The sequence below is a fragment of the Mastacembelus armatus genome, chromosome 5 (genome assembly GCF_900324485.2).
Source record: "Mastacembelus armatus chromosome 5, fMasArm1.2, whole genome shotgun sequence".
Taxonomy (NCBI): Eukaryota; Metazoa; Chordata; class Actinopteri; order Synbranchiformes; family Mastacembelidae; genus Mastacembelus; species Mastacembelus armatus.
This window is the reverse complement of record NC_046637.1, coordinates 14,858,856-14,930,944: the sequence shown is the minus strand read 5'-3', so window position 1 is coordinate 14,930,944 and position 72,089 is coordinate 14,858,856. Positions and strand designations below refer to the sequence as shown.

The window sequence follows — 72,089 nt, the reverse complement described above, 5'->3', positions numbered from 1 at the left end:
AAAAGGTCATCTGGCAGATTATTTGCACTCACAACTTCCTTAGTCTTTAACATTTTACTCATCCACTCTGCAAGAGTAATTTCTCCTTGAGGTTTTTCACACACATCCTCACAAATGGGAAGTGTAAAAGGTCTCCCATAAAGGATTTCAAATGGGGTCAGACCTTTATCTGTTGGCGTGACCCTCATGTACACTTTTACCAGGGGGAGGCATTCTACCCATGTCCTCCCCGTTTGCTCCATGGATTTTCTCAGTCTCATTTTTATAGTGCCACTAGTTCTTTCAACTAATCCTGCACTCTGGGGGTGGTATGAGCAATGTTTTTTTAACTCGAACCCCAGGTGTTTTGACATTTGTGTAACTACTTCATTCACAAAATGTGGGCCATTATCACTGTAAACTCGCTGTGGGATCCCATGGTCTGGAATGATGTTTTTACACAGTGCCTTGGCCACTGTTAATGCATCAGCATTGTTACTGGGCACAATTTCATATACTTGTATGTCTGACATTGTGACAACTCTATAAAATCCATGTGAATGACTTGGAATGGATAGTCTGGGTTGGGGAATCTCCCTCTCTTTGGTCTGAGATTTCCCTGTGGCAAGGCCCATGTGTCAAAATAGCTGCTGTCTGATAAAGACTTCTAGGTTGGCAAAGTTTGTCCTTGATTTTAAAAAGGTCTTGCTCTATTGTGGCTCCTTCTTTGAGCCAGAGTTGTTGTTCAACTGGTGGGGCTCTTTTCTGCATGCCTGAAAGTACTTCATGGTCTATGGGCTGTTTCACTTCTTCTATAGTATATAGATTACATTTGCCGAATTGCCCCTGTGCAGCTGCCTTTGCTGTTACATCTGCCTTCTCATTTCCTCTTGATATAGGATCTGTGCCTTTAGTGTGTGCAGCGCATTTACAGACAGCAATCTGCTTTGGCAACATGATAGCTTGCAATAACTCTTTTAGGAGGGAGGCATGTTTAACCGATTGTCCTCCATCTGTCTTCATTCCTCTGCGAGCCCATTGCAATTTTTCTGGGGATGCTTTATTGCCTGTTTTTTCTAAGTGCTTGAACAGCGCTATTGCAGTGTCTTTGTTGTGTTGCTGGGTCTCTGATGCAATTAAGATGTCATCAACATAAGTCAAAATTTGGCTGTGTGGAGGCATGTGGAATGTAGACAAACAGTTTTCTAATTCAGAAGCAAATATGGTGGGGCTATCTACATAGCCTTGGGGTAACCTAGTGTATGTGAGCTTCTTTCCCTCAAAGGTGAAACCAAACCATCCCTGTGAGTCTAGATGGACTGGTATAGAAAAGAAAGCATTGCTAAGGTCTACTACTGTGAACCACTTCATTTCGGGTTTCAACTGGTTCATCAGGTTATGGGGGTCTGGGACACAGGGTGCTCTGCTATCAACTGCCTTATTGACCTCTCTCAGGTCTTGGATCATTCTCCAGCTTTTACCATCGGCCTTTTTAACTGGAAATATAGGAGTGTTGCACTGGGCCTGTGGGGCCCTTACTAGAATTCCTGCATCTAACATTTCCTGAACTACGGGCCTAATTCCCACCAAAGCATCAAGCTTCAATGGGTATTGTCTTATTCTGGGCCTGTAGTCTGATCTGGGTTTTATCATGACTTCTGAGGCAGTGGTCATTAAGCCTACATCAGTCTTGCCTCGGGACCAGAAACTGCTGGGCACTTCAGCCAAGCATGGATCTATGTCCTCTAGTAGCAACACTCATTCTCGATCATCCTCCCCCATGTGGGCACGGGGAGTGGCAGTTACAACCCAATTTAGGTTTTTGTAAAAGCGGTTTCCCACACTGTTACTGAACCAGCCCCCCTCGTCCTTGTGCCAATCACAAATGCTTTCTACTTCATTTAAAAACTGTTTCAGCTCCTCCCAGTGCATGTCATTAGTCTTAGACACTTACAGATGAGGATTAGGTGTCCACCCTTTTACAAAACGTTTAGCTTCCTGGGTGAGGCCTACAGAACAGACTGCTTTTCCTTTTCTGTCAATGTAAAGATCCAATTCTTCAGTATTTGAGGGGTCTAGTCATGCATTAAGGTTATGGGGCTCAGGTCTATTATACTCATCTGATCTCCTGTATCCTCCCTTACTCTGCCTCCGTTGATCACATTCTTGTGCAAAATGACCTGGCTGACCACAATTGTAACATACTTCATCCTTTTGCTCTTCTTCCTTGTACCTGTCTTCTCGCCTCTTAAAACCTCTTCTACTTCTGACACCTCTTCTGAATCCACCTCTACTGAACCTTTGAGGACGCCCTCTAGCTCCGCCACTGCTCATCACATCCAGAAGTGCAAACACAGCAGCCTGTAACTGTTGCTTTGACTTGTGCTTTTGCATTTCTTGTGCATGCTGCGCATAATTCATTATCTGAGTGACTCCATCTGTAGGAGTATTAATGTTGAGTTTTCGTATGTGATGCGTAATGGAAGGGCGGAAACCACTCAGCAGGGCCTGCTTTAACTGCTGCTGATAGGCTGAACCAGGGGCCTCCTCAGGTTCCAATCCACTGTTTGCTTTAAACACTTCCTCTAACCTTCCTCTGTATTCCTGCACATCTTCATCATCTTTCTGTTTACACTGAGCAATAGCTTGGTAATCAGGAGGTTAAATACACAGGTTAAATTTATCAGTTTTCTTAGGTTCTGCTATAGCCATTTCGGCTTTCAATTGAGTTACCAATTTATCGCATACGCAGATTTCCAGTTTCCCAGAAAACTCATACTTTTTCTTCCATTCACCCACATATCTAGCCGATCCTGGGGAATAGGTGTTCATAAATTTAGGATCCCCCGTTAATTGGGGTTTACTGTTTCCCTCTCCCATAGTTGCAACTTGGCACAAGCAAATGATCAGTCACAACAGCGTGGGGATCGTCCACTGTATCAGGCTTCTACAGGTACTAATTACCTGCGGATACAGCCGTCCACCACACTCAACTTTTCAATTTTTACTTGTGCCGAACAAATAACACACAGTTTCAGTGGGAAGTGACACCGTTCTACTCGGTTGGCAATTGCCTGTCCAACGTTCCCTTTTCATCAACAAACAAATAAATAAGCATTCACATTCACTCCACAGTACTGTTTAATATGCGCCCTCCTAGTGTCCCTGACACCAGAAATACCTCAACCATGTCCCTGACAGGTGAATTCATTTGGCCATTGTGTCCTCCTAGTGTCCCTGACACCGGAAATACCTCATCATGTCCCTGACATGTGAATTTATTTTGCCATGGTCTTTTATCCCTCTGTCCCTGACAGATATCAAGTGGTCTTGTCTAACAATTTTCGTCGTCCGTGTATTCGAATCAATCTGATTCTAATCCCGCTCTGCAACGGTATTTAGTTTAGACTCACACATTATTTTTTTTTCTGACGTCCATTCACACAGTTTCACCCGCGGATTTTTACCTGATTTGATGCGAAGATTGCCTCCACGGTTTCCGTCAGACAGCAGGGCTCAGAGGATGTTTCCAGAGGGGGACCCGCCGACCTCCCAACGAATTCACGTGGGTGGATTTTCTCCAGCCGTCTAACGGCTGACTCTGCAGAGATTCATGGCGTCCTCGTCCTCCTCTTCATCCAAACTGTCGTATTGGAAACCGGGCGGAAACACCAATAAATATGTCAGGTTTACGCTACTCTGACATGGTTCTTTTCCTGAAGGCAATGAAACACACGACAACTTTGTACCGAGTATATGCCTGCAAGTGAAAACGCCTCAGTTGCAGACGGAGAGAAGAGACTTTCTTCTCTCCCCCATGCGACTTTCACCCTTCTCCTCCACTTTTCACTGAGCAGTCCTTTATTTGTATAGTGGGGAACAAACCAGACACAGGATGCATGGGTGCAGTAAAAAGCTTCAGTTCATCAAAGGTCATAAGGTCATGTGGGTTATCTGGAGAAACAGGCAGCTGTTTAAACCTCTCACACAAACATCCCATCTTCAAATTCTGTTACACAATGACAACAATTTAACTTTTGACCTCATGACCTCAAGGGTCACTTAAATGTGTTGGGCTAAAGAATGCAGGGTTTTAATATTTTTGATGCCTGTAAATGACTGCCAACATTTGTGTAGTGCCATTAAATGCCTGAAGTTCAATAACAGCTGTGAAAACCTTTGGGGTCTTTTGAAGCTGAGTCCACCCCTCAGCTATATATTCATGAAGGGATTTGTATGCGAGGAGAAGAATTTTAAATTCTATTCTGTATTCTGTATTTTACAGGGAGCCAATGAAGAGAAGCTATTATAGGAGAAATATGATCTCTCTTGCTAGTTCCTGTCAGGACTCTGGCTGCGGCATTCTGGATTAACTGGACGCTTTTTATGGAGAACTGGGACATCCAGATAGTAATGTTTATTTCTGCATCATTTTGAGACAGGATGTTCCTAATTTTGGAAATGTTGTGAAAGAAGGCAGTTCTACAGATTTGTTTTATGTGTGAGTTAAAGGACATGTCCTGGTCAAAAACAACTCCAAGGTTTTTCACAGTAGTGCTGGAGGCCAAGGCTATGCCATCTAAAGTAGCTATAAATTTAGAAAAGTTATTTCTGAGGTTTTTAGGCCCAAATACAGTAACTTCTGTTTTCTCTGAATTAAAAAGTAGAAAGTTACTGGTCATCCAGGCCTTTATGTCAGTTAGACAGGCTTGAAGTCTGGTTAACTGGTTTGTGTTAACAGGTTTAATAGATAGATACAACTGAGTGTCATCTGCATAGCAGTAGTAATTAATAGAGTGCTTCCTAATGACATAGCCAAAAGGAAGCATGTACAGGGTGAACAGAATTGGCCCTAGCACAGAGCCTTGTGGAACTCCATACCAAACTTTTGTTCATGTGGAAGGTTCATCATGGACATGAACAAACTGGAATCTGTCCGATAAATAGGATTGGAACCATTTTAACGCTGTTCCTCTGATACCAGTCACATGCTCCAGTCTCTGTAATAAGATGTTGTGGTCAGTGTCGAATGCAGCACTAAGGACAAGTATAGAAACAAGTCTATTATCTGAGGCTAAGAGAAGGTCGTTGGTAACTTTTAACAGTGCTGTTTCTGTACTATGATGTGCTCTAAATCCTGATTGAAAATCTTCAAGTAGTTCATTCCTGTGTAAGTGGTCTGATAGCTGCTTAGCAACAGCTTTTTCTAGGATTTTAGAAATAAATGGTAGGTTGGATATTGGTCTATAATTAGCCAAGACTCCTGGATCAAGACTAGGCTTTTTGAGTAAAGGTTTGATTACTGCAGTCTTAAAGGCCTGTGGTACGTAGCCTGATACTAGAGATAAATTTACCAAGTCCAATAAAGATGAGTTCATTAATGGCAGGGTGCCTTTAAGCAGTCTAGTCGGGATGGGGTCTAAGAGACACGTTGATGATTTCGATGAAGCAACTACTGATGTAAATTCAGAGAGATCTATGGGAGAGAAGCAGTCTAAACATAACTGAGGTCCTACAGATGATTCAAGAGCTACTGTAGTATGAGATTCATTTATTGCAGGTATAGGAAGCATCTGCTGAACTTTATCTCTAATAAATCGGGGATGTCTTGTATGTCTTGGACACTCGGGTGAAGAGAGGGGCAGAGCTGTCAACTGATCACCACCTGGTGGTGAGTTGGATCCGCTGGTGGAGGAGGAAGCGGGACAGACTTGGCAGGCCCAAACGTACTGTGAGGGTCTGTTGGGAATGTTTGGCCGAACCCGCTGTCAGAGGGGTCTTTAACTCACACCTCCGAGAGAGCGTCTACCAGATCCCGGGGGAGGCTGGGGACATTGAGTCCAAATGGACCATGTTTTCCACCTCCATTGTCGACGCGGCAGCTAGGAGCTGTGGCCGTAAGGTTTTGGGCTCCTGTCGTGGCAGCAATCCCCGAACCCGGTGGTGGACACCGGAGGTAAGAGATACCGTCAAGCTGAAGAAGGAGTGCTACGGAGCTTGATTGGCTTGTGGGACTCCCGAAGCAGCTGACATGTACCTCCGGGCCAAGCGTGCTGCAGCCCAGACGGTGACAGCGGCAACAACACGGGTATGGGAGGAGTTCGGTGAGGCCATGGAGAAGGACTACCTGTCGGCCCCGAAGAAATTCTGGCAAACCGTCCGGTGCCTCAGGAGGGGGAAGCAGTGCTCTACCAACACTGTTTACAGTGGAAGTGGGGAGCTGCTGACCTCGACTGGGGATATTGTTGGACGGTGCAAGGAATACTTCAAGGATCTCCTCAATCCCGTCAACACGTCTTCAATAAGGGAAGCAGGGGCCGAGGATTCGGAGGCTGATCCATCCATCACCCAAGCCGAAGTCACTGAGGTAGTTCGGCAGCTCCTCAGTGGCAAAGCACCGGGGGTGGATGAGATCCGCCCCGAGTACCTCAAGTCTCTGGATCTTGTTGGGCTGTCATGGCTGACACGCCTGTGCAACATTGCGTGGCATTCGGGGACAGTACCCCTGGATTGGCAGACTGGAGGAGTGGTTCCTCTTTTTAACCCTCTGGGGTCTGAGGGGGTTTTTGGGGCCTGGACAAATTCTGACATGTCCTGACATTTGTGCTTTTTTCAGTGTTTTTTAAACATATTAATGTCTAAAGTCTAATAACACTGTAATCAGCACAAAATTGGCTACAATAATATGTGAGCTTCAAGTTTATACATTATTGTGTTTTTGAGAAAAAAGTGGTTATGCATGGCTAGTGAAAAACTAAAATTTTTTACTCACTGAAATAAGACCATAAAACACAAACAGAACATTGGTTCACAAGACTTTGGAGACCAGCATGTTGTAGGCTAAAGTGTTTACTTCAGAGTGCTGTGAATGTCATCTTGTTCACACATTCACAGAAAACAATACACTGATTTAAATTTTCTAAGACACTTTTTGTCCAGAAAGGCCATATGCAAGAGGGTGTGTCTGAGGATGAATAGTCATGTGATTTACCTGAGAACACAAAAGACGCACTGAACGTCCAGACAAAGCCACGCATAATGAGCCTTTCAGTCAATGTAGATGGGACGGATTAGTGCTGTACAATACAACACAATGAGGAGCCAAACGATCCTCATTTGAGTTAAAATCAGTGTTTTTACTGTGAGGACAAGCTAAACTATTTGTCTCTGTGAGGAATGTAAGGAGCGCCGCTTCACGTGCGTAACGCGCCATCATCCAAACGCGCCGAAAAAGTGAGTAAATTCTATGATGAAGTTTGATATTTTGTGTCATTTCTCGGGGGCGTGCACATATTTACCTGGTTCACCTGAGATTATTTACATGTGAACAGTGGACAGTGTACAAGGCGGGACCGCATTACCTGTAATGAGGTGAGACAGGAAAAAACGGACTTCTCCTTACGTTCATACGGATTAAATAAAAAGTGATGATTTGTTTTTGACTTGAATTGTTTCACTCAAAAGAAAACATTTCAAGCTTTCTAGCCATATAATTCTTATTTTTATGAGCCAAGTATTCGCTGAGATTCTGGTTGTTTTATTTACGCGTCTGTGAAGAGAAATGGCAGAGACAGAAAAGTCAGAGAGCGCACCCTGTCGGCTTTCTTTATTTAAAAAAAGCACAACGTTTTGTTGTTATTATGACTGTATACCACTAAAACTAGACCCTTTACAGATTTGAATGATATACTTCTTTTATCTGTACGATCAGAATTGACGGAGTAATTTAAGTTTGTTTCGGCCTTATCAGAAAAAGATGCGTCAAAACGCGCCGGCGCGTGCGTCGACCCCAGAGGGTTAAGGAGGGGGACCGGAGGGTGTGTTCCAACTACAGAGGGATCACACTCCTCAGCCTCCTGGGGATTGTCTATGCCAGTGTGCTGAAGAGGAGGATCCGGCTGGTGGTCGAACCTCGGATCCAGGAAAAACAATGCGGTTTTCGGTTGCGGTTTTGGGGGAAAACTATTAAATGTTCAATTTCGATACCATAGGTCAGAACAAGATCAAGGGTGTTATTGGGACAAGAACTACACCTGTGTCCCCCCCAGTTGGTTTATTTGAAAAGATCAGTCAGTAGAATGAAGATTCTATACTTTTATTGTTTCCACAGCAAAACAGATTACATGAGCAAATACAGTCAGATATATCTGGAGTTCTGTGACACTATTTCTAATGCATGTAGCCACAGAACTGAAAACAAGGAAACACACAGTGGTTATACAGTCTGATTACGCCCTTCTCAACTGTAACTCCTGCTGCTCAGCTCGTTCCCATATATGGCCTTTACATCAGTGTATGCTCAATAATATTTCACTTCCCATACATGGTCTTTACACCAGTGATTACAATATTTCAATCTTTTATCTTTGACCCCTTACAATTCCCCCTTTTGATCTCTTCTAGAGATCATACTGTTGCAAGAACTTATGTTCTTCCTTCTCCAGAGTGCCTGTGGCGAGGAGGGGCATCATCTGTTTAACATCCTGTTTATCTTCTACAGCAGTGGTAATTAAACGGGTGCAAAGCGATTCAAGAGTCTCTTTTCTGGGATGCAGGCTTCCTCCGTTTCTTTCTTGTGTTCTTCAGCCCGATCCATCCGGATCAGGCACGTTGCTGGTCTGGGGGTAGACTACCCCAATAATCCGAGGGATTATTCTGCCCTTATTGTTGAGGATCAGACTGAATGGGAGACTCAGCCGAGTCCCCCTTTTGAGATGCGCTCTCCTCCTGCTCCTTCTGGATGTCCTGCAGGGTTCCAGCGCTGGCACACAATTCAATTCAATTCAATTCAATTTTATTTGTATAGCGCCAAATCACAATACAAATCATCTCAAGGCACTTTACAAAAACTAAAACTAAAAACCCAACAATTCCCTTATGAGCAAGCACTTGGCGACAGTGGAGAGGAAAAAACTCCCTTTAACAGAAGAAAAAAACCTCCAGCAGAACCGGGCTCAGTTTGGGCGGCCATCTGCCTCGACCGGTTGGGGTGAGTGGATAGAGCAGAGAGAAAAGAACAGCAACAATAAACAACAAATAGACACTGCAAGTTGGTGGGGCCAGTAACTGCACATCAGCGATAAACAGCTCCAGGACCAGGGACACCTGCAGAAGGTACAGAGAGAGAGAGAGAGAGAGGGAGGGAGAGAGCGCAAACTAGGGGAGAGAGAGAGCACAAGGTTAGTAACATTCAATGGTGGAATATACATGAGGTGGGAGAGAAGGGGGGGGGGGGTAGGGTAGGGGAGCTCAGTGCACCGATGGTCCTCGGGCAGTCTAGGCCTATAGCAGCATAACTAACTAAGGGATGGTTCAGGGTTGCCTGAAGCCAGCCCTAACTATATGCTTTGTCAAAGAGGAAGGTTTTAAGTCTAGCCTTAAAAGTACAGAGAGTGTCTGCCTCCTGAACCCAGGCTGAGAGCTGGTTCCACAGGAGAGGAGCTTGATAGCTAAAGGCTCTGCCTCCCATTCTGCTTTTGAGAACTCTGGGAACCACAAGTAGGCCTGCACTCTGAGAGCGAAGTGGTCTATTGGGATAATATGGTACTATGAGGTCTTTAAGGTATGAAGGAGCTTGATTATGAAGGGATTTGTATGTGAGAAGAAGGATTTTAAATTCTATTCTATATTTTACAGGGAGCCAATGAAGAGAAGCCAATATAGGAGAAATATGATCTCTCTTGCTAGTTCCTGTCAGGACTCTGGCTGCGGCATTCTGGATTAATTGGAGGCTTTTTATTAAGATATTAGGACATCCAGATAGTAATGAGTTACAGTAATCTAGCCTTGAGGAAACAAATGCATGGACTAGTTTTTCTGCATCATTTTGAGACAGGATGTTCCTAATTTTGGAAATGTTGCGTAGGTGAAAGAATGCAGTTCTAGAAATTTGTTTTATGTGTGAGTTAAAGGACATGTCCTGGTCAAAAATAACTCCAAGGTTTTTTACAGTAGTGCTGGAGGCCAGGGCTATGCCATCTAGAGTAGCTATAATTTTAGAAAAGTTATTTCTGAGATTTTTAGGCCCAAATATAATGACTTCTGTTTTCTCCGAGTTTAAAAGTAAAACGTTACTGGTCATCCAAGCCTTTATGTCAGTTAGACAGGCTTGAAGTCTGGTTAACTGGTTTGTGTTAACAGGTTTAATAGATAGATATAACTGAGTGTCATCCGCATAGCAGTGGTAATTAATAGAGTGCTTCCTAATGATATATCCTAAAGGAAGCATGTACAGGGTGAACAGAATCGGTCCTAGCACAGAACCTTGTGGAACTCCATAACTAACTTTTGTTCGTGTGGAAGGTTCATCATGGACATGAACAAACTGGAATCTGTCCGATAAATAGGATTGGAACCACTTTAACGCTGTTCCTCTGATACCAATCACATGCTCCAGTCTCTGTAATAAGATGTTGTGGTCAATGGTGTCGAATGCTGCACTAAGGTCTAGGAGGACAAGTATCGAAACAAGTCCATTATCTGAGGCTAAGAGAAGATCGTTGGTAACTTTCAACAGTGCTGTTTCTGTACTATGATGTGCTCTAAATCCTGATTGGAAATCTTCAAATAGTTCATTCCTGTGTAAGTGGTCTGATAGCTGCTTAGCAACAGCTTTTTCTAGGATTTTAGAAATAAATGGCAGGTTGGATATTGGTCTATAATTAGCCAAGACTCCTGGATCAAGACTAGGCTTTTTGAGTAAAGGTTTGATTACTGCAGTCTTAAAGGCCTGTGGTACGTAGCCTGATACTAGAGATAAATTTACCAAGTCCAATAAAGATGAGTTCATTAATGGCAGGGTGCCTTTAAGCAGTCTAGTCGGGATGGGGTCCAAGAGACACGTTGATGATTTCGATGAAGCAACTACTGATGTAAATTCAGAGAGATCTATAGGAGAGAAGCAGTCTAAACATAACTGAGGTCCTACAGATGATTCAAGAGCTACTGTAGTAAAAGATTCATTTATTGCAGGTATAGGAAGCATCTGCTGAATTTTATCTCTAATAGTTGTGATTTTATTTGTAAAGAAACTCATAAATTCATCACTGCTGAGAGCTAAGGGAACACTGGGCTCAACGGAGCTGTGACTTTTTGTCAGCCTGGCTACAGTGCTGAAAAGAAACCTGGGATTGTTCTTATTTTCCTCTATTAGTGATGAATAGTATGCAGTTCTGGCTTTACGGAGAGCTTTTTTATATGTTAGTAGACTGTTTTTCCAGGCTAGAAAAATTTCCTCTAAGTTTGTGGAACGCCACTTCCTTTCCAGCCTTCGTGATGCCTGCTTTAAGGTACGAACATGTAAATTATACCATGGGGCTAGTCTTCTCTGAATCACTAACTTCTTTACACACTGGCTCCAATTAAACCATGTCTATCCTTTGCCGTCCAGCCGGACAGCATGGGACGTTCTTTCCACCAGTCGGTAGGGGCGTGTCCACCGGGGTTCTGTCCACTTCCGTTTGATGACCTTTAGCAGAACCCACTCCGCCGTGTGTGGATCAGCTCCTTTCTCCCCCTCCTGGTTCTCCTTCACCTATAATCCAAAAGCTGACACCAAAGCTTTGAGCTCATTAAAATATGGTTGGTACTTGTGTGACTGTTCAACCTGCTTTTCCAACTTGGTACTTGAGTTTGGGTCTGGGAATTGTCTTCCTGTTAAGAGCTCATAAGGAGTGAACCCTGTGGCCTGATTCAACTAACTCCGAATTGCCATAAGGGCTATGGGGAGTGCATCTACCCAGCTCAATTTGGTCTGTGCACAGATTTTAGCCAATTTTGATTCATCCTCTCAACCTTTCCTTGGGACTGTGGGTGATACACTGTACCGAATGCATGCTTTATCCCCAATGCCTTTTCCACCTCCTGCAGGTCACTGTTTTTAAAATGAGTACCATTACCTGACCTAACCTTCTCGAGGAAGCCATGTCTGGGGATGTAATGGTTGATGAGATCATCTTGTTCACACATTCGCAGTAAACAATACACTGATTTAAATTTTCTAAGACACTTTTTGTCCAGAAAGGCCATATGCAAGAGGATGTGTCAGAGGATGAATAGTCATGTGATTTACCTGAGAACACAAAAGACGCACTGAACGACCAGACAAAGACGCGCATAATGAGCCTTTCAGTCAATGTAGATGGGACGGATTAGTGCAGCACAATACAAAACAATGATGAGCCAAACGATTCTCATTTGAGTTAAAATCAGTGTTTTTACTCTGAGGACAAGCTAAACTATTTGTCTCTGTGTGGAATACAAGAAGCGCTTCTTCATGTCTGTGATGCGCCATCATCCAAACGCACAGAAAAAGTTAGTAAATTCTATGATGAAGTTTGAAGTTTTATGTCATTTCTCGGGGGTGTGCACATATTTACCTGGTTCACCTGAGATTATTTACTGTACATTTGCACAGTGGACAGTGTAAAAGCCGGGACCGCATTGCCTGTAATGAGGTGAGACAGGAAAAAACGGACTTCTCCTTACGTTCATACGGATTAAATAAAACGTGATGACTTGCTTTCGACTTGAATTGTTTCACTTAAAAGAAAACATTTCAAGCTTTCTAGCCATTGTTGAATACTCACATGATTTACTCAGGTCCGTTGATGAGGAAGTACACAAAGGCGGCTGGGGTGGTTCAGCTGATTATAGGTTTTATTCAAACTATACAGAGCGCTCTGGAGATCAACCCTCATGGGACACACGGAGAGATCTGATCTATACGTGGCAACTATAGAATGTACAGTGGGTACGGAAAGTATTCAGACCCCTTTAAATTTTTCACTCTTTGTGTCATTGCAGCCATTTGCCAAAATCAAAAAACTTCATTTTATTTCTCATTAATGTACACTCAGCACCCCATCTTGACAGAAAAAAACAGAAATGTAGAAATTTTTGCAAATATATTAAAAAAGAAAAACTGAAATGTCACATGGTCACAAATATTCAGACCCTTTGCAGTGACACTCATATTTAACTCACATGCTGTCCATTTCTTCTGATCCTCCTTGAGATGGTTCTGCTCCTTCATTGGAGTCCAGCTGTGTTTAATTAAACTGATTGGACTTGATTAGGAAAGGCACACACCTGTCTATATAAGACCTTACAGCTCACAGTGCATGTCAGAGCAAATGAGAATCATGAGGTCGAAGGAACTGCCCAAGGAGCTCAGAGACAGAATCCTGGCAAGGCACAGATCTGGCCAAGGTTACAAAAGAATTTCTGCAGCACTCAAGGTTCCTAAGAGCACAGTGGCCTCCATAATCCTCAAATGGAAAAAGTTTGGGATGACCAAAACTCTTCCTAGACCTGGCCGTCCAGCCAAACTGAGCAATCGTGGGAGAAGAGCCTTGGTGAGAGAGGTAAAGAAGAACCCAAAGATCACTGTGGCTGAGATCCAGAGATGCAGTAGGGAGATGGGAGAAAGTTCCACAAAGTCAACTATCACTGCAGCCCTCCACCAGTCGGGGCTTTATGGCAGAGTGGCCCGACAGAAGCCTCTCCTCAGTGCAAGACACATGAAAGCCTGCATAGAGTTTGCCAAAAAACACATGAAGGACTCCCAGACTATGAGAAATAAGATTCTCTGGTCTGATGAGACCAAGATTGAACTTTTTGGCGTTAATTCTAAACGGTATGTGTGGAGAAAACCAGGCACTGCTCACCACCTGTCCAATACCATCCCTACAGTGAAACATGGTGGTGGGAAGGCTGGAAAGGAGTGGCGTTCCACAAACTTAGAGGAAATTTTTCTAGCCTGGAAAAACAGTCTACTAACATATAAAAAAGCTCTCCGTAAAGCCAGAACTGCATACTATTCATCACTAACAGAGGAAAATAAGAACAATCCCAGGTTTCTTTTCAGCACTGTAGCCAGGCTGACAAAAAGTCACAGCTCCGTTGAGCCCAGTGTTCCCTTAGCTCTCAGCAGTGATGAATTTATGAGTTTCTTTACAAATAAAATCACAACTATTAGAGATAAAATTCAGCAGATGCTTCCTATACCTGCAATAAATGAATCTTTTACTACAGTAGCTCTTGAATCATCTGTAGGACCTCAGTTATGTTTAGACTGCTTCTCTCCTATAGATCTCTCTGAATTTACATTAGTAGTTGCTTCATCGAAATCATCAACGTGTCTCTTAGACCCCATCCCGACTAGACTGCTTAAAGGCACCCTGCCATTAATGAACTCATCTTTATTGGACTTGGTAAATTTATCTCTAGTATCAGGCTACGTACCACAGGCCTTTAAGACTGCAGTAATCAAACCTTTACTCAAAAAGCCTAGTCTTGATCCAGGTGTCTTGGCTAATTATAGACCAATATCCAACCTGCCATTTATTTCTAAAATCCTAGAAAAAGCTGTTGCTATGCAGCTATCAGACCACTTACACAGGAATGAACTATTTGAAGATTTCCAATCAGGATTTAGAGCACATCATAGTACAGAAACAGCACTGTTGAAAGTTACCAACGATCTTCTCTTAGCCTCAGATAATGGACTTGTTTCGATACTTGTCCGCCTAGACCTTAGTGCTGCATTCGACACCATTGACCACAACATCTTATTACAGAGACTGGAGCATGTGATTGGTATCAGAGGAACAGCGTTAAAATGGTTCCAATCCTATTTATCGGACAGATTCCAGTTTGTTCATGTCCATGATGAACCTTCCACACGAACAAAACTTAGTTATGGAGTTCCACAAGGTTCTGTGCTAGGATCGATTCTGTTCACCCTGTACATGCTTCCTTTAGGATATATCATTAGGAAGCACTCTATTAATTACCACTGCTATGCGGATGACACTCAGTTATATCTATCTATTAAACCTGTTAACACAAACCAGTTAACCAGACTTCAAGCCTGTCTAACTGACATAAAGGCTTGGATGACCAGTAACTTTTTACTTTTAAACTCGGAGAAAACAGAAGTCATTATATTTGGGCCTAAAAATCTCAGAAATAACTTTTCTAAAATTATAGCTACTCTAGATGGCATAGCCCTGGCCTCCAGCACTACTGTAAAAAACCTTGGAGTTATTTTTGACCAGGACATGTCCTTTAACTCACACATAAAACAAATTTCTAGAACTGCATTCTTTCACCTACGCAACATTTCCAAAATTAGGAACATCCTGTCTCAAAATGATGCAGAAAAACTAGTCCATGCATTTGTTTCCTCAAGGCTAGATTACTGTAACTCATTACTATCTGGATGTCCTAATATCTTAATAAAAAGCCTCCAATTAATCCAGAATGCCGCAGCCAGAGTCCTGACAGGAACTAGCAAGAGAGATCATATTTCTCCTATATTGGCTTCTCTTCATTGGCTCCCTGTAAAATATAGAATAGAATTTAAAATCCTTCTTCTCACATACAAATCCCTTCATAATCAAGCTCCTTCATACCTTAAAGACCTCATAGTACCATATTATCCCAATAGACCACTTCGCTCTCAGAGTGCAGGCCTACTTGTGGTTCCCAGAGTTCTCAAAAGCAGAATGGGAGGCAGAGCCTTTAGCTATCAAGCTCCTCTCCTGTGGAACCAGCTCTCAGCCTGGGTTCAGGAGGCAGACACTCTCTGTACTTTTAAGGCTAGACTTAAAACCTTCCTCTTTGACAAAGCATATAGTTAGGGCTGGCTTCAGGCAACCCTGAACCATCCCTTAGTTAGTTATGCTGCTATAGGCCTAGACTGCCCGAGGACCATCGGTGCACTGAGCTCCCCTACCCTACCCCCCCCCCCCCCCCCCCTTCTCTCCCACCTCATGTATATTCCACCATTGAATGTTACTAACCTTGTGCTCTCTCTCTCCCCTAGTTTGCGCTCTCTCCCTCCCTCTCTCTCTCTCTCTCTCTGTACCTTCTGCAGGTGTCCCTGGTCCTGGAGCTGTTTATCGCTGATGTGCAGTTACTGGCCCCACCAACTTGCAGTGTCTATTTGTTGTTTATTGTTGCTGTTCTTTTCTCTCTGCTCTATCCACTCACCCCAACTGGTCGAGGCAGATGGCCGCCCAAACTGAGCCCGGTTCTGCTGGAGGTTTTTTTCTTCCGTTAAAAGCAGTTTTTTCCTCTCCACTGTCGCCAAGTGCTTGCTCATAAGGGAATTGTTGGGTTTTTAGTTTTAGTTTTTGTAAAGTGCCTTGAGATGATTTGTATTGTGATTTGGCGCTATACAAATAAAATTGAATTGAATTGAATTGAATTGAATTGGGAGCATCATGTTGTGGGGGTGTTTTTCAGCTGCAGGGACAGGACGACTGGTTGCAATTGAAGGAAAAATGAATGCGGCCAATTACAGAGATATCCTGGAAGAAAACCTCTTCCAGAGTGCTCAGGACCTCAGACTGGGCCGAAGGTTCACCTTTCAACAGGACAATGACCCTAAGCACACAGCTAAAATAACAAAGGAGTGGCTTTGGAACAACTCTGTGACCGTTCTTGACTGGCCCAGCCAGAGCCCTGACCTAAACCCAATTGAGCATCTCTGGAGAGACCTGAAAATGGCTGTCCACCAACGTTCACCATCCAACCTGACAGAACTAGAGAGGATCTGCAAGGAAGAATGGCAGAGGATCCCCAAATCCAGGTGTGAAAAACTTGTTGCATCATTCCCAAGACGACTCATGGCTGTACTAGCTCAAAAGGGTGCTTCTACTCAATACTGAGCACAGGGTCTGAATACTTATGACCATGTGATATTTCAGTTTTTCTTTTTTAATAAATTTGCAAAAATTACTACATTTCTGGTTTTTTCTGTCAAGATGGGGTGCTGAGTGTACATTAATGAGAAATAAAATGAACTTTTTTGATTTTGGCAAATGGCTGCAATGACACAAAGAGTGAAAAATTTAAAGGGGTCTGAATACTTTCCGTACCCACTGTATATAGCTGTTTGGCCACCACCTTACCATATCAGTACTTTTCCACCAAAAGGAATTCGGACTATTACCATATATGGAGTTGTTATTCCCTTTACCTTCCCTCATAGTAAAGACATAGTGAAGAGCTGTGACCCTGTCACGTGTCTAAACATATAGGATTACACCTTACACACTGTGCTGCAATACTAGCCACACAAAGTGTGTCTGCATTCCCACAATTCCCCCTTTTGGGCTCTCCTAAGAGCCCACCCCTAATATGTAAGTATAAAAATTTGATATCCCCCTTTTGATCTCCCCTAGGAGATCACATATCAATAGGCCTTAGTATGGCATCACCACCGTATACATCATCAGGATCAGTAGCCAATAAAGGCATGAGGACCTTTGGGTCCTGCTTCTCTATGGTGAATGAAATAACCCGGAGCGCCAGGGATCTCATACAGGGAATGCAGCAACACCCACATGTGACCAGTATGCCTACAAATACAGACCAAACACAAAACAACAATCATTACAGTCGGTCGGAAGGACCCCCAACACCTTCCAAAATCCAATCATCTCCGTTTTAACTCCCCAGTTGTTAACTAAACTATCTAACAATGACTAAACATACACAATACGCTAAATAGATCAACATCTAAAACTACCACTCAAAATCACAACCAACAATCCCTTGACGCTGCCTCCCTCTGCGCTCTGATTCGTCGGCTGGAGGCTTGGCACACCTCTTGTTGGAGAGGGGCGCTGCTTTCTTTGATCACCTTAAACAGCACCCAGTCGGCGTCGGGTGTAGTTCGTGTTCTGTCACCCTGCTGATTTGCGACCTGCTGTGAGAAAGCTGAAACGAGAGCTTGCAGAAAGTTAAAATATGCTTTGGCTGACAGACCCTCATTCTCTACAATGGCTACTGGACTAGTGCTGTGGGGCCCTGGAAAAGGTCTCCCTGTTTGAAGTTCAAAAGGGGTAAACCCAGTGAATTGGTTAACAGAACAGCAAATGGACATGAGTGCCAATGGCAATGCATCAACCCAGTTCAATTTGGTCTGTGCACAGATTTTTGCCAATTTGGTTTTTACAGTTTGATTCATCCTTTCCACCTTTCCTTGAGACTGTGGATGATACACCATTCCAAACCCCATCATGGCCTCCACCTTCTGCAAATCCTGATTCTTGAAATGTGTCCCATTATCTGACCTAATTTTCTCTGGGAAGCCATGGTTGGGGATGTAATAATTTATCAAACATTTACTAACCGTTTTACTGTCTTCCCTCTTGGCGGGCCACGCTTCTGGCCACCCTGAATACGCATCCACACACATCAGTACGTACCTGTACCCTCGAACGGTGGTGCCCATATCGGTGAAATCAATGACAATCTCTCGTCCAGGCCTGGTGACGAGTGGATACCTACCGATCTCTGGTTTCACTGTCGGTCTGGTGTTGTACTTGGTGCAGATGTCAGATTCCCTGACCAACTCTCTGGCCATATCTTTGAGATATGGATGCCACCATTGCTCTAGGTTCTTCAACATTTGGGCTGTCCCAACATGATGTGAGCGTTTTTTGCATAATCTTTGCCACGGCTGCTACGTGTTGTGTACAGGCATGGTGTCTTTTCTCCATTGTATCCTGCATTACACTGGTATACATCAGAATTCTCCTCTCTCCCCCTTTTTTCTGGAACAGGATGCCATTGGCCACGGCGTCTGTGACAGAAACATCCAAAAAGAATGGGAGTGAATAGTCCGGAATGGCCAACTCAGCTGCTGTAGCCAGTTCTTGTTTAAGGCGGATGAAGTTTTGCTCTGCCTCCGTCGTCCAAACAAGGTCGGCGGAGAGGTTCCTCATACCTTGGTCTTTCACCATCCGTCGGAGGGGGCTTGTGAGGTTGGTGTAATCCGGGACGTAAGAGCGGCTGTACCCTGTAAGACCAAGGAAGGAGAGCATGTCCTTTACCAGCAGGGGCTTAGGGTGGTGTAGTATGGTGGATCTGTGGGTCAGGGACAACCCTGTCCCCTTTTGGGAGATCAAACGCCCCAGGAAAGAGACTTGTCTTCTGCAAGTTTGGAGTTTCTGTTTACTAAACTTAAAACCCCTCTCTGCCAGATGCATCAAGACTGTCTTAGTGGCCTGTATGCAGGCAGTTGCAGATGGTGCCGCCAACAAGAGATCGTCTACATACTGAATAAGGGTGCCCTGGTCCGGCAATTGACAAGTGGAGAGCGCTTGCTTCAGTACCTGATTAAATATGCCGGGTGAAAGAGCAAAGCCCTGAGGTAATCTGGTATACCGCAACTGGGCTCCCTGGTATGTGAAGGAAAAGATATCCCTACAACTCTCTGCCAATGGCAGACAGAAAAAAGCATTGGCCAGGTCAATACAGGTGAACCAATTCTGTGCTGGGTCGAGATTAGCCAGAGCAACATAGGGGTTAGGCACCGGCACTGTAGGCGTGAGCAGAATATCATTTATTGCTCTCAAGTCGTGGGCCATGCGATATTTACCGGTACCTTTCTTCTCAACCCGGGAGAATGGGAGTATTCCAATTGGAATAGGAGGGTTCCAAGACGCCTGCCTGTAAGAGGCCTTCAATGGTGTCCCAGATCCCCTCGGCTGCCTGCTGTTTATGGGGGTACTGGCGGACCCACAAAGGGGGCCCCTCTCGTACCTGGAAAGTGACTGGCGCACAATCTGTCAATCCCACATCCGTCCGGCAGAGTGGCAAGCATGCTGGCAGCCAAATGGTGGTCTGTTTTTTCTCTCCCGTGATACCTAGAAACCTCACAATGCTCCAAAATCACCGTATCTGTAGCGGAAAGCTGGATGCAAAAAGTCTGTATAATGGGAGCATACAAGACCTGCGGTATTGAGGTGGGCTTCCAATCAGAATGAGCCAATGCCCTCTTAACGATGCCTCCCAATTCTTTGGCCTCATGACTCGGGTGTAGTGCAAGAGACACAGGGGAGCAGAGTCCTCCTCCATTTGATACCACTGTTGTTGTTCCGGGAGCAGCTTCACCGCTGCCGCCACCCCTTCTGGTGCCACATAAATATTTTCCGTAGCGATGCTCCAGGAATCTCCCTCGACCTGATCGAACTCTTCCCTGTACCAATCGGTTTGGAGCCTGTCATAGAAGAGGGTGACATGGAGAGGGTCCGGGGGAGGGACGTAGGGGTCAAGGAGCGAGATCCAGGGGCGCCACCTTTGATATGCTGACCAGATGCCTCCCTGGTCTGGTGGTTCAGGGCAAAGTTTAGCCCAGTAAATGTCTGCTCCCTCTTCCTCAGAGGGTCTAAGTAGGAACTGTGCACATTCCCCGGTAGAATACTGGGTACAAGGCAAGCACGTGCCATCTGGTAAAGCCACACTCAGTCCTTCAAGGGAGCAGAGAATAGTAGCCCCCAGTTTGATCAGTGAATCCCTGCCCAGGAGGTTGACAGGAGTGCCCGGAGAGTAGATGTAGGAGTGGCGGACGTACTGGTGGCCCACTTGTGTGAGTAGTGGTAGTGTCACCGGCAGAGTCCGTTTCTTCCCCGAGAAGCCCATAACTGTGGTAGTCTGCGTCGACAGCGTAGATTCTGACGTGGTGTTCAAAGTGGAGCATGTGGAGCACTCTCTGTACTTTTAAGGCTAGACTTAAAACCTTCCTCTTTGACAAAGCATATAGTTAGGGCTGGCTTCAGGCAACCCTGAACCATCCCTTAGTTAGTTATGCTGCTATAGGCCTAGACTGCCCGAGGACCATCGGTGCACTGAGCTCCCCTACCCTAACCCCCCCCTTCTCTCCCACCTCATGTATATTCCACCATTGAATGTTACTAACCGTGTGCTCTCTCTCTCCCCTAGTTTGTGCTCTCTCCCTCCCTCTCTCTCTCTCTCTCTCTCTCTGTACCTTCTGCAGGTGTCCCTGGTCCTGGAGCTGTTTATCGCTGATGTGCAGTTACTGGCCCCACCAACCTGCAGTGTCTATTTGTTGTTTATTGTTGCTGTTCTTTTCTCTCTGCTCTATCCACTCACCCCAACCGGTCGAGGCAGATGGCCGCCCAAACTGAGCCCGGTTCTGCTGGAGGTTTTTTTCTTCCGTTAAAGGGAGTTTTTTCCTCTCCACTGTCACCAAGTGCTTGCTCATAAGGGAATTGTTGGGTTTTTAGTTTTAGTTTTTGTAAAGTGCCTTGAGATGATTTGTATTGTGATTTGGCGCTATACAAATAAAATTGAATTGAATTGAATTGAATTGAATGTTGCCCCAGTGTCGACCAAAAACGACAACTTCCTGTAATTGACCATCACAAGCAGCAGCGGATCTGCCGTAGTTTTACTGCTGTCCGGGCCTCTCGATGGGGTGTATCATTCTTGGTAGGGATCATCCCAGGTCTCGGGAGACCCGCGACGACACTTTTATTTATTTGTCGATCCAACACGACAATCTTTTGTTTATTTGTCAATCCAACATGACAGCATATTTATTTGCCGATCCAACACGACAATCTTTTGTTTATTTGTCAATCCAACATGACACTTTATTTATTTGCCGATCCAACACGACAATCTTTTGTTTATTTGTCAATCCAACATGACATATTATTTGGGGGGTTCCCCAGTTCTGCCAGTGCCCCGTCGGGTACTGGCAGGTCCACCACGACCGGAAATAAAAACTTAAAGTTCACTGATCCAACACGGTTTTTCGGTTTATCTGTCGATCCAACACGACATTTATTATTATTACCGATCCAACACGGTTTTATTTTATTTTTTCATCAAACGATCCAACACGAAATGACGACCTACCACCCCAAACTGTCCAAATTTATAACTGTCCCAATTCACACATTGACAATTATAACTTTAGAATATGCCAATTATGCAGAATTCATGAAAAGGTTCCTGCTCACCGTTCTGTGGCGCCGAATATATTGTCAATGCGTTCTTCAGGCAGTCAATCCAATTTTCCTCATCCCCGTACGGGCCACCAAATTGTTGAATACTCACATGATTTACTCAGGTCCGTTGATGAGGAAGTACACAAAGGCAGCTGGGGTGGTTAAGCTGATTATAGGTTTTATTCAAACTATACAGAGTGCTCTGGAGATCAACCCTCATGGGACACACGGAGAGATCTGATCTATACGTGGCAACTATAGAATGTATATAGCTGTTTGGCCACTGCCCTACCACACCAGTACTTTTCCACCAAAAGGAATTCGGACTGTTACCATATATGGAGTTGTTATTCCCTTTACCTTCCCTCATAGTAAAGACATAGTGAAGAGCGGTGACCCTGTCACGTATCTAAACATATAGGATTACACCTTACACACTGTGCTGCAATACTAGCCACACAAAGTGTGTCTGCATTCCCACACCATATAATTCTTATTTTTATGAGCCAAGTATTCGCTGAGATTCTGGTTGTTTTATTTAAGCGTCTGTGAAGAGAAATGGCAGAGACAGAAAAGGCCGAGAGCACACCCTGTCGGCTTTCTTTATTTTAAAAAAGCACAACGTTTTGTTGCTATTATGATGGTATACCACTAAAACTAGACCCTTTACAGATTTGAATGGTATACTTCTTTTATCTGAAGTTTATCTGAATTTTATCTGAATCTTTTATCAGAATTGACAGAGTAATTTAAGTTTGTTTCGGCCTTATCAGGAAAAGACGCGTCAAAACGCGCCGGCGCGTGCGTCGACCCCAGAGGGTTAATGACTATTTTGCTGTCTTCTCTTTTTGTAGGCCAAGCCTCCGGCCAACTTGTAAAGACATCTACTATCACCAATACGTACCTGTACCCTTGCACTCTCTCTTCCATATCTGTAAAGTCAACCACCACCTCTTGTCCTGGTCTTACCTGAATGGGAAATGCTCCCATATGAGGCTTCATTGTGGGCTTCGGGTTATATTCTGTCATAGCTTACAACTTTTCACAAAATTTTTGGTCATATCTGCCATAAATGGATGCCACCAGTGAGCCAAATTTCTGTCCATTTGGCAGTGTCCGACGTGCCCAAGCCCATGTGCTTCCTCCAGCACACTCTTCCTCAGCCCTGAGGGCAGGACCAATCTGCCATCTGGACTTCTCCACAACCCATCCATGTCTGTGGCTCCTCTTTGTGTCCATAATGATTTCTCTTGGGGAGAGGCCCCCTTTTGTGCTTGCTTAATCAGATCCAGAGATATGGGTGGTAGGAGCACCGTGAGAACAGATTCAGTACTTACCATCTGTAGTCGGACCTGGTATCCTGCTACCTTTTTTGCTGCTTCATCAGCGACTCTGTTTCCTCTTGCTATGAGACCTTCCAAGGGATCATGTCCTCTGCACTTTATGATAGCTACTTCCCGTGGCAACTTCAATGCCTCCACCAGTTCCTTCATTTCTTCTTCATGTTTTATAGGTTTTTGATCCGCGATGAGGAACCCTGTCCTGATCCATTGTCCCAAGTCTACCTGTGCTGCTCCCACTGCATATGCAGAGTCTGTGTAGACATTAACTTTCTTTCCTGCTCCCAACTTTAGTGCTGCTACTACAGCTACTATCTCTGCTCTCTGTGCTGAGGGCCTATCCTCCAACTTTCCCTCTTCCACTATCTCAAAGTCTTGTCCTGTCCACTTAACTACAGCATATCCTGCCTTTGGTGCCATGCTTAAAACAACACCCATCTGTGAACCATGTTTCTGCCCCTGGGATTGCATTAGTCTGCAGATCTGATCTCACCTTAGCATCTATTGTGACTTTATCCTGGCAACAATGTGGCTCCCCTGCAATCATGCGGTCTGCCATATTGATCCCTTCATGTGTGAATGTGCTTCTAATACTTTGCTCAGCCTTCTCTGTCTAAGTGAAGTCATGGTGAATACCTGAGAATTTACATACGCCACTACACCATGATTTGTGAGAACCTGTAGTGGGTGTCCCATAACCATGTGTGCTGTTTTTTGTATGAGCTTTGCTACTCCAGCTGCATGTTGTGTGCATCCTGGATGTCTTTTTTCCATGTTGTCAAGCATCACACTTACGTACATAAGTACCCTTCTACCTCCCCCTTTTTTCTGAAACAGGATACCATTTACAGTGTCTCCTGTTTCCGAAACATCTAGGAAGAATGGTGCTGTGTAGTCAGGGAGAGCTAAGTCTGCTGCCTGTGCTAGGGTCATTTTCAGGGAGAAGAAGGCCATCTCTGTGGCTGTGTCCCATTGAAGTTTAGCTGCAAGGTTTCTCATGCCTTGATCATTGACCAGTTTGCGAAGAGGTTGAGTAGCTTGAGTGTAGGACATAGTTTCTGCTGAAGCCTGTTAGACCTAAGAAGGACAGCATAAGCTTCACAGTTTGTGGTTTGGGATGATGCAGGATGGTGGACCGATGGGATGGTAAGAGTCCAGCACCTTTGTCTGAGATAATGCGACCTAGGAAGGAAACTTGTTTCCTGGCAACTTGAAGCTTAGATTTACTGACTTTAAAGCCCTTTTCTGCCAACCTCTGTAGCACTGAAAGCATTGCTGCAAGGCAGTCTGTGTCAGTGCACGATGCAATCAAGATATCATCCACATACTGGATGACAGTAGTACCAGGTGGCAAGGGGCAGCCAGTCAACATATTTTTCAGGACTTGATTAAAGAGACCCGGTGAGAGGACGAAGCCCTGTGGCACCCGACTATACCTCAACTGTTGGCCCTGAAAAGTGAATGAAAAAATATCCCTGCAGTCTGGATGAAGAGGGAGGCAGAAGAAGGCATTCACTAGGTCAATACAAGTGAACCATCTCTGTTCTGGAGTAAGATTGGTCAGTGCAGTGTAGGGATTAGGAACAGGTAAAGTAAGAGTGACTGTAACCGAGTTTATTTTCCTAAGATCATGGACCATACGATATTTACCCGGTCCAGGTTTCTCAACTGGGAGGATGGGAGTGTTCCAGGCTGAGGTGGATGGTTCAAGGACGCCGGATTTCAGGAGGCCCTGTATAGTTTCCGAAATTCCCACCTCTGCTTGGGGCTTATGGGGATATTAAGCCTGCCATATTGGCCCCTCGGCGGAAACGTCGAAAGAAATGGGAGGGCAGGACTTACAGATGCCCACGTCCGTGGAGCCCCGGGACCAGAGACTGTCTGGGAGTTGTTGTAGGAGGTGCTCTGCCAGATCATGGTCAGTTTTGTCTCTGCCATGATCTCTTGACAGCTGACAATGTTCAAGGATGGCCGAATCAATCGTCGAACAAGTAATTCTGTACATTTTGGAAGAGGGAGAAAAGTGGACCGCGGGCAATTGGGTTGAAGCCCAATCAGTGAGTGCAAGGGCTCTCTTTACCATAGGACCTAATTCTTTACCTTGGTGCCCTCGATGTAAGGCTAAGGAAATATGTGGAGCGGCCTCATCTGCCATCTCATACCAGATCATCTGCTCAGGAGTAAGTTTGATGCCCGCAGCCACTCCCTCAGGACCCACAAAGAGGTCAGAGCACTCCACTGTCCATGACCGCCCTTCCAAATGATTTAGAAATTCTTCCTGAAAGAAAGTTTCTGTCATAGAACAACGCTACATGGGGAGGGTCAGGGGGGTTGGTGTATGGCTCCAGGAGAGCGATCCACGGTTTCCACTCCATGTATGTGCTTATAATGCCCTTGAAGGTGGGAGCTTCATGTTCCAGTATTCCCCAGTAAATGTCTGTTGTTTCATGTTGCCCTGGAAGTGGTTGAATTATCCATTGACCCCCAAGGGATGTGGTGCTGGGGGAACAATCCACCTTTTCCCCATTTGGGAAAGAGACTTGCAGGCCCTCCGGCCCACAGAATATAGAGGCCCCAATACGAGTCAGGAGGTTTCTGCCTATGAGATTATCCGGGACCTGGGGTGAGACAACGAACTCATGGGCCAACAGCTAGCCGGCGATCTGAACAGTTAGCGGCTTGGTAACAGGCAGTCTTTGAGGTACCTCAGAGAACCCCACCACATCAACAGTGTGGTGTGAAATGTCACTTTTGGTCAGGCGCCCCTGTCAGAGTGGAATATGTGGCACCTGTGTCAACAAGAAATGGCAGCATTTGTTGTGCTACCTGCATCTGCAGCATGGGGTCTGCCTGCCCCCTACTGCTGGGATTTCTCTGTGGGGTGTGTCAATACTGGGAGGGGTGGTCATTCCAGTCCCCCCCTTCCATCATTGGGAACTGCCCTTGGGGTGCAGCGGATGGGTTTGGCGCCTGATAAGTAGGTGCGTTTGGCGCTTGTCGAGTGGGTGCATTCCCCCTAGAGGGCCCACCATGGCCCCTTGGTGGTTGTCTAGGGCGGCCTCCCATAGCTGGACATTCTCTGGACCAATGTCCCAGCTGACCGCACTTAAAGCAAACGTCGTCTCCCCGGGGCTGACCGTAGACTCTTCCCCCCCTGCCATATCCTCCCCCTCCCCTGTAAAGCTTATATATTCTCCAGCTGTTCCGGCCCCACCCTCCTCCTTGTGGGGGGTGGGGAAGAGGTCGGGCGTGTCCTGGACAGCGGGGGTTGAAGTGGGCTGAGCGACCAGTTGTTTTCCTAGTTATGATCTTTCCCTTTCTTTTGTCAGCTCTCTCATTTTCCTAGCCTCAAATGCCTCTTGTTCTGGCTGCGCATCTTCCCCATTGTCCCTTTTTCTTTCTCTCACTCTGTGTCTTCCTACAGCTGCTGCAGGCTCTATATCTAAACTTCCTCCTATAACTTTCAACACTGGGTAGAGCTGCGCTGGGGGGGCGGTGGATTTCACTTCCTGATATGGCGGTGGAAGAGGTGCAGGCTCGCTTCTATTCCTCCCTTTTGACGTTGGTTTCTGTTCCTGATTATAAGAGTCTGCACATGTGCAACACACCCAGGCATCATAGAGCTTAGTTCTGTATTCTTCTAAATCTTACTTACCGGTTTCCATCTCTTCATTCCGGGACCCCACCCATCATCATTTATTTCCCTATCAAATTCTCCGTCCATTTTTACTTACCTTGAATTTTTCCTGTAAATGAAACCTTTTCTCAATACAAAACAACTTTCCCTATACCAAACAAGCCAGTCAGTTTGTATGGAGTACACCCGAGCAACTGACCCAATTGAACACTACTTCTCTCGCGACTTCCTGATTAGCTGCTTAGTTAACACCGCAAGGTATCCACAGCTCAACAGGGGCGGCTTTTCGTGTTCAAGACACTTGTGTGGTTTCAGACATACAAACAAAACATAAAAAATTCACAACACTATATCATTCAATTTGGATAAATGCCCAAAACGCAAGGACTTCGGGGGTCCTGAATTCCCCGGGATCCAGCCGTCCCAGCTAAAACAGCCTTTGTCAAGTACTGTGGGGGTTGCCAAACCAAAGACTTCTACCAGTAGACTAACCTGTTAAGGCCTCTAACCTCTACCTTTCAACGGATACGCCGATCCGGTTGGGACTTCAACCCTTTTCCTTATAGGGACTCTAACCCTTTTCTTTATAGGGACTCTAACCCTTTTCCTTAATTACTTATGTGGACATTTACTACTGTTTGCTCATGCAATAATTTAGGAACAGGTCAACTCACCCACTGAAATTCTTAATTTAATGTTTCAGCCAATATGCAGAATTCGATGAAACAGGTTTCTGCTTACCTTTCTATGGCCGGCCAGAATTTTCAGTGGAGTGCATCTGATCTGTCTTTTGATGTCCAATCACAGATCTCCTCAAATCCCGGACGAGCCCCCAATTTGTTGGGACAAGAACTACACCTGTGTCCCCCCGAGTTGGTTTATTTGAAGAGATCAGTCAGTAGCCTATTGAAGATTCTATACTTTTATTGTTTCCACAGCAAAACAGATTACATGAGCAAATACAGTCAGATATATCTGGAGTTCTGTGACACTATTTCTAATGCATGTAGCCATAGAACTGAAAACAAGGAAACACACAGTTGTTATATAGTGTGATTACGCCCTTCTCAACTGTAACTCCTGCTGCTCAGCTCGTTCCCATATATGGCCTTTACATCAGTGTATGCTCAGTAATATTTCACTTCCCATACATGGTCTTTACACCAGTGATTACAATATTTCAATCTTTTATGTTTGACCCCTCACAGTGTGATTATAACAGTTTGTTGGTTTATTAACATTTTGAGTGAAACCAATTGAATCTAATATAGAATTAAATGCAGTGCTGAGACTGTTATTTTCAACATCTACATGAATGTGAAAATCTCCCACTATAATGACTTTATCTGAACTAAGCACTAAATCATACAGGAAGTTCAGTTAAAAACTCTGAGTAAGGGACAGGTGGACGGTACGCAATGACAAGTAGAACTGGTTTTTGTGTTTTCCAGTTTGGATATGAGAGGCTAAGAGTGAGGCTCTCAAATGAGTTATAACTGTTCTGAGGATGAAAGTTTAATAATAAGTTTGAGTGGAAGATTGCAGCTACTCCTCCACCTCGACCTGTGCTTTGAGGAACATGATAATTTTTATGACTGAGGGGGGTTGATTCATTTAGACTGACATATTCATCCTGCTGTAACCAGGTTTCAGTAAGACAGAGTAAGTCAATTTGGTGATGAGTTATCAAATCATTTACTAACAGAGATTTAGATGAAAGAGACCTAATATTTAATAATCCACATCTGACTGTTCTGTTTTTCTGTTCAATAAGAAGAGTAGTCTTAATTTTTATTAGGTTTTTGTCATGATCCGCAGTCTGGACTTCCTGTTTTGTTTTATTTTTGTGGATCATGACAGGAACTGGTTTGGTTGTTTTTAGTTGCTTGACCATTGATTGCTGATCTGTGTCACCGGGCTTAAGTAGCAGGGATCGTGGGGACACAGATCGCCGGATTGTTTGTCGCCGTACACCAGTGAGGATTCACGCTTCGGCTATTTTTACGTCTGGATTGATTCAGAGAAGTCTCCAGTTCGGCAAGTGACCTTTATTTCTTTTTCGGCGTCTGTTGTGGACGCTTCCCGAGGAAGTCGGTTAGCGTCCTGCACTACTGGGGTTCGGAGGGATCGCCAGTGTGTCCAGCGCCTTTTTGGTTTTGTTGTGTTATCAAGAGGATACGGCTCGGAGGAGCTAGCCCTTGTACTCCGTACTGTTGTTCCCAAAGAGGAGAAGACTCGGCGTGGGGGACGCTTTCTCTATTGTGGATTACCTGTTGACTGTTGTCGTCATTAAATAGGCACCTACTGTGCGCTCGCACCGGAGGAGTCTCGGGTGCGAACACTGTTTGCTTTGTTATTGTGTCACTCCTTCATTAACCTGGTTTTCTCCTGTTTCCTGTTTTCTGAGTCTGGAGAGAGCCCAGCCTCTGGTAGGCCCCAGAGGGACCCATATACGTCAGATATTGCTCTGCGGACCCGCAACGGACTTACCACCCCCATCTCCGAGGACCAGCCCGGCGGTACCGGAACTGGCCGTCGGAGAAACCAACTCCTGCCGACTCTTTGGGTTCATCACACATCACCACCGGCCTTCACCATCCCACCTCACATTCTTTTGTACTGCATTTAATAAACTTTGGCATAACCTGCTTCTGTGTCTTGGGCACTTGTGTTAGACGAGGTTGTGATCCATACAATTTGATACACAAATCATGACAGTACAATCCGGCCAGAAAATGGATCACGCCTCGCCTGCATCGGTGCCCTGGAAGTCGGGAGGGGAGTCTGCCCCTTTTGCCCACGAAGAGAAGTTAAAGAAGAACTCCCGCCGGAACCGAAGGACCAAGTCCAAAGTGTTTCCTCTGCCTCAGCCGTGCTCCCCTCCTGCACCTGCGGTGAGGTGTTTAAGGATGGGGGGATTATTTACTCAGTCTCAGCCTAGTTCCCCATGTTTGTCAGTTCCTTCACAGCAAGATTCGGATCGAGTTCACCCCCTCACCTGGTTCTGTAATCAGGCAAAGAAGCACGACCCATGGTACTCCAGGGGGCCCTCCTTGGACGATCCCCTAGACAGCGAGGCTGACTCGGAGGATGAGTTCGCGACGTCGCAACCCTCAGCTCGTGGGCGGGCCGGCTCACCGCCTGGGGCCCCTAGGAGGAAGCGAAACCGAAGTTGGGCTAAGGCGCCCAAGCCAGTCCTGCCCCTAGACCCTCAGCCTACGGAGCCTCCTCTTCCGGACTCTCAGCCTGTGGCTCCGTCTCACGTCCCCACAGCCCTGGGAGTCGGGGCAATCGACGATTACGAGGGGTACTGGCGGGCACAGCTGTCCCGGGTTTCTTCTGGGGCAGTACAGGATCCGGACAACTACACCCAAGCCATTTCCGCCTGTGAGCGCCTACTACAGGTCGCGCAATTATCTCCCCCAGATGTCTGCAGGGACAATCTTCTCTCGACCTTGTCATCCGTCATTGATCTGGTCCGGAGGTGCCAAGAACTGCCCCTGCCGTTGAACCATGTTTTTCCCCGGTTTTTAGCTCAATTGTCGCAGCAGCCAGAACCGGAGCTGGGTTCTCCGCAGCAGCCAGAGACGGGGCCAGTGCCACCTCAGCAGCCAGTGTCGGAGCCAGAGTCTCCGCAGCAGCCAGAGACGGGGCCTGTGCCACCTCAGCAGCCAGTGTCGGAGCCAGTGTCTCCGCAGCAGCCAGAGACGGGGCCAGTGCCACCTCAGCAGCCAGTGTCGAAGCCAGTGTCTCCGCAGCAGCCAGAGACGGGGCCAGTGCCACCTCAGCAGCCAGTGTCGAAGCCAGTGTCTCCGCAGCAGCCAGAGACGGGGCCAGTGCCACCTCAGCAGCAAGTGTCGGAGCCAGTGTCTCCGCAGCAGCCAGAGACGGGGCCAGTGCCACCTCAGCAGCCAGTGTCGGAGCCAGAGTCTCCGCAGCAGCCAGAGACGGGGCCAGTGCCACCTCAGCAGCCAGTGTCGGAGCCAGAGTCTCCGCAGCAGCCAGAGTCGGGGCCAGGGCCTCCGCAGCAGCCAGTGTCGGGGCCAGGGCCTCCGCAACAGCCAGTGTCGGAGCCAGAGCCTCCGCAGCAGCCAGTGTCGGAGCCGGGGTCTCCGCAGCGGCCGGAGTCGGAGCCGGGGTCTCCTCTGCAGCCAGGGCCAGAACTGGGGCCAGAGCCAGGGTCCCCAGTGCAGCCAGAGTCGGAGCCAGAGCCTCCGCGGCAGCCAGTGTCGGAGCCAGGGCCTCCGCGGCAGCCAGTGTCGGGGCCAGGGCCTCCGCGGCAGCCAGTGTCGGAGGCCAGGGCCTCCGCGGCAGCCAGTGTCGGGGCCAGAGCCTCCGCAGCAGCCAGTGTCGGAGCCGGGTCTCCGCAGCGGCCGGAGTCGGAGCCGGGGTCTCCTCTGCAGCCAGGGCCAGAACTGGGGCCAGAGCCAGGGTCCCCAGTGCAGCCAGAGTCGGAGCCAGAGCCTCCGCGGCAGCCAGTGTCGGAGCCAGGGCCTCCGCGGCAGCCAGTGTCGGGGCCAGGGCCTCCGCGGCAGCCAGTGTCGGAGGCCAGGGCCTCCGCGGCAGCCAGTGTCGGGGCCAGAGCCTCCGCGGCAGCCAGTGTCGGAGCCGGGTCTCCGCAGCGGCCGGAGTCGGAGCCGGGGTCTCCTCTGCAGCCAGGGCCAGAACTGGGGCCAGAGCCAGGGTCCTCAGTGCAGCCAGAGTTGGAGCCAGAGCCTCCGCAGCAGCCAGTGTCGGAGCCAGAGCCTCCGCAGCAGCCAGTGTCGGAGCCAGAGCCTCCGCAGCAGCCAGTGTCGGAGCCAGAGCCTCCGCAGTAGCCAGAGTCAGGGCCAGTGCCGCCTCAGCAGCCAGAGTCGGAGCCAGGGTACCGCAGCGGCCAGAGTCGGGGCCGGGGTCTCCTCTGCAGCCAGGGCCAGAGCTGGGGCCAGAGCCAGGGTCCCCAGAGCAGCCAGATTTGGAGCCGGAGCTTCTTCAGCAGCCAGAGCCAGGGTCCCCAGAGCAGCCAGATTCGGAACCAGAGCTTCTTCAGCAGCCAGAGCCAGGGTCCCCAGTGCAGCCAGAGTTGGAGCCAGTGCCTCCTCTGCAGCTACCAGTGCACCCTGAGCTGCAGGAGTGTCCAGAGTGTCCAGAGTGTCCAGAGTGTCCAGAGTGTCCCTTTGAGGGGGCTGAGCTGCTGCAGCCGCAGCTACCGGAGCACCCTGAGCTGCAGCGGTACCCAGAGTGCCCGGGGTGCCCAGAACCACAGCAGCTATCTGAGGGTGCTGAGCTGCTGCAGCCACAGCTACCAGAGCCAGTGGGGTCCCGGATCCACGCCCGCCGGAGAGGTCGCCCGCCAGTGTGGTCCCGGATCCACGCCCGCCGGAAAGGTCGCCCGCCTGCGTGGTCCCGGATCCACATCTGTCGGAGTGGTCGTCCGCCAGAGCGGTCTCAAACCCTCGCCTGCCGGAGAGGCCGCCCGCCAGAGCGGTCTCGAACTCTCGCCTGCCGGAGAGGCCGCCCGCCAGAGCGGTCTGGGTCCCTCGTCCGTCGGAGAGGCCGCCCGCCAGAGCGGCTCAGATTTTTTGTTAGGACTTGAGCCTAGTTTCTCTAACTGTCCTTACTCTTTTTTGTTTCTTAGGGACCTGGCCCTGAAGGGCTTGGGGACTCTTGTCGGGCCCACCCACCCGCCCTCTGGAGCCCTCCTCCTGTGGCCGCCCACCGCCCGCCCTGTTCGTGGATTTTGTTTGGATGGGTTTTTCTTTTAAGGCCGTCCGGAGCCGGCGTTTTTGGGAGGGGTAGTGTCATGATCCGCAGTCTGGACTTCCTGTTTTGTTTTATTTTTGTGGATCATGACAGGAACTGGTTTGGTTGTTTTTAGTTGCTTGACCATTGATTGCTGATCTGTGTCACCTGCGGTCCGGGCTTAAGTAGCAGGGATCGTGGGGACACAGATCGCCGGATTGTTTGTCGCCGTACACCAGTGAGGATTCACGCTTCGGCTATTTTTACGTCTGGATTGATTCAGAGAAGTCTCCAGTTCGGCAAGTGACCTTTATTTCTTTTTCGGCGTCTGTTGTGGACGCTTCCCGAGGAAGTCGGTTAGCGTCCTGCACTACTGGGGTTCGGAGGGATCGCCAGTGTGTCCAGCGCCTTTTTGGTTTTGTTGTGTTATCAAGAGGATACGGCTCGGAGGAGCTAGCCCTTGTACTCCGTACTGTTGTTCCCAAAGAGGAGAAGACTCGGCGTGGGGGATGCTTTCTCTATTGTGGATTACCTGTTGACTGTTGTCGTCATTAAATAGGCACCTACTGTGCGCTCGCACCGGAGGAGTCTTGGGTGCGAACACTGTTTGCTTTGTTATTGTGTCACTCCTTCATTAACCTGGTTTTCTCCTGTTTCCTGTTTTCTGAGTCTGGAGAGAGCCCGGCCTCTGGTAGGCCCCAGAGGGACCCATATACATCAGATATTGCTCTGCGGACCCGCGACGGACTTACCACCCCCATCTCCGAGGACCAGCCCGTCGGTAACGGAACTGGCCGTCGTAGAAACCAACTCCTGCCGACTCTTTGGGTTCATCACACATCACCACCGGCCTTCACCATCCCACCTCACATTCTTTTGTACTGCATTTAATAAACTTTGGCATAACCTGCTTCTGTGTCTTGGGCACTTGTGTTAGACGAGGTTGTGATCCATACAATTTGATACACAAATCATGACAGTTTTTATGAATAACTCCTCTTGTGTTAACTTCTGATTTATTTGATTTATATGTTCGAGGGGCAGACACAATCTCTATGTGGTATGAGGGGGGCGACGGTTCTAAGGAAACTGCAGAGAGGCGTTTTAGACTGAGTCTCTGCGTCCCGGTCCCCAGTCTGGATTGTCAGGCTTTAGGTTGGCTAATAAACTCGGCCAAATTTCTAGAGATGAGAGCTGCACCATTCAAAGCCGGATGGATGCCGTCTCCCGCTACCAGACCGGGTTTTCTCCAGAAAGTGGCCCAATTGTCTATGAAGCTCACATCGTTTGCTGGACACCACCTAGACAGCCAGTGATGGAACGACGACATGCGGCTAAACATGTCATTACTGGTCAGATTGGGGAGGGGTCCAGAGAAAACTACAGAGTCCGACATTAATTTAGCAAAGTTACACACCGACTTCACATTAATTAACATCTTTTCATCATCTCAGGAATATAGCGAGACTTCGTCCCACACTCTCTTTATGTGATGCTGAGAAACTCGACCATGCCTTTGTCTCCTCGAGACTTGATTACTGCAATGCACTTCTGATTGGGATTCCCAATAAGAGCATTCAGAAACTCCAGCATGTTCAGAATTGTGCCTCTGGGATCCTGATGAGAGTGCGTAAATATGAACATATCACACCAATCCTCAAATCTCTACATTGGCTTCCCGTTTCAGCTCGGATTGAGTATAAAGTTTCTCTCCTCACATACCAGTGTATGTATGCTGATGCCCCAATCTATCTCAAGGAACTTCTTACTCCACAGATCTCAGCACGCTCTCTACGTTCCAGAAATACACATCGGCTCCTTCCTCCTAGGACTAAGACACGCACCATTGGGTGGGGACAGAGCTTTCTGCACAGCTGCCCCCTGCCTATGGAATGCCCTCCCTGATCATCTGAGGGCTTCACAAACGTCTGATGCTTTTAAAAATGGCCTAAAAACATACCTTTTTAAAAAATGTTTTAATGTTTAATACCTTTAGTGTTTAAAATTTTTTAGCTGGCAGCTGATTTTAACTGAGTTGTTGTATGTCATGAGTTGTTGTTGTATGTCATTATGATTTCTTTTTTTTTGTAGCACTTTGAGATTTTTTCTTAAAATGTAAAGTGCTTTATAAATACAATGTATTATTATTATTATTAATTTATTGCAGGAAAGCAGGAAAGAGAGAGAGGGAGAAGCCATGTTACTAGCTAGCTAAGCTAACTGGTAGGCTAACGAATGCTAAGTCAAAATAGAAAGGTACTTGAGTAGCACCGGAATGTAGAAGTTAATGAATTGTTTAGAGAGTTTAGTTAGTTTTAATGTGTGTTAGACTATAGCTAGTCTGTTGCTAATCTGTAGACGAACTATACAACACACAACACGACACGCTTGCAATAGGAAGTGATTCACTTACCCGGAAACAGTTGCAGTGTTAAAGCCAAGACGTTAAGTGCACCAAAGTACCAAATGCCAAAGTTTGATTGACAGTCACAGATATTGTTTCTTGTCTTCCAGTGGACTCTGGTCTGCAGTAGGTTTTTGATCAACATAAGGCCAGTCTGAGGACGAGATGTGAACGTGTGACTGAAGGACCTGATCCAACAGGAAGTGGAACCCTCCTCAACAGGATCTACACTAGTTTAGCACGGTGCTTTTACTCATACTTACTACTACATACTTACTACACTGACCACTAGGTGGACAGTTGTTTTGCTTTGGGAGAGTTCAAAAGTCAGACGTCGACGTAGTGACGATGTCATCAAAAGGAGGCGTTTAGTACCGCCCCTTTGAGTCTCGCTCTTCGGTCGTTCCTTCAGAGGGCAGTCTCCTCTGGCGCTCAAAGGGTTAACAACTAAAGTCAGCTTTCACAGCAGCAAGAACAAAGACAATGCAGATTCAATAATCAGTCTCAGCATTTGCAGGAACGGCGTCTGTGCCTTTAATGGGACAAAGTTTCTTTATCAACAGGCTTAATTCACAATAACTGTGTCATTCCACCAGCTACTAAAGTGGTTTGTTAAACGACCAAGTAGCTAATCTGGACAGTTTAACTGGGGGAATTTCAGATCCCTCTGATCTGTGCGGAATACGCGCAGATCATTTTTCTGAAGAAGAGGAAGCTACAGGCTGGAGATACGCAGGCTGTACCTCAACGACAAGAAGCCTTTAATTTAATACAGTTTAGGAACAAGAGAGAGTGGTGGCTCTCATCACAGGATTAAAGTTTATGTTAAAGCATTTATTTCACTGCCTGCGGTAACAAATGCACCCTAACACACTCAAAGAAATGAAATGTTGTATTTAATTAAGTTAGTTATGTCAACCGGTCCCACAAAAGTTGGTTGAATAACTAGTAAAAATAATAGCAAATTAAATGCAACATCATGTTTTTAAGTTAGTGTAACTACACTTTATTAATTAAAGGCTACCTCATGCAGATATGTTGAATTAACTTGATGCTATTATCTTCAGTTTATTTAAGGCATGTTGAATTAACCTGACACAGTTATGTTCAATTTATTAAACACAAACTACCTACTTTAATGCTGTATGATTTTGTTGACTGTGCTTTGTATGAATGAAACATATTTGCTCTGTTTAATGCATTGGGTGGAATAAATACAACTCAAGTAACTTCACTGGACTTTAATAAAGAGTTCCAATCAGAAACAGAGTAATTTGCCAAACATTGTACTGCAATTTTGCCAAATCCCATCTAAAAAGGTACCAGGTACCAATTAGGTAAATAAACATGTACAGAAAATTTACAAAATGATTAAAAAAAAAAAAACTAAAATTGCAAAAAAAAAAAAAAATTACAAATAATTGCTTTTCAAACTATGTAAACATTTTACTGAATTTGGGAAGTGAGTACCAAAGTGGGAAGTGCTGTTGCCCTGAATATAACATTTTGCACGTGCATGTTATAGTTAAAACTAAACTGTAAATATCTTTCCTGGTTATAACCCTGTGCATCGAGAAGGCAAATACAGAACTAAAACACGTCAACTTTTTAAAAGACCTACATGTACAAAACAGTTATGTACTTTTAAAGTTATGCACTTTTTATGTACTTTTACTTTTAAATGTTATATACTTTTAAACTTAAATTGACTGACAGGCACACACTAAAATAACCCTTTTCCACAAAGTACACATTTTATAGCCCCAACCTAATAATGGAAAAGTTTGTTTTTAAATCAAGTCTCAGGATTCCCATACAAGAAAAAAAAAAAAAAAAAAACAGAAATAGCAGAGAATACTTTGATTTAAAAAAAAAAGTCACTCAAAACTCAAAGATGTGCCCTATGAAACTGCACACAGAATATGTCTGGTTTTATGGTTCAATCAAAAGTCAATTTTCTGACATAATTTGTGTGTGTCCAGTCAGGACAGAAGTCCAATAAAATTCAGTCCAAGAAGTGTTATATGAATTGTATATTTTCGGTGATATCCCCTCACAGCCGGATACTGAAATCAGCAAATGTTTTTGAATTTTTGCAGGTTATGGTCCCAAAATTATTTGAAATCAATCAATGTTGTCTCTAGCTTACAGTTTGCTTATACAGAAGCTGTCCAAAATCCAAATATGCTCCTTTTATGGTCTAGAATCGCTGTGTACTGCAGTACACAGATAACATTACTCATGAAGTTTGTTTTTGAGGATTTGCACTTTAATGGACAGCTTTTTCCCATCCAACTCCATCAGAACTTTCTGAAGAAACTCAAATGTATACTTCAGGTCCTTGGGATAGCTCAGGTTTAGACAATAGATGAGGCCAAGCAGAAGCGCACATCCACTTGCCACATCTCTCAAATCCTGCAGCACTTCACATCCTTCGATGACAACACCAACATTGGGTGAATCGGTAGGTTCTGCTCCTTCCTGTCGGACAGCATAGACTCCCAAGAGCATTTGTTCCCTCTCTCTCTCTGCCTCCAGATCAATATCCTCAAAAAACAAAACAAAAAAACTATTAATTTCAATGTCAAGTCTAATATGACGTCTTTACAGGTCTTGGTTTAACTCAAAAGAAACAGAAAGTAACATACCCTCATTTCCAAGAAGCGCAAAATGAGTACTATTTGGCCCTTGTTGGAAGATTTTATGTTGCACTGTCAGCACTGGCTGTCAATCAATCAAATCAGTCTAGCATAACAAGCAAATATCAACAGCTCTAAGAGGTTCTAACTGAAAAATTTGCCATGTCGACTCATGAGAAAGATATTTCAAGTGTAAATAACACTGGACAAATTTTCTTTCCAAAATTTTCTCCTGAAAAAAAAAAACAAAAAAAACAAAAAGATACACTTGAACGTATTCAAAAAAATCTTTGTTATCCAGTGTAATCTACTACTAAGTTTGTGTCAATTCAGAAATGAATGAATAAATGACAATTACACAGAACTGCACAGAAAACTTACCAAGTACTCTTTAATAAGGCAGTCAGGCTTTTCATTTAAGTAGACACACAGTGCTTTAAGGATGCATTCCCGTCGTACTTCCACACTGGGATTCTGTGGGAGACCAGCAAATGATTTTTGTCTTTGTAGATATGCTAAAAGTTACAGGTTTAGTGCTACGTATTAATATCTATTAAAAAGCCAGAGCAGGCACACCTATAAAGACATAGATAAGTAAACAAATCAGGAGGAGCTAATGGGCCAATAAGGAATGAGAGCGATAAGAAACAGCTCAATGAAAGCCAAACGTACAGTGGGTATGGAAAGTATTCAGACCCCTTTAAAATTTTCACTCTTTGTGTCATTGCAGCCATTTGCCAAAATCAAAAAAGTTCATTTTATTTCTCATTAATGTACACTCAGCACCCCATCTTGACAGAAAAAAACAGAAATGTAGAAATTTTTGCAAATTTATTAAAAAAGAAAAACTGAAATATCACATGGTCATAAGTATTCAGACCCTGTGCTCAGTATTGAGTAGAAGCACCCTTTTGAGCTAGTACAGCCATGAGTCTTCTTGGGAATGATGCAACAAGTTTTTCACACCTGGATTTGGGGATCCTCTGCCATTCTTCCTTGCAGATCCTCTCCAGTTCTGTCAGGCTGGATGGTGAACGTTGGTGGACAGCCATTTTCAGGTCTCTCCAGAGATGCTCAATTGGGTTTAGGTCAGGGCTCTGGCTGGGCCAGTCAAGAACGGTCACAGAGTTGTTCTGAAGCCACTCCTTTGTTATTTTAGCTGTGTGCTTAGGGTCATTGTCCTGTTGAAAGGTGAACCTTCAGCCCAGTCTGAGGTCCTGAGCACTCTGGAAGAGGTTTTCTTCCAGGATATCTCTGTACTTGGCCACATTCATCTTTCCTTCAATTGCAACCAGTCGTCCTGTCCCTGCAGCTGAAAAACACCCCCACAACATGATGCTCCCACCACCATGTTTCACTGTAGGGATTGTATTGGGCAGGTGATGAGCAGTGCCTGGTTTTCTCCACACATACCGCTTAGAATTAACACCAAAAAGTTCAATCTTGGTCTCATCAGACCAGAGAATCTTATTTCTCATAGTCTGGGAGTCCTTCATGTGTTTTTTTGGCAAACTCTATGCGGGCTTTCATGTGTCTTGCACTGAGGAGAGGCTTCTGTCGGGCCACTCTGCCATAAAGCCCCGACTGGTGGAGGGCTGCAGTGATAGTTGACTCTGTGGAACTTTCTCCCATCTCCCTACTGCATCTCTGGAGCTCAGCCACAGTGATCTTTGGGTTCTTCTTTACCTCTCCTCACCAAGGCTCTTCTCCCACGATTGCTCAGTTTGGCTGGACGGCCAGGTCTAGGAAGAGTTCTGGTCGTCCCAAACTTTTTCCATTTGAGGATTATGGAGGCCACTGTGCTCTTAGGAACCTTGAGTGCTGCAGAAATTCTTTTGTAACCTTGGCCAGATCTGTGCCTTGCCACAATTCTGTCTCTGAGCTCCTTGGGCGGTTCCTTCGACCTCATGATTCTCATTTGCTCTGACATGCACTGTGAGCTGTAAGGTCTTATATAGACAGGTGTGTGCCTTTCCTAATCAAGTCCAATCAGTTTAATTAAACACAGCTGGACTCCAATGAAGGAGCAGAACCATCTCAAGGAGGATCAGAAGACATGGACAGCATGTGAGTTAAATATGAGTGTCACTGCAAAGGGTCTGAATACTTATGACCATGTGATATTTCAGTTTTTCTTTTTTAATAAATTTGCAAAAATTTCTACATATCTGTTTTTTTCTGTCAAGATGGGGTGCTGAGTGTACATTAATGAGAAATAAAATGAACTTTTTTGATTTTGGCAAATGGCTGCAATGACACAAAGAGTGAAAATTTTAAAGGGGTCTGAATACTTTCCGTACCCACTGTATGTTCATAGTTGTTTGCTTTGGAAATAATGTATTGGAATATCATCATGATCATGCTAATAAAGCATATTTGAACTGAGAGAGAACAAAAAAGAGAGATAATGAAAGAGAAACAGAGATACAGAAATAAGCTGAGAGGAGAATAACAGTAACAAACAAGTGTAATCATGTTTGGCGCACATTTTAAATCCGCAGTCAGTGCCCAAACTACACAAGCTAACAGACTACATACCCTATCCATGGTTGCCATGTTGAGGGTGATATGGCGTCCTGCTGTACCCCCCTTCTTTTTGAACACCCTAATTAGTTGGCTGGAGTAGTGATCCAGTCGGGACATAAAGGTCGACAGCAGAGGTACTGTGGTGATGCGGGTGAATTCTGCGTTTACCTGAAATATATTGTCATTGATTAAAGTGATTAAGTTTTCCATTTTATCCATTTGCTCAATATTTAGAACACCACAACACTCATCAGTTCATGTTTTGTGAAAATGAGGGGTTATGATTTGATGAATATACAAGTAAAATTAAACCACAAAGGATCAACACATTACCTCGCTCTCAGAAAACAGAGCTGGCCATCTGTTTTAGAAGTCTGCTATGAAGGGCATATCCTTGATGACTTCCTGACGTCTATAGGCAAAGGTTCTTTCCATTTTATGTTTGATTAGGTGTTGGTTGTTCTTTTTCTTTACCTCCAATACAAGTGCTTGCCTTTCTTCCTCGAGACTTTCTTTAGTTTCACCTGAAGGATACTCTGGACAGTAATTGACTTCCGCTTTCCGTGGCTTCTTCACCTGGTTTGGACCTTGACTCATGGAACTCCGCTTTTCTTTGACAGCATTTATGCTCAACTCTGGGCAGCCAATATTCCTCAATCTAGTGCGGTAGTTGGCCATTTTGTACTTCAAACTTATTTTCCATCCATAGTAGCCAGTGACTGAGCCTTGTTCCTTTAAACAGGGATACCTCATTACTAGAGCCTGAGCTACATCATCCAAATCTGCACTTGAAGGATAAACTTTGTATTTGACTATTTCTGATGCCAGACCATCTAGTATATCTGATTTAAGTTTAGTATTTGGATTCAGAAGTGTGCCATTGTTGTGGAAAGAGTGGTTGGCCTTTTGTAACTGGATCTCTACCTCATAGCTGAACTGAGGTATTTGAAAGGTTTGGGGCCATGGCTGCGATCTAAGGGAGGAACCTGATGAAGATTCAGGGGAGGAAAGAATGTCTGTATCTGCTGCTGAGGACAATGAAGAACTATCATCTAACACTTGTGGAGCTGAATGGTGAGCGCTTGTGCCCGTCTCATCTGGCAAGTAAATAAGTTTAATTGTGCTCTTGTCTTTGATTTCTGAAGTCAATGTCAAGTTCACAAACTCATTGTCAAATTCAATGTCTCTATACTGCAGTCTAAAATTTCCTGACAAGCCAAAGTGTCTTCTGATCTCTCCTTTAAGATCGTCCACTGAGTCAGGTATCCCCGAGGGTAGGGTTAACTTTGATGCATTGTCAACTCCAAGTATGACCCTCAGAGTTGCAGCCATCTTGTATTCAATCTGAAAAGAAAAAAATGGCATTTTCCTTAGTAATGCGCAATTACCAGTGATTTAGTGATTGAATTTTAATATGACAATGTATTAACATAATGACCAAATGTATTGCATTCAACAATGAATATTTTATAATAACATTTTTTTTACATTTATTCTAAGAGAACAAATTACCTGTCATATGTACAAATCTTTTTAAAGTCACCATTCGTAGAGATCCGACTTTGTAGTCAGCCAAAGGATACTGGTCAGGAAGGTCCATCAAATCTACCACTGCAAACTCACTTGTTGGATGCAATTCAAAGGCTCTGTAGTGTGCTCTGTACCATGAGCACAGTTTTCTAATGATAAGACTCAAATTGTCTTTTACAATACACAGCTGAATAATTTCTGAGAACTCTGGCAGACCTCCACATGATCCATGCACAACTATCATGCCTTTTTTGTAGTTAATGCCATTACTGGTGACACTCTGGGCAAGGTTTACAGCGGTGATTTCAGGGTACCTCTGGGTCAGTTTATGAACAACATTCTCAGTAAGGATATCAATGGAGACTTTTCAGATTTGTGCAACCTCCAAGGAAGACTTTTCACTGTCAGGATGAAGCATATTATAGGCCACCATTAACTGATGTTTTGCTGCTAATGAAAATGGTATGTTCCTGAAGTTATTTGTATGCCTGACAACCTGCTTAAAAAAGCTGTGTTTTGCCTCAAACCGCATGGTCCATAATGTTACAAGAGGACCAAAACATTTAATCATTTCTGGATAGTGCTCCAGAAAATGATGTTTAGGCAGCAGCTTTTGATTGGGAAAAAGTTTCTGATAACGTTCTCTATGCTCTGAGATTTTGCACTCCAAATATGCAATTGATTCCAAAGTATGAACAGGAGCAACAACTAATTCTGCAATATCCTTTAAATCCAAAATCACCTGCCAAGCAGGTTCATCATCGGGAACAAATATTCCAACAATGAAAGGAAGTAATCGCAGTAGACACCAGTTTTCGTGGGCGTTGCCTCCTGTTGTGTGTTTGCTTTGTAAATTTTTTGGTAACAAATGAGGGCGGTTAGTTTTGTCCCCCCCTTTGTATGGAAATGAATGAATAAGATTATTAAGGTCCTCAAGAGTGAACAACTTCTTAGACAAAAGCACCTTAATGCACAGTGCTAGTTCTACAGGAACTATGCCCTCAAAAAGGTCGTGCACAATGTCTGGGGGGTAACCACTTACCACATTAAAGTGAGACAGACTGTCAGTTAAAACACAAGCTGTTCTTACACCAAAGCAGCTTACCCCTTTTTCCTGAGCTGTACTGATGTGAAGCTGATGAACTTGCTTAGTTCTGTGCTCAAAAATTCCAGATTTCACTTCCTGCGACTGAATGTCACAAAGCTGAGCTGTACAAAATCGACAGAAATATTTTCCTGAGAAACTCTCCACAAATCCAGCTAGCCCATGAGCTCCCAGATTATCAGCAACAACACACTTTACTGTGCCCTTGATAAAAGACCCCAGATGTGGAACAAAGAGCCCTTGCTGCTCCAAGGTCACTAAATCATGCAACAAAGGCTCAAATATTCTCTTATAACCATACGTTCTAACGCAGTCACTTTTGCACAACAATGCTAGGTAGATTGAGGACAGGGCTGAGCTACTACCAGGAGGCAAGTTACCTAAAATCCAGTAAACTGCACAAAGTTTGTGTTTCTTGCGTGACGTTCCCAATGGGTTGCAAACCTCAAAGTCATCAATGTACAAACACAGAGAAATACGTAAATCACCACCTGAAAAAAAAACATTATTCTTGAAATGCTCACCATCCTGAAAAGACACATAGTGGTTAACATTTGCAGAACGGGCTGCATGATTATCAACAACCTTATCAACTATATCATCACGACTGAGCAGCTGCTGTAGAGACTTTAGTAAGGGAACATACTGAAAGGTTTTGTTAGCTCTTCCTTCTAGTACATACTCGACAGGTTCCACAACCTTAAAATGTTCCTTCCAGTACTGGTGTCGTTTAAAAGCTGAGGATAGTGGACCACCTTTAGCTATAGCTTTAATTAAAGGATTATCAGTAGAAATAGCTAGACTCAGTTCATTAATTACTGACTGATCAATCTGAATGTCATGTTTTTTGAAAACATCAACAGCTGTACCGGTTGATAAAGGCACTGCAGCTGAGGTAAAAATAAAGTGCAGTTCTTCCAGCAACTCATCAATTGCAGAAGTTGGCACATGTGACAAAACTTCCAATTTCAAGAGGACAGATGCCAATTTTTTACTTACTGTGTCTTGCAGGTTTTCATTCTCTGTATAAGAGTCAATCGAATGGTGACAACCTAAATCAGAAGCACTGTCTTCAAGATCACCTGAGGGTTCTTCACATAATTGATCTTCATTGTTTGCATCACCACCTTTAACTACTCCAATTTTAAAGTCCTTTACTGTGTAATTGGCATGCTTCCTGTTCTTATGGGACTTAAAAGTTGCATATATATTAGTTTGAAAAGAACAGTTCTGAAACATACAACTGACAGTTTCATATCGTTTCAGGTGGTTGTTGATATGAGAAAAGTACTCTTTACTAGATAATATAACACTTCCAGGACACAAAAAGCATGTAAATGTTACTAGTTCTGCACTTTTTACATGTAAACCATCTATATGATATCGACTCAAATGACTTTTAAGACCATTCCACGTTTTAAATGAGCATGGCCATTCATAGTATATGCATGGATAGGAGTGTCTCTGACCATAATGGCCATGCTTCAATTTGTAGTGTTTTATTAATTGGTACCTTGTAGATACAGTTTCAGAACATTGTTTGCACCTCCACATTCATAACCTAAAAAGAGAGATGCAAGCATTAGTGGTCAGCAATGATTCATAAAATTACTTCATTCTAATAACAGTTAAGACACTTGTATATTTCTGTATCAGTTGTTCCAATGTACCTTAAATCTACAGCAATTACAGGGTTTTGAATTAAGAAGCAAAACCACTAGCTTTGCATCCATTTGATGAGCCATTTCCAGACAAATCTGAAATCCAGAATTTATCAATACAGGCTTGATCACACAGTAAAGCAAGCCAAAAAATAATTTTCATTGAATGTGAGATCTGTATATGAATGCTAACAGTGAAGAATCACAGTTACTTAAATTGCCATTAAAAAAAATTACACTATGGATTTCCGTACACACATACACAGACAAAGATAACAGTTCTTAAATAAAACACATAAAATGGTTTAACTTGTTTTATTTCTACATCATGACATATTCTATTCCAGTCTGCTTACCCTTACCCACATTGAGCTAGTACATTTTTACAGGATGATTGTGCATTAAATATTGTTTAGGGCTAGGGGATGCAAACTTAACCCTAAACAGGAAATGGCAAAAAGAACTAGATGTTTTTTTCATCATCATAAATTGTAATGCACACTTAACTAGTACAAATGTTCCAATATTTTGTTGAGAAAAAAAAAACAACATTCTGCTCTTTTTACCATTTCATAGTTAGGGTTAAGTTTAGTCCTGCACAAAATTTAATGCGCAGTCGGTGAGTAAAAATGTACCAGCCCTCTTCAGAAAAGGTCCAGGATTGTATAAAAAAATATAGTAAAACAATGAAAATTACAGAAGTGCAAAAGTTTGCACTCCCCTTCAAAAATTAATTTAAAATGAACTATAATTTCTGATAAAGGAAAAATTCTTGGTTTGACTCTGGTTTTAAACTTTTCCATGATATTGTAATTTATTGAGATGCACCCGTATTAAGTCACCATTAACTGTTAGCTTACATGTCACCCCCTCTTTTCTACACAGTGAAAAATGGCATACCCAAACAAAAGAAACAGTGTTCCAGAGCGAATTCGTATAATTGTGGTTTCATGGGCTTTTCTAAAGAATAACATGTTGTATAACTCATTGAGAACTGACCGAAATCAGTAAAAGCGAACCATAAATTCACCGTCACGCGGGCGGGTCGCCATTTATAGAACAGTTTAAAATAGTTTTTAACATGTATTTTCAAAATATTTGACCAATCGCACAGCACATAAAATAGATCCGTTCTATTGTAACTAACTCACTACTATTTTAAAATATTTTACAGATTTCTGTACTTACCAAATAATGGGTGAAAAGGTGATGGATTACACAGGGATCACCTGATGTCTGACCAAGCGCATGGTACAGCTCCTGCAAAATGGCGCCCCCTTTGGTGTGAAATGCGCATGTGCGACCAGAAGTACGGAAAGCGTCTTGGGACATTGTTTATTTGGTTTAAGGCCTGCAGTGCGTTTTAAGTGAGTGACTTACGTTGGTTCTAATCGGCAATATTTTGTAGCTTTGAATTCACATACTATTATGTTAATACCACGAAACTGCCTTGATTTTATCACAAAAATTACAATTATTTAGTAGTTTCACCATAAAACAACTACATAATGCAAACAACATGCATATTTCATTTCTTTGAGTGCAGGACTTTTTAGCCTTTAGACTCACTTTGAAGCATTATAATGTGAAACAGCAACGCCCATATTAAGTTTTACGCTAAACTCACATCAACTCACAGCAGCAGACAGTGGTTAGTTTAACCAGTGGGTCTGTGAACACAAAGGGGGCTCCAATTTTGTCTGATAAGAACTGGCTGTTATTTTAATGTATTTCACACAGTAATTTCATTTGTTCCGGCCCACGCACAAATCACCAAATAGTGTAGCAAATTTAAATATATATATATGTATCGAACATGAAGGTTTATTTTGTCTGGTTCATGAATTATGAATATCATAAACCATCTTAATAAACCTTTTTATGGTTTATTAAGATGGGGCACCAGATCCTTTTGTAGCAGATCAACAAATCAATTAATGAGTAATACAGTACATCAGTCTACAATCTGAGGGTGAGTTCTCCCGATTCAGTGACGTATTTACTGTGTGAAATATCATTAATGATGCCAGTCATAGTTGTCCTTTTAAGATTTATTCAGCTATATACATGTTATATACATGCTGTTTACATAGGGGGAAATGGATGGAGAACTGATCTAGCTGAATTAACAAATAAAACATAACAGTCTAACAGTAGTGTTTGCAGTGGTGGAAAAGAAATCTTGAGATTAATTTAGGTTCTGGGTTTGAGTCTGAGGTCTAACCAGAGGTTTAGGAGGAGGAAGCTTTAGTAATTATGGAGACCAGCTGAGATTAGTGTGAGACAACCAGCACAGCCACATCAGTGGATGTAGTCCGTTTTTTACTTGCTTGTCCTTGGTTTAGGCCCTGAGGCTCGGTCCGTTCTGCTGTGGCCTCATCCGACTGCAGTCTGCCAGTGGGAGTAGGGGAGAGTAGACGTTCCCTGGGTTTTGGACAGAAAACAATGACTACTACATCTACCACTGCTATTACTGTAACTGCTACTACTACTGTTACTTAACAGTTATTCCTCAGCATAAGAGCCTTTCTAGTTGACTTCACAATACTGTTGCATATGTAATAAATTGTAAATGCAAGCTCTTCACTGTTTCAAAAATGGACATGTCTGGATATGTATTTTTCTGTTGTTTGGTACAGACACCATTGTTTAAAGTGATTTCATTAAACAATGATTTAATTAATTCCTGATAACACTTGTTGCACCATGTGACCAAGAATTTCTTGCTAATGCTCTTATACTAATGATGGGATATTTGTCTGCGCAGGCTTCACATACTTCACTTCATACTTGGCACAGAAGTAATACAATGATTACACCAAACACCCCCTCTTCTTCCCCCGTTCCTCCCTTTACTATAATCAGGTCAGAACGTGCTGAGTTTGAGATCAATGGCAGGAAATTGGAGGAGGGACAGGTATTTCAGCCTTCCTGTTCCCAGCTCTGCTACTGCCTTGAGGGAGGGGTGATGTCTGTTTCTCTGTGCGTTAGTGATCTGCAGAGGCCCACTGATAAATGCACCAACCCTCAACCTTCTGGTGAAACTAGCAGGGTGCTGCTGCAAAGTCGGTGTGTGTGACATCCTGGACAAAAGTTTTCCCTTTTTTGGCTTCGTTTTCAGCTATTTCATGTGAAGTTGATGTAAAATGCAGGTCAACAGGCGTATGAACACTTGGAGCCAGAGGCTTGCCAGAGGCTTCAAGATTTTAAACCTAAAACAGTGTCAAGATCAAACATCTGTGAGCACTACTTTTAGCCAACTGACCTCAGCAGTTTAAAACATTTCACACTGCATGATCTCACTTTTTTTCATTACCCTGCCAATACAAGCAAGCTTGATGTACAAAGCAAATATTTTCCTCTCCTGCATTTCTTGGAGTCAGGACCACAGGGGTGAGTCAAGTTTTGAAAAACCTTGGAGTTATTTTTGACCTGGACATGTCCTTTAACTCACACATAAAAGAAATCTCTAGAAGTGTCTTCTTTCACCTGCACAACATTGCCAAAATTAGGAACATCCTGTCTCAAAATGATGCAGAAAAACTAGTCAATGCATTTGTTCATCTCAGGGCTAGACTACTGTAACTCATTACTATCTGGATGTCCCAGTATCTCCATAAAAAGCCTCCAGTTAATCCAGAATACCGCTTCCAGCCTCCTGACAGGAACTAGCAAGAGAGATCATATTTCTCCTATATTAGCTTCTCTTCATTGGCTCCCTGTAAAATATAGAATAGAATTTAAAATCCTTCTCCACACATACAAATCCCTTCATGATCAAGCTCCTTCATACCTTAAAGACCTCATAGTTCCATATTATCCCAATTGACCAATTCGCTCTCAGAGTGCAGGTCTCCTGTGGAACCAGCTCCCAGCCTGGGTTCAGGAGGCAGACAATCTGTACTTTTAAGGCTAGACATAAAACCTTCCTCTTTGACAAAGCGTATAGTTAGGGCTGGCTTCAGGCAACCCTGAACCATCCCTTAGTTATGCTGCTATAGGCCTAGACTGCCCGAGGACCATCGATGCACTGAGCTCCCCTACCCTAACCCTAACACTCCCTTCCCTCTCTTCCTCTCCTCCCCCTTCACATGTATATTCCACCAGTTAATGAAACTAACCACTTATACCACAATACAAATCATCTCAAGGCACTTTACAAAAACTTAAACTAAAAACCCAACAAATCCCTTATGAGCAAGCACAAGCGACAGTGGAGAGGAAAAACTTCCTTTAATGGAAGAAAAAACCTCCAGCAGAACCAGGCTCAGTTTGGGCGGCCATCTGCCTCGACCAGTTGGGGAGAGTGGATAGAGCAGAGAGAAAAGAACAGCAACAATAAACAACAAAAATAGACACTGCAGGTTGCTGGGGCCAGTAACTGCACATCAGCGATATACAGCTCCAGGACCAGGGACACCTGCAGAAGGTACAGAGAGAGAACAGAGAGAGAGGGAGAGAGCACAAACAAGGGGAGAGAGAGAGCACAAGGTTACTGACATTAAATGGTGGAATATACATGTGAGGTGGGAGGAGAAGAAGAGAGGGGAAGGGAACGAATATACACTGAATAATTTGACAGTCCAGAAAATGGTTTCAAAATTATGGAAATTCTTTAATCAGGATAGGAAACTTAAATTTACCTATAGCTGTGTTGATTCAGATGTGCAAATGTGTAAGTGCATAATAAAAACGAATGCTGTAATCTGTATTCAAATTTAAAAACAAGCCAAAGTTAACCTTATGTTCCCCAATATTATTTTATTTTATATATGTTGTTTTGAAGCCTGGTGCTTGGCTTTAGAGCTCAGAAAACAGCAGAAACCAGTTTCCTACAAAGATCGTAGCTGTAGCTCATTGTTTTTGGTTTAAGTTTTTGGTTCAACATCAGTTTTCAGAAGCCACACACAGCTGAAAAGGCTTTGATAAATCCTCTGTACACTACTTGCCCAGCACCAAAGAGCAGACAGAAGTACCAACTAGATGATGAACACAGTGGGGCATTTAGTGTTTAACCAGCCCAGTATTTTTCTAAGGAGCTGGTGGAGACCAAAACAGAGTACCTTATTATACTATTTGATGAATATAATTACTGAATGCACATCAGCCATAGCTTTATAAGATGACATTATGTATATATTGTGTTTACATTTCGTTGTTTGTTATTACACCTAAGTGGCCAAAAATTAAAAACTGTACATTTTATTTTCCGTTACAACACAGATCTGTTCTATAAACTATACACAACCTGGAAGAACGGGAAAGTGATTTTGCAACCATTAAGAATGATATTTCACACTCCTAATATCTTGCCTAAGTTCCTGTATTTTGTCATATACAAGGCATCATTTACATCACATTGTACAGACTAGTGGTACACATTAACTACTTCTAAAATATCTTATTTGTGCAGAATTATGAAGTATGCCATTAATTATTTTATTCTGGCTTTAGTCCAACCAGAGACCATTTCAATGAGCCACAGAAATGTTGGACACTAAAAGTAGTTCCTTATTGTACCACACATTCCTGTTTATACCACTGAGCCAGCTATTCACAACAAGCCTTTAAGTCATATGCCACCTACTAGGGCACCATACATGGTCATGGATCTAATAAAGTCACTGAGTAAAATTCTTGGAGAGCAGGAGCTTCAACCGCCCCATATCCATACATTTCAGAAAATGTAAAAATTCTCAGAGAGCAGGAGCTTCAACCGCCCCATATCCATACATTTCAGGAAATGTAAATTTTGGACACTTGGGTTTAATATAGCAGCCCTTAGTCTGTCACAATACTGCAGTCTTTGTAGACAGATAAATTATATTTATAGCCAAATAAAAAAATATTTCAAACTGTATTTGCTCAAAGGTGTAAAAAAACAAAAGCAGCCTAAAACAGACACATGCACATGGCTGCACACACGCACACACAAGATACCTTTCTAGGTAATTTCCACAAGCATGGACATGAATCTCACAACTTGGCTTTTTCAACAAACCACAAACCACTTTTCATTATCAACACATACTCTGTCACTCATTGGCTTGGAGTAGGGCTTGGAGAGTCAGCTTCACATTTTCCCAACGTAGACTGGGCCTTTGAATTCATTGTGTATTTTCACTTTTTGAGGATTAGTTTTTAGGTTTGTAGGGCTGACGTTTCATCAGCCAGTAAACAGGTGTAAACAGTCCTGAGGAGAAAACCTGTTGTATCACAATTGGTGTCAATTAAACTTAAATTTTGTTGGGTGGTTTTTGTCCTGCATTAGCCTGGGCACATTCCTGATGACTAATAAAGGCCTTAATTAGGCCTTATTTTTTAATTTTATTACAGATTTCTGTTGTCACTTAAGTTCAAATTTGAAAATATTTTAGATCAAATTTATAGTCACCAAATTACCATCTGAGACAAGTAGTAGATGAGGTGAAACAAGCACTAGAGACACAGCAATATTTTGGAGATGATGTGTTTTCAGCCCTGCAATGAACTGGAGACCTGTCCAGGGTGTACCCCTGCCTTTTGCCCAAAGAGAGCCGGGATAGGCTCCGGCAGATCCCTGTGACCCTAAATAGGAATAAGCAGGTATACATAATGGATGGATATTCTTTCAAGAGAGAGCGGGTTGGGGGTTTTCAGTGCAGACTTGGTTATCATCAAGTGGTCAGTGTTCAGCTGTGTTGGCTGCTGCTTTGTGTCACTGCATTTTCATGCTAATGCACTTTTCCGAAGTTGGGTATGTACTAACCATTAATTTATGTAGGCTATATGACGAATATCACTTGATTCAAATATCAATCCATAATCCACATTGTTGTAAAAATGATTTATTATCAGTATTTGACCATAGGGCCCAGGCCGGTGGCTGTGCGTGTATAACAGTTTGGAATGATGTAATTTCCCGAGGAATAAATCCTCTGATTTAATAATAAACGACTGCAATATCGATTAGTTATATTTTCTAAATTTTTACAAGCATGTGTCGCCGTGCATCACATCTACCTCGCAGCACTGAAGTGGGCGGGCATTGTCTTAGTTAATTTACTTCGGTTGTTTGCAGGAGAAACAAGTAGTTCCCAGAGGAGATAAAAAATCAACAGCAGACACTCGCTGGCCATAAGCACCTTGGTCTGGTTTTTGGTCATTATTCAGATCCTTCCGGATATGTTCTTTGACAAGAATGATCTAGAGTCACCAGACTCGTGTTTCGACACCACCTCGAATGACCTCATCAGTAGATACCTGCTTTACAGCACTGTCTGGACCGTTACGGGGTTCGCTGTACCACTGGTTATCATTTTGGTTTGTTATGGACACGTTGTTGTGGTTCTCTCCAAAAAAGCCAACGTCAACCCTCTGCTAAAACAGCGCTGTTTGAAATTGGTCGTGGTTCCGGTGATACTTTTTTCCATCTGTTTTATCCCTTACCACGTGTTTCGAAATGTTAATCTAAAAACTCGGATTTTGAAACAAAATGGGATTTGTCACGCCATTTTCCGCGACATCTATATTGCGCATCAGATTGGTAGATGTCTAGCATGTTTGAACAGCGCAATTAATCCTCTAATTTATCTAGTTGGAAATGATGACTTCCTCATGAAGCTTCATGACTTCAGCAAGCGAGCCCGAGTGTCTTTGGCTGATCTAAAAGGGACGATCCTTTACCGTAAACCGATGGAAACGGGTCCAGATTCCCCGTCAGAGACTCACGTAATCTCCGACATGATGAAAAGATAAGACGCACCCGAGATACACTTCCGTGCGGTCGCGTCCGAGCATATTGTTCACTGCCAGAATTTCCACTTTTCTGAGAACGAAGTACTGTAATGACCGGTGATTGGAGAGATAAATCTATTAGCGTATTAAACCCATGGGTGCCATGTCATCAGACTATCAAGGTCTCAGCGCAGAGAGAAAAAGCTTCCACTTTATAGCTCTAGTTCATAATATCATGTCATTTACTGCAGTGGTTTATTGCATCAGTATTGTACTAAGGTGCTTTCTTTTCACATTTTCTGTGTGCTTTATAGCTTGTATGTTGGGATTGCTTTCTACTGTACAGTGCAGAAAGGCCAAGCCCATGTATTGTCCTAAAGCATTCCCAGGAACTTGTTTATGATTTACAAGGTTTTGCACTGCCTTTGCACAGTTACAGGAGAGGTGTTTTACAATCTTGATCTTTCCCCATTGTTTATGTAAATAAGACTCAATCTTTAAACGGTGTTTGAAATGAGGCACTTATTTTGAGTTAGAATTCTCAAACTTTTATACAGAGTACCCACATTTGTTGACTACAAATGACACCAATTCAAGCGCCTGCAAGAGTATCACAGACCTTGTGAGTTGATGTCAAATACATGCTGTTCCTTTGTTACTACTACTGGGGTATGTTGTAACAGTAGGCAAAAAAAGAAAAAAACAGAGGCCACACAAATGTGATAGTCTTCAAATAGTCTTTAATGAGGTTTATTGAAATCAGAGAACAATCCAGAACAATGTCTGTCTCTTTCTCAGTCAGTCAGTCAGTCCATAATACAGGTCTGCTGCCTGAGTCAAATAGTCAGCCAACTTTTTGTCTTGCATCTCAGAGAAAACTTTGTTGTCACTGGACCCCTGGTCTCTCAGCTTCTGCAATGATTTGCAGTATCTGCTCAGTGTTACATGGCAGATCCCATGTGCCTTCGAAACTGATCTGACTGACTTGTGCATATAGTCTGCCTTTCCCTGTGACCTCATCAGATGCTACTTTTAAAACATTGGCAGGCACACCTCTGTCAGTCTTTCTCTTCCACTGCCTAGGCATTCTGTAAATCTACTAAAATGAAGAAAGTGGTGTTAGTTGTATGTAAGGGGATGGTTGTAACACTATTTAAATATGTGTTACAACCCACCCCACTCCTGTCAGCCATTGTTTAGCTAGCTGTATTAGCTCAGTGGCTTGAAATTAGCAGGGGAAAAGTGCATCACATTTAGTCTGAGAAACCACAACTTCATCTAATGTAAGTCATATGATTATAACTGCAATAGTTTAAGTATTAAACAAAATTTTTTTCTTGGTCAAAATAGCCACTTTCTTACCTCAAAATCATTTTTTTCTCTGTAGAATCCACATGTATATGTTTACGTGTAGGAGTTGGTCAGTAGTTTGTTGCTACTTGATTCATACAACAAATTACCCTTTAAACACTGGCTATTTTATAATTATTTAAAAAGATTTTTAAAAATTTTGCGCGTACGTTTTGCACAGATTTAGTAAAGGGTGGATTAACAAAAACATACTGATGTTGCCTAGGAGTTCAACCACTTTATTTCTCTCTATTTTTCATCAGCTACTTTACAGCTAGTTAGGAGTCATAAAAATGTAAAACAGTCCTGTGTTCCAGTGAAAGTATAGCTAAATCCCTGTTTTATAGATTTAATCATTAATAGGAAGACACTGATGTAATTCATTAGAAACTTCTTAATGATGGTGCTGATGTTGGATGTCCCTTTCAGGTGTTGGGTGATTGGGAGAACCTTAAAGGTTGGAGACTTTTAAAAAATTAAACTCAATCAAAATCAAATAATTTTATTATCCAAATATGTTGGTGCAAGAGTAGTAAATTTCTCATTTAACATTTAACATAAATGTAAAAGAAGAGGAAAACTGAACTTGTCTAAGAGATAAAATACAGATGCAAAAAGTACTATAAGGTCAAGCGCAAGTAATCTTCAGTGTGAAGGAGCACACTAACAATGTAGGCTTGGCCATTAATAATTAATTTATATGACGTAGGGCAGGTGGATTGAATCATTTTTTTGTAAATATTTTATTTGCACAAGTGAATCTATATTTTCTTGCTGAAGGTAGGAGCACAAAATAGTGATCCTGTCACAGTTTTGTGTATAGCTGAGCTCAACAATGCAGACACAAAATGGGAAAGACACAAGAAAACACAGAGCAGGGTATGGTAGAACACAAGTTATTAAACAAAATAAAACTTAAAGTGTCACTGGAACAGAAAAAGTTCACTTAAAGGTTCAAGGCAAGAGAGTAGAATCCAGAAGAAAGGAACCAAGAAGAATCCATTGCCACACACAAGGAAATACATCAGGGAAGCATGAGGAATACTACACAGGATATGGCACAGAACAAACCACAAAGCAGGTATAAATACACAAGGAGCACTAATGAGGCCTATATTTATTACATATTTATCTGTTAATAAAGTCCTTTTATCAATTACTAATGATTTTTACTGTTTGTGTTTTTGCGAAACCTTGCTCGTAATTTCGTTCTGCATTGCATCTGTGATGTGTCCAGAACATCCAGAACATCCAGATAGTGCCTTTATTATGTACACCTATACAGGTGTACATAATAAAGGCAAATGAGGAACGTAAGGCAGGGGAACATAACTTGAGGGAACACAGGAATTAACCACAAAATAAAAGTCCAAGACAGGAATTTTGTAGCAGATCCTTACAGATTCAGGGGGTCATTCATTCAACTGCTTTGTTATAGTGGTAAACTATTTGTTGCTGTTTATATCCTGATATCGCACTGCAGAACTTGATTTTCTAGAGAGTTAGCCATATTTTTCACAGTCAGATATTCAAACCAGGCCATAATATAGCCGACCTAAAGCCTGACAATCCAGGGTGGGGACCGGGATGCAGAGACTCAGTCTAAAACGCCTCTCTGCAGTTTCCTTAGAGCTGCCGCCCCCCTCAAACCACATAGAGACTGTGTCTGCCCCTCGAACATATAAATCAAATAAATCAGAAGTTAACAGAAGAGGAGTTATTCATAAAAACTTAATAAAAATTAAGACCACTCCTCTTATTGAACAGAAAAACAGAACTGTCAAATGTGGACTACTAAATATTAGGTCCCTTTCATCTAAATCTTTGTTAGTAAATGATTTGATAACTGATCACCAAATTGACCTACTTTATCTTACTGAAACCTGGTTACAGCAGTATGAATATGTCAGTCTGAATGAATCAACCCCCCTCAGTCATAAAAATGATCATGTTCCTCGAAGCACAGGTCGAGGTGGAGGAGTAGCTACAATCTTCCACTCAAACTTATTATTAAACTTTCATCCTCAGAACAATTTTAACTCATTTGAGAGCCTCACTCTTAGTCTCTCACATCCAAACTGGAAAACACAAAAACCAGTTCTACTTGTCACTGTGTACTGTCCACCTGTTCCTTACTCTGTGAGAACCCGGGCCCCGTGACTTCCGGGAGGGTCTTATTTTGGCGAAGCCAGCAGGATCTCCTAGCCCCTCACTTGCGCCAACTTGGTATTATTAGTTAATTGTTTTCACCTGTTCTGTGCTTACCTTCCAGATAAGTACCGTGCACCTGCCCAGAGACAACCGCCAGATTGTCTGCCGTTACTCCTAGATCACCAGTCGTCCCGGTCTAGTCCAAGACCTGATCTTTCCTCAGTCTTCCTGGAGATCCCGAATCCTGGCCTGCTCGCTGTTCTTTTCGTCCCCTGGACACTCAGTTTGGGAGTCCTTCCTTTTCGTCCTGAGGACAAGGTACCCAGTGACTTTTTGTTTTCCCCGTTGGTTCCTTCGCTACAAGGAAAGCCGGAGAGGAGTTATTATTTTTTCCCAACTCTTAAGTTCCCCGGAGTTGCTAAACGAAGAGGGGTTTTTTCTGTTGTTCCCTTCCTAAAAGGACTGACCTACTAGTACTGCCGAGTAAGTGTGGTTGTGACTCTTTGTTTCTGACCCGGCAGAGCGCTTTAGTGGCAATTTCCTGTTTTTTCCCCACGTATCCTGAGCCGGAGTGTTGGAGCCCTCTTCCCTCCTCCGCCGTTTCTACCTCAGTGTAGTCTCCCTGCACAACGCTGGATTCCGAGACCAGGAGGATCAGTTACCTGTCTCCTAGCTCCATCTACCGGTCACAACTCCCACGCACCTGGTTCTCAATAAAAGAAGCAAACACGTTACCCTTCTGACTCTGTGTTCTGTGTGTGGCCCAGTGTGCTCCTGACCTGTTTACCTCAGTTATGACAGAACAATCTGGCCAGAAGACGGATCACACGGCAGCCACATCTGCATCATGGTGCTCAGGCATCGAGTCTGCCGTCCAACACCACGAGGACAAGCTAACCAAGGTATCTCAGTGCATCGATCAGCTATCGGTCCAGCTTACCCAGCTCATCCAAACGGTGTCGACAACGAACCCTGCTCTGGTTCCTTTACCCGCACCTTCCCCACCTTCGGTGAAGATGGGATCTGCGGAGCCTCGTCTAGAGCCCCCCGCTCGGTACCATGGGGAGGAGGGTTTTAGCCGCACCTTTCTTTCTCAGTGCGAGCTAAACTTTTCTCTACAACCGTCCTGTTTTCCCTCGGAGGAGTCACGAGTGGCTTACGTCTTAACCCGCTTGGGAGGGGACGCGGCGATATGGGGAACGGCGGCCTGGAGAAGACGAGCAGGATTTTGCCGTTCTTTCCAGAGTTTTGGAGAACAATTGTCCAAGATTTTCGACCCTGTCTTCATCGCGCCTGGCCAAGTTAAGACAAGGGGACCGACCTCTGTCCGACTACATCATCCGGTTCCAGGCCTTGGCAGAGGATTGTACCTGGGGCTCTTCGGCACTTTATGACCATTTTTATCTGGGTCTAAGTAGCCGATTAAAGGACGATCTAGCCCACCAACCAAAACCAAGAGACCTTGACACGCTGATGGAAGTAGCGACCCGCCTGGACCAGCGTTTCTGGGAGAGACAGGCGGAATTGTCGGGGACCCAAGTTCGAACAGCCCTCCAGATGCCTAAGCCCTCCTCCGCGGAGCGGGAGACATCGGCTTCAGAGTCTGAACCCATGCAGCTGGGGAGGAGACGTATTACAGCCGCCGAGAAGGAACGACGGAGGACGCACGGTCTCTGCTTTTACTGCGGGTCTTCTGACCACCAGCTAGCTACCTGTCCGCTAAAAGAAAGGGCTCAGCAGGAGAAGAGGGCGTCCTGCTGAGCCACTCACGAACTGGCAACACCACACAGCCCCTCACCATCACCACTCTGGGCTGCTCACCGAATCAACGGCAGGTTCCCTCCCTCATCGATTCGGGATCCGATGCCAACTTCTTATCCCGCTCCCTGGTGCATCAGCTCGGCCTGGAGATGGTTCCACTGCCTCGACCTCTGCAGGTGAGGGCCCTCTGCAACACGCTTCTGCACACAGTATCCTACAGAACCGAACCAGTATCAATGTCTATAGGTAACCATCACGAGTCCCTGTCTTTCCTTGTTGTTGACACTCCCCAGTCGTCTTTAGTACTCGGCATCACCTGGTTGCAGGCACACAGTCCTCACATCGATTGGTCGTCGGGTAAAATATTGGGCTGGGGAGCGTCCTGCCACTCTACATGTTTAAGGTCTGCTCTAACGCCTGTGTCTTCGTCCTTCCAGTCCACTGTTACGCCTGATCTCTCCGCTGTACCCGCAGTTTATCACGACCTCCAAGAGGTATTCAATAAGAAACGGGCCACCTCTCTTCCTCCTCACAGACCCTATGATTGTGCTATTGACCTCCACCCGGGGGCGACCCCCCCCCAGGGGTCGGCTGTTCCCGCTGACCGAACCTGAAAGAAGGGCCATGGACCTCTACATTCAGGAATCCCTCGCCACAGGCATCATCCGGCCGTCGAGGTCGCCAGCGGGGGCAGGGTTTTTCTTTGTGAAGAAGAAGGATGGCGGCCTACGCCCCTGCATCGACTACAGAGGCTTAAATGACCTGACGATTAAGAATCGCTACCCGCTGCCGTTATTAACTTCTGCCTTTGAACTCCTGCAGCACGCCCACATCTTCTCCAGATTGGATCTGAGGAACGCCTACCACCTCGTCCGGATTCGAGAGGGAGATGAATGGAAGACGGCGTTTAACACCCCTTCAGGCCACTATGAATACCTGGTGATGCCTTTTGGTCTGACGAACGCTCCAGCCGTCTTCCAGAACCTGGTCAATGATGTGCTTGGAGACATGATCAATAAATTCGTCTTTGTTTATTTAGACGATATATTGATTTTCTCCCGAACTGAGACCGAGCATGTGCTCCACGTCCGCACAGTCCTGCAACGTCTGCTACAGAATCGCCTGTTTGTAAAGCTGGAGAAGTGTGAGTTTCACACCCAAAGAACCGTCTTCCTCGGCTTCATCGTCAGTCCGGGGAGGATCGCCATGGACCCGGACAAGGCCCGAGCTGTCCGCGACTGGCCGGTCCCGACCACCCGGAGAGGCCTCCAGAGCTTCTTAGGATTCGCTAATTTCTACAGACGCTTTATCCAGAACTACAGCGGGGTAGCTGCCCCTTTACACAGACTCACGTCCCCTAAAGAGCCCTTCAACTGGTCCCCGGAGGCACAACGCTCTTTCTCCACCCTGAAGGCGCTGTTCACGTCGGCCCCCATCCTGCGGTCCCCCGTCTCAGAGTTACCCTTCGTGGTGGAGGTGGACGCCTCGGACACCGGAGTAGGGGCCGTCCTGTCTCAACGAGATCCCAAGTCCTCTAGACTGCACCCCTGTGCTTATTTTTCCAAGAAATTGTCATCGGCGGAGAGAAACTATGACGTAGGGAATAAGGAACTCCTGGCAGTGAAACTAGCACTCGAGGAGTGGCGTCATTGGCTAGAGGGGGCCAAGCACCCCTTCTCTGTTATCACCGACCACAAGAACCTAGAATATCTTCGCTCTGCCAAGAGACTGAATTCCCGACAGGCCCGCTGGGCCATATTTTTTGAAAGGTTCTTGTTCTCCCTGTCCTTCCGCCCGGGGTCCCAGAACAGCAAGGCCGACGCCCTTTCGCGGCTTCATGCCCTCCCGGACGCCACAGACGGGCCCAAGTACATCCTCCCCTGCACTGCCCGACTGGGCGCGGCACGCCTCGGACTGGAGGAAGAACTTATTCTCTATAACTCTAGAACCGCTGCGCCGTTGTCCTGTCCCCCCTGTTTGTTCCAAGCCGATTCCGGTCCAAGGTGCTTCACCTCTGTCACGACTCCCGCCTGCACGTACACCCGGGGGTGTCCCGGACTCTCAGGGTCGTGCTGCAGCGATTTTGGTGGCCCACGGTGAGAAGTGACGTCTCGCAGTACATTGCAGCATGCCAGGTTTGTGCCCGGGCAAAGGTTTCCCACCAGGTGGCGGCTGGCCTCCTCCATCCCTTGCCGGTCCCACAGCGTCCTTGGTCCCACATCGCACTGGATTTTGTCACCGGCCTACCCCCGTCCACTGGTATGACCACGGTCCTAACGGTGGTAGACCGTTTCTCGAAGATGGCACATTTTATTCCTCTCCCACGGCTCCCCTCCGCCGCCGCCATGGCCCACATCCTGGTCACTCACGTCTTCCGACTCCACGGCCTGCCCCAGGATATAGTCTCTGACCGGGGTCCTCAGTTTATTGCTCGGTTCTGGAAGGAGTTCTGTCGCCTGTTGGATATTTCCATCAGTCTTTCATCCGGTTTTCACCCCCAATCGAATGGACAGGCGGAGCGGCTGAATCAAGAGCTCGAAACAGGTCTTAGGACTCTCTGTGCCTCGGACCCGGGCTCCTGGGTTGACAACTTGCCCTGGGTGGAATTCGCCCATAACACCCTTCCTTCGTCTACCACGGGCCTGTCCCCGTTCCAGGTAGTTTATGGCTTCCAACCCCCCCTGTTCGAGCCACAGGTGACCGACGCCCAGGTTCCCTCCGCTGCCGCAGCTGTTCACCGCTGCCATAGGATGTGGCGGGCGGCCCGACGACATCTCTTAACTGCTGTCTCCTCCTATTCTTCCTACGCGAATAGGCGCCGTCGTTCCGCTCCGTCCTACCGGCCCGGCGACCGGGTGTGGCTCTCCTCCAAGGACATTCCGCTTCGCTCCCCCTACCCAAACTGGAACCCCGCTTTCTCGGTCCCTTCCCGGTGGACAAGATCATCAGCCCGGTGGCCGTCCGGCTGCGCCTTCCTAGCACCATGAGGGTCCATCCTACCTTCCACGTCTCTCGCCTCAAGCCCGTGGCATCCTGCCGCCTGTCCCCACCGTCTGACACCCCACCTCCTCCTCGGCTCCATGATGGCGGTCTGGTTTACACCGTGCGGCGCATCCTTCGTTCACGCCGCAGGGGCCGGGGTATACAGTACCTGGTGAATTGGGAGGGTTATGGTCCTGAGGAGAGGTCCTGGGTGCCTCGTCGCCACATCACTGATCCACACCTTGCCCGGGAGTTCCACCGGGCGCACCCGGACCAGCCCCGGGGGCCGTCGGGAGCCGGCCCTAGAGGGGGGAGTACTGTGAGAACCCGGGCCCCGTGACTTCCGGGAGGGTCTTATTTTGGCGAAGCCAGCAGGATCTCCTAGCCCCTCACTTGCGCCAACTTGGTATTATTAGTTAATTGTTTTCACCTGTTCTGTGCTTACCTTCCAGATAAGTACCGTGCACCTGCCCAGAGACAACCGCCAGATTGTCTGCCGTTACTCCTAGATCACCAGTCGTCCCGGTCTAGTCCAAGACCTGATCTTTCCTCAGTCTTCCTGGAGATCCCGAATCCTGGCCTGCTCGCTGTTCTTTTCGTCCCCTGGACACTCAGTTTGGGAGTCCTTCCTTTTCGTCCTGAGGACAAGGTACCCAGTGACTTTTTGTTTTCCCCGTTGGTTCCTTCGCTACAAGGAAAGCCGGAGAGGAGTTATTATTTTTTCCCAACTCTTAAGTTCCCCGGAGTTGCTAAACGAAGAGGGGTTTTTTCTGTTGTTCCCTTCCTAAAAGGACTGACCTACTAGTACTGCCGAGTAAGTGTGGTTGTGACTCTTTGTTTCTGACCCGGCAGAGCGCTTTAGTGGCAATTTCCTGTTTTTTCCCCACGTATCCTGAGCCGGAGTGTTGGAGCCCTCTTCCCTCCTCCGCCGTTTCTACCTCAGTGTAGTCTCCCTGCACAACGCTGGATTCCGAGACCAGGAGGATCAGTTACCTGTCTCCTAGCTCCATCTACCGGTCACAACTCCCACGCACCTGGTTCTCAATAAAAGAAGCAAACACGTTACCCTTCTGACTCTGTGTTCGGTGTGTGGCCCAGTGTGCTCCTGACCTGTTTACCTCAGTTATGACATACTCAGAGTTTTTAAATGAATTCCCTGACTTCCTGTCTGATTTAGTGCTTAGATCAGATAAAGTTATTATAATGGGAGATTTTAACATTCATGTAGATGTTGAAAATAATAGTCTCAGCATTGCATTTAATTCTATATTAGATTCAATTGGTTTCATTCAAAATGTTAATAAACCCACCCACTGTTTCAATCACACCCTTGATCTTGTTCTGACCTATGGCATCGAAATTGAACATCTAATAGTTTTTCCCCCAAATCCTGTTTTGTCAGATCATTCTTTAATAACTTTTGAATTTAAAATGATGGATCATGCAGCGTTTGGAAGAAAATTCCACTACAGCAGATGTTTATCCGACAACGCTGTTAATAAATTTAAGAAAATGATTCCATCTTTATTTACATCTATGCCAAGTATAAACATAGTGGAGGGCAGCTGCTTCAATCCCACTCCCTACCAAATTGATCATGTTGTTGACAGCGCTGTAACCTCACTGCGTGAAATGCTTGATTCTGTAGCCCCTCTGAAAAAGAAGTTAGTGAATCAGAGAAGACTAGCCCCATGGTATAATTTACATATTCGTACCTTAAAGCAGGCATCACGAAGGCTGGAAAGGAAGTGGAGTTCCACAAACTTAGAGGAAATTTTTCTAGCCTGGAAAAACAGTCTACTAACATATAAAAAAGCTCTCCGTAAAGCCAGAACTGCATACTGTTCATCACTAATAGAGGAAAATAAGAACAATCCCAGGTTTCTTTTCAGCACTGTAGCCAGGCTGACAAAAAGTCACAGCTCTGTTGAGCCCAGTGTTCCCTTAGCTCTCAGCAGTGATGAATTTATGAGTTTCTTTACAAATAAAATCACAACTATTAGAGATAAAATTCAGCAGATGCTTCCTATACCTGCAATAAATGAATCTTCTACTACAGTAGCTCTTGAATCATCTGTAGGACCTCAGTTATGTTTAGACTGCTTCTCTCCCATAGATCTCTCTGAGTTTACATCAATAGTTGCTTCATCGAAATCATCAACGTGTCTCTTAGACCGCATCCCGACTAGACTGCTTAAAGGCACCCTGCCATTAATGAACTCATCTTTATTGGACTTGGTAAATTTATCTCTAGTATCAGGCTACGTACCACAGGCCTTTAAGACTGCAGTAATCAAACCTTTACTCAAAAAGCCTAGTCTTGATCCAGGAGTCTTGGCTAATTATAGACCAATATCCAACCTGCCATTTATTTCTAAAATCCTAGAAAAAGCTGTTGCTAAGCAGCTATCAGACCACTTACACAGGAATGAACTATTTGAAGATTTTCAATCAGGATTTAGAGCACATCATAGTACAGAAACAGCGCAGCTCAGATAATGGACTTGTTTCAATACTTGTCCTCCTAGACCTTAGTGCAGCATTCGACACCATTGACCACAACATCTTATTACAGAGACTGGAGCATGTGATTGGTATCAGAGGAACAGTGTTAAAGTGGTTCCAATCCTATTTATCGGACAGATTCCAGTTTGTTCATGTCCATGATGAACCTTCCACATGAACAAAAGTTAGTTATGGAGTTCCACAAGGCTCCGTGCTAGGACCGATTCTGTTCACCCTGTACATGCTTCCTTTAGGATATGTCATTAGGAAGCACTCTATTAATTACCACTGCTATGCAGATGACACTCAGTTATATCTATCTATTAAACCTGTTAACACAAACCAGTTAACCAGACTTCAAGCCTGTCTAACTGGCATAAAGGCCTGGATGACCAGTAACTTTTTACTTTTAAACTCGGAGAAAACAGAAGTCATTATATTTGGGCAAAAAAATCTCAGAAATAACTTTTCTCAAATTATAGCTACTCTAGATGGCATAACCCTGGCCTCCAGCACTACTGTAAAAAACCTTGGAGTTATTTTTGACCTGGACATGTCCTTTAACTCACACATAAAACAAATCTCTAGAACTGCATTCTTTCACCTGCGCAACATTTCCAAAATTAGGAACATCCTGTCTCAAAATGATGCAGAAAAACTAGTCCATGCATTTGTTACCTCAAGGCTAGATTACTGTAACTCATTACTATCTGGATGTCCCAATATCTCCATAAATATCCTCCAATTAATCCAGAATGCCGCAGCCAGAGTCCTGACAGGAACTAGCAAGAGAGATCATATTTCTCCTATATTGGCTTCTCTTCATTGGCTCCCTGTAAAATATAGAATAGAATTTAAAATCCTTCTTCTCACATACAAATCCCTTCATAATCAAGCTCCTTCATACCTTAAAGACCTCATAGTACCATATTATCCCAATAGACCACTTCGCTCTCAGAGTGCAGGTCTACTTGTGGTTCCCAGAGTTTCCAAAAGCAGAATGGGAGGCAGAGCCTTTAGTTATCAAGCTCCTCTCCTATGGAACCAGCTCCCAGCCTGGGTTCAGGAGGCAGACACTCTCTATACTTTTAAGGCTAGACTTAAAACCTTCCTCTTTGACAAAGCATATAGTTAGGGCTGGCTTCAGGCAACCCTGAACCATCCCTTAGTTAGTTATGCTGCTATAGGCCTAGACTGCCCGAGGACCATCGGTGCACTGAGCTCCCCTACCCTAACCCCCTGCCCTTCCCTTCCCCTCTCTTCCTCTCCTCCCACCTCATGTATATTCCACCATTGAATGTCCCTAATCTTGTGCTCTCTCTCTCCCCTAGTTTGTGCTCTCTCCCTCTCTCTCTGTTCTCTCTGTACCTTCTGCAGGTGTCCCTGGTACTGGAGCTGTATATCGCTGATGTGCAGTTACTGGTCCCACCAACCTGCAGTGTCTATTTGTTGTTCTTTTCTCTCTGCTCTATCCACTCACCCCAACCGGTCGAGGCAGTTGGCCGCCCAAACTGAGCCTGGTTCTGCTGGAGGGTTTTTCTTCCATTAAAGGGAGTTTTTCCTCTCCACTGTCGCCGTGTGCTTGCTCATAAGGGAATTGTTGAGTTTTTAGTTTTAGTTTTTGTAAGGTGCCTTGAGATGATTTGTATTGTGATTTGGAGCTATACAAATAAAATTGAATTGAATTGAATTGAATTGATATTAAAAGATTCAAGATTTCCTTTATTGTCATCTAGCAGACACATCACAGATGCAATGCAGAACGAAATTACGAGCAAGGTTTCGCAAAAACACAAACAGTAAAAATCATTAGTAATCGATAAAAGGACTTTATTAACAGATAAATATGTAATAAATATTAAAAAAGTAGAAAGTCCTACAGTTTGGGGCTTTCACATGTGCAAAGATGATTATTGAACACTTATACATTGCAAAGAGTTTTATTGTTTATTGTTTAGCAGTCTTATTGCAGACGAATAGAAACTGTTTCTGAACCTGGCAGTGGTGCACCGCATTGTGCAGGCTGCTGTACCTCTTGCCTGAGGGCAGGAGAGAGACACTTAGTGCACTACTAAACAAGTGTTGACACATTTCAGTGTACAGGACTGGCTGAAGAAAGTGCCAAGAGGCTGAGACTGGCCTGAGCACCAACGAAGGGAGAGCTAAGTCTAAACCATGGTTACTCCCCACCAGTATAGACCAATCAGATAGTCACACATTTTCATACAAAAGTTTGTGTAATGCTAAGAATAGCATCTTCTCTTTGGAAAGTTGGTTGCAGCTAACTGCTTGCAGTGTGAAACCGCGAGGTTTTAATTTTAAAAGGACCAAATATGCTCAGTGCAGGCAGGGTTTTATTAACAGAAATCAAAATACAAAACAAAGGCTTGGGTCAAAGGAGAACAAAGGGTTAACAACAGACGACGAAACATAAACGCTGGGACTCAAACACTAAACTACGAAACACAAACTCAGGGGAACACAAAACTCGGTCTGGCACACACTCACGGGGCGCAGACTCATACGGGAAACTCGGGAGACGGTCTGATCACACACTCGCGGGGACACAGACTCACACTGGGAACTTGGGAGACGGTCTGGTCACACACGCACGGGGACACAGACTCACATGGGGAACTTGGGAGACGGTCTGGTCACACACGCACGGGGACACAGACTCATACGGGGAACTTGGGAGATGGTCTGGTCACACACGCACGGGGAACACAGACTCACACGGGAAATCAGGGACGGTCTGGTCGCACACACTCATGGGGACGCAGACTCAAACACACGGAACACTTAACACACACACAAGGGTCAGAACTGCCTGGGTCACGCACACACTGGGGACACCACAGGCAGACAGACACACACAGGGCTCGGCACACAGCCTGGGTCACGCACACAAACGGGGACACATCAGGCTAACACCAACACAGACAGCGGACTCGGAGAGACAACACAACACACAGATAGATAAACTCAAAAGACACAAGAAAAGGGCTACTTAACAACAGGGGTCCAAAAGAACTAAATCTCAAACAGACAGGGCTGGAACAAGGCTGGGCAGCTAATGCTGGCTAGGGAGAAACGCACAGACAACGCCAAGGACAAAAACAACCTGGCGAGGAACAAAGGGAAAAGGAGGGGTATATAACTAAGGGGAAAACAAGACACAGGTGAAAATAATCAAAATCAAAACAAAGCAAAACACACAAGGTGGATCCTGCAAAGTCTTTCAAAATAAAAGTCCCATAAAGGAAGTCCAGGGCAGGATCCTGACATGCAGACTGTGATTTTCTGAACAAGGAGAGGTCTATGTACTACATGCTGATGATTCTTCAATGCAAATAAATCTACTAAATTGAGATACTGTGATGAGTCCTCATTGCAGAAAACAAACGCGCTTACAAAATTGGTGACCCCGACGTTATTTGCAAACGGACAATTGGACCACAGTTTTAGGCTGAGGATTTTCAGCAAGGACTGGATCTGAACTCCAGCACTCTCAGCACTCATAGGATGTCCCAAACCAAAAATGTAAGCAGAAACCTGTTGTTCTAATGAACTAAATTCTGTGTATTGGCAATAATTAAATTATAAATTTTGAAGAGATCGTATGGGTTGAATGTAAGAGTATTGCATTGAGGAATCATGTTTTGAGATTTTCAAGTAAAGAAAGAATAACGAAAAGTAGTAATATGAGTAAGCGTTAAACTGCCCGATAACAATAGGTTATCGAACATAGAAAATTGACTTGAGACAGGATCATAGATTGCTGTATTGGAGCATTGTTGTAACTCTATACCAACCTGGTCTTGTATTCCTTGAGAATTTAAAGTTTGACAGTAACTTGATTGAAAACAAACGCAAGGCTTGAGTGTTTAAGTGTACACTGTGAATTTCTGTACACTGTGTTAGGAGAGAAGGAGGAAGTGACTGTACAGACGGCAAGGCAGACTGTGGTTGAATAAGGAAGAAGAGCAGAGTAGTTCAACCACAGCTGCAGCCGCTGATTACAGAGAAGCTACCGCCAATTGGGAAGTAGCTGGCAAGCATGGATGGGGGTCAACCCACAGCAGAATACAGAAAACCAAGAACATTGCCACTGCAGCCATGTGTGAAATAATGACTAGTGTCTTAAAGGCACAGAGCAAGAAGAGGCAGGCACTGAAGCAGGGACCTCAGCCAACATACTCCACAGCGCCACCAGTGACAAAAGAAGGAACTCCTGAGAAAGGAGGCTTCTATTCTTTCTTGACAGATATACCCCCACCTTACAGCTCTGAGGGAGTGGGGCTCCAGGCCCCCATGATGGAGATAAAGAGTGGAGGGATGGAAGTGGAAGTGGAAGACCCTATCTGAGATGCTGCAGCCTCAGTGGCCATCAGAGTGGCCAAAGTAGCAGATCAAGCAGCAGGATGTTGTGTGAAGCAATTACAGGAGCTCTCTAGGAGGATAGAGGAACTCTCAATGAGAGGAAGTTCCAGGGGTGAAGGGCAACAGCAGCCTGCACTTCTGCAGCCAACACCTCGAAGCCTGGCCCCACGTTCTATTCCTTGGTGCCCCATAGGAGATCCTACTCCACCGGGAGCAGAACCAGGGCAGTTTGGAGCACCTGTTGTAAGTGCCCTTGTAGCAGTGATGAAGAAGAGGATGACTTTGATGCCTTGGATGAAAAATACCTGGGGCCTGGAAGAGATGAGTTGTGGATGGATGAACACAACTGGGCAGATCCCAACAGCTGGTCCCCTCCCCAAGTAGCCCAAGTCACGGGCCAAGTCACTGGAGTGGTTGAAGGACACCTGGATCAAAGTGGAGGCACCTCAACACCTCAAGGTAACAGTCAACATGGGAGAAAGAAGAAGCCTAAGGTCCCCAGTAGTGCATCAAAACCTGAAAGATCACACCCAATGGCTCTCAGAAAGCCCCCACAAGGAGATGGCATGTATCCACTCAGAGTGATGGGCCCAGGACCAGGACAGACAGCTTATGTCCCATTCACAGAACTTGATATGGAGGGCCTGGTGGGAAAGCTACCCCGACAAGCAGGAGGAGCCATTGAGTGGATATCAACTCTGGAAAGTCTAACTATGGGAGAAGCTCTATGTGCTGGAGATATGTGATCCTTATTAGGAAGGATTGAAGGAAAAATTACAGCCAAAAATCTGCTAAGGATGGCAGGTGTGGGATCAGACACAGCAGACTCCACTCCGTTGAACCAGTTCCGAAACCGGTTGTGGGAGGAAATGAAGAAAGTCTACCCCACAGAAAGAAATGTCGATAGTGTGGGAGACATTAAAATAAAACCGGATGAAGGAGTTCTGGAATATCTCAAGAGGGCAGCTGAGCTCTGGGAACGACACACAGGTGCCAGACATGACTCCAGCAAGGCCATCCTAGCTCTATGGAGAATGCAGTGTGTCAAGGGCCTACCAGAAGGGGTCCAAAAGGCTCTCACCGAGGTTGTGGGTCTTCAGAAGATGACCTCACAGATGTGGACTCAACACCTCGAGCAGCACTATCGCAGACACCAAGCTAAGAGAGTCCAAGAAGAAGAGGAAGTGCAGGCCCTTACCAAAAGGTTGTTAAAGCAACAGTTTGCCAGAGGAGATGAGGAAACCCACAAGGCAAAGAAAGAAAAGGCCAAATTGATGGTGGCCACACCCAATGCTGCACCACCTGGACCACCCCAGCATTATCAGCAGCCAGCAGGAGGAGCTCTAACGACACCCGTGTCGGCTCCCGCTCCATCTCAACCACTGCAACCCTTGCCATGTCCAACTCTGGTGCTACCTCAATATCTCCTATCCATGCCAGTGTATGGATGTTTCTGAAAAGGCTGGCATTGTTAATGCCGTGCTTTCTCAGAAAAAGGAGGGAGAGAGACGAGTACTGATGCACCACAGTTCAAAACTCAACAATATGGAAATTGGACAAGCAGGATGCACAAGATACCTGGCAGCCCTAGCTAAGGCAATCGCAAAAACAAGCCACATTGTAATGTGCCATGAGCTAAAAGTGAACACGGACCACGGAGTAGTGGCCTTCTTAAGCTCCAACGCATTCACCTTCTCAACAGCAAGGAAAACAAAGATCTCTGAAACTGTGCTGCAGCCACATATCTCATACTTTCTATACTGAAGGAGTGAATATGGCAAGGGATACAAGACACATGGACAGATACACACGGATACAAGACAACCACATGACTGTGCTGAAATAGCCAAAAAAGATGTGAAGCTGAGAACTGATTTGGAGGTAGAACCACTGGAGGACCCTGATTTGACTCTCTTCACAGACGGATGTTGCTATAAAGAAGAACATGGAAATGTGGCAGGAGTGGAACAGGATCCCGTTACTCAAGAACACACAACCAGAATCTGCTCAGCTGGCAGAGATAGTAGCATTGACAAAAGCACTAAAACTGGCTGAAGGAAAGAGAGTGAACATTTACACTTATGCTTATGCACATGGAGCTGTGCATGTTGACGGCCTACAATAGGCAAGGAGAAATTTTCTCACCGTGGCTAATACCCCAGTGAAGCACAGAACTCAGCTGGAAGAATTGGTCAGGGCAGTGCTGATCCCCACTACAGTCGCAGTTATGAAGTGCAAAGGTCATCAGAAACTGGAGACTAATGTGGCAGCAGGAAATGATGCAGCAGATATAGCAGCCAAAGCTGCTGAAGGCTACCTGCCCACACAAATGACAGCAGTATCAGACCCATTGCCGGAGTTGACAGAAGCCGACATCATTAAGATACAGGAGCAAGCTGGCCCTTATGAGCAAAGTGAATGGAAGAGGAAAGGAGCTACTGAAAAAGAGGGACTTGGAGATCACATGATGGAAGAATAGTGGCTCCAGCTAAGTTATGCCATTTACTGGTAAAACAAGCTCATGGACCAGCACATGAAAGCAGAAAGACAACACAGAAGAACATAGAAGCCAGTTGGGGGCATCCCCACATGACAGCAATGGTAGAAAACTACATTGAGTGATGAGTCCTCATTGCAGAAAATGAATGCGCTTACAGAGATCAAAGGGGCGGGGGGTTTGAATCGGTGTGGGGCCTTGGGCAAGGTTACAAATGAGTGATAGAAATACTGGAGTCATACCGGCTCGGACGTTGCCCGGGTCAACAAGGTCCACGTCAGGTGCTAGGGGACCAGGGCAACCTGATGAGAAATGGGCTACTGAAACACGACACTCATGGACGAGGGCTGAAAATACAGGGTTGCATGAAGAGGATGTGGGACCTATGGAAACTTCGAAACCCACCATCTATACTAGGGCCAAAACAACTAGTAGCTCAGTGTTCCAACATCCGCAAATGGCAACTGCTATCACAACTGGAGCCCGAAGAGATACAACTCAAATGCTACGGCAAGGGGGAGCCAGGACGCAAGGTCAGGGGGGAAACAATACCATCCCCACCCAAGACTAGGTACTAAGCCCTAATAACAAGCCCCCACATGCTCAACACAAGAGCAGCAGACCTGAGAGTGAAGATTGACACCTGGAATCTCCGTAGCCGGTTACCAAGACTAAGTGATGTACCCTCTGAAACTCTACTAGAAGATGTGAATGCAGCATTACGAACAATCCCTACTGTGACCAACAAGCTGATATAAACCACATGTATAAAAGGCTCCCGTATTGTGATATGTTATGTCTGTGACATAACACCGGAAATGATGCTAGTAACTTGTTAGCATGTCTGACTGGGTGAACAGGGATCGGACAGATTGAGTTGTGATAGTTACGATACCTGGTTAAGTGTACTTCCTCCCTGCACATCAGTTTCATGTGGTGTTTGAGTGTCAAGCCAATGACGGAAGTAAGTTAATGTTGTTTGTTTAGACTAAAGATGAAAAATAACACAGTCATTAGCACATTCTGTACATTTTGCTCCTGTTTGTACAGAGTGTCTACATAAACAGGCTTCCATATGGTAGAAAGTCAAATATCACAAGGAAGCAGGCTGTAAAAGTTCTACAGGCAACTGTAGAACTAAGGAAAAATACAAATGTAGAGTTCCATAACAAATATTATCTTTCTTCCTTTATTCAGCTTCTACACAAAGAAAACACTAAATCCTGAGGATGTTTCTGCTGAAGATTGTTTATATTTTTCAAACATGAGTCAGTTGAAATATGAATAAAAAAAAAAACAGTCTGTGTCTTGCATATGAGTTCAATCACAGTACCAAATGCTGTAGTGAAATATTGGTGAATACTTCAAAGCCAGGAAATGTGGAAAAATTATAGGATAACCAGTAGTCTTGAGTTTTCTGCAGCATACATTAAGCTGAAGGAGCGCCATTAGCTGATGACTGCAGGAGTATTTGTTATCTATTTTAATTACTGTGTTTTGTATATGTTTTTCTATAAAGTCACTAGCACATGTAAGAACCAATACTGTAAGGCCAATAAATGTCCCTGTTTGAAACAGCTTTGTTTCTCTGACCGTAACATCTATGTAAAAAAGCTATAGTCAACGTAACTCAGCTAGAATAAATTACAGGAATCTGTCAAGGTAGCTGGCTCATAATTCTCAGTTACTCCTTAGTGTAAATTATATCAATAGTTCTAAATTAAATAAAAGTTGTACCTAGCATTACTGTGTGCTATTAGTCCTCCCTATCAAAACTTATAGTTAGCCTACATTAAATCCTGATAGAGCTAACTATGCCACATAACCTAAAATTATATACAGTGGGTACGGAAAGTATTCAGACCCCTTTAAATTTTTCATTCTTTGTGTCATTGCAGCCATTTGCCAAAATCAAAAAAGTTCATTTTATTTCTCATTAATGTACACTCAGCACCCCATCTTGACAGAAAAAACCAGAAATGTAGAAATTTTTGCACATTTATTAAAAAAGAAAAACTGAAATATCACATGGTCATAAGTATTCAGACCCTTTGCAGTGACACTCATATTTAACTCACATGCTGTCCATTTCTTCTGATCCTCCTTGAGATGGTTCTGCTCCTTCATTGGAGTCCAGCTGTGTTTAATTAAACTGATTGGACTTGATTAGGAAAGGCACACACCTGTCTATATAAGACCTTACAGCTCACAGTGCATGTCAGAGCAAATGAGAATCATGAGGTCGAAGGAACTGCCCAAGGAGCTCAGAGACAGAACTGTGGCAAGGCACAGATCTGGCCAAGGTTACAAAAGAATTTCTGCAGCACTCAAGGTTCCTAAGAGCACAGTGGCCTCCATAATCCTCAAATGGAAAAAGTTTGGGACGACCAGAACTCTTCCTAGACCTGGCCGTCCAGCCAAACTGAGCA

General features: G+C 44.7%; 2 protein-coding genes across 3 annotated transcripts; one reads left to right on the top strand and one right to left on the bottom strand.

The window, feature by feature from the left end:
- Nucleotides 1-36,758: 36,758 nt before the first annotated feature.
- On the bottom strand, nt 36,759-42,071 carry LOC113130707 (uncharacterized). 2 transcript variants are annotated; one of them, XR_003295729.1, is made up of 5 exons: nt 41,532-42,071; nt 40,353-41,363; nt 40,032-40,187; nt 37,875-37,967; nt 36,759-37,401 (listed from the first exon to the last, which is right to left on the bottom strand). XR_003295729.1 is itself a non-coding variant. In XM_026307527.1 (3 exons), exon 2 carries the CDS (start codon nt 41,349-41,351, stop codon nt 40,386-40,388), a length of 966 nt encoding a protein of 321 aa, XP_026163312.1. In that variant the 5' UTR covers nt 41,352-41,363; nt 41,532-42,071; the 3' UTR covers nt 39,941-40,187; nt 40,353-40,385. The 2 variants fall into 2 exon arrangements, 1 of the variants encoding a protein (XP_026163312.1); XM_026307527.1 differs by lacking the exons at nt 36,759-37,401; nt 37,875-37,967 and having other exon boundaries at nt 39,941-40,187.
- A 9,336-nt stretch (nt 42,072-51,407) lies between these two features.
- LOC113130102 (P2Y purinoceptor 1-like) lies at nt 51,408-52,052 on the top strand (the record flags this gene model as incomplete). The annotated part of the gene is made up of 1 exon (XM_026306420.1): nt 51,408-52,052. A coding segment is annotated over one exon (645 nt), but the record flags the coding sequence as incomplete, so codon positions are not given.
- Between the last annotated feature and the right edge of the window lie 20,037 nt (nt 52,053-72,089).

What these genes read in the sequence shown, in the direction of transcription:
- LOC113130707 (XM_026307527.1), bottom strand. Translation starts at nt 41,351, where the DNA reads ATGGCTGCAACTCTGAGGGTCATACTTGGAGTTGACAATGCATCAAAG.